The sequence below is a fragment of the Carya illinoinensis genome, chromosome 8, assembly GCF_018687715.1.
Source record: "Carya illinoinensis cultivar Pawnee chromosome 8, C.illinoinensisPawnee_v1, whole genome shotgun sequence".
Lineage (NCBI taxonomy): Eukaryota > Viridiplantae > Streptophyta > Magnoliopsida > Fagales > Juglandaceae > Carya > Carya illinoinensis.
The window spans coordinates 28962226-29034008 of NC_056759.1; the positions used below are offsets into that span (position 1 = coordinate 28962226).

At 35.0% G+C, this 71783-nt stretch overlaps 6 protein-coding genes across 12 annotated transcripts; 3 read left to right on the forward strand and 3 right to left on the reverse strand.

Annotated features, from left to right (window-relative positions):
- Positions 1-3538: 3538 nt before the first annotated feature.
- Positions 3539-6135, reverse strand: LOC122319086. Of its 3 annotated transcripts, none has more exons than XM_043136976.1 (3): positions 5980-6135; positions 5384-5625; positions 3539-3925 (listed from the first exon to the last, which is right to left on the reverse strand). In XM_043136976.1, the coding sequence occupies exons 2-3, from the start codon at positions 5549-5551 to the stop codon at positions 3728-3730; spliced, it is 366 nt and encodes a 121-aa protein (XP_042992910.1). In that variant the 5' UTR covers positions 5552-5625; positions 5980-6135; the 3' UTR covers positions 3539-3727. The 3 variants fall into 3 exon arrangements, with proteins under 3 accessions (XP_042992910.1, XP_042992911.1, XP_042992909.1); XM_043136977.1 differs by having other exon boundaries at positions 5967-6117; XM_043136975.1 differs by having other exon boundaries at positions 5737-6002.
- A 6437-nt stretch (positions 6136-12572) lies between these two features.
- On the reverse strand, positions 12573-13800 carry LOC122274204 (dehydrin Rab15-like). The gene is made up of 2 exons (XM_043083211.1): positions 13443-13800; positions 12573-13309 (listed from the first exon to the last, which is right to left on the reverse strand). Exons 1-2 carry the CDS (start codon positions 13674-13676, stop codon positions 13037-13039), a joined length of 507 nt encoding a protein of 168 aa, XP_042939145.1. The 5' UTR covers positions 13677-13800; the 3' UTR covers positions 12573-13036.
- Positions 13801-28224: 14424 nt separating this feature from the next.
- LOC122319176 (periodic tryptophan protein 1 homolog) lies at positions 28225-34590 on the forward strand. Its single transcript, XM_043137124.1, has 16 exons — positions 28225-28525; positions 30121-30320; positions 30614-30693; positions 30777-30875; positions 31043-31166; positions 31842-31900; positions 31989-32054; positions 32410-32480; positions 32596-32692; positions 32986-33060; positions 33276-33374; positions 33537-33680; positions 33780-33809; positions 33917-33979; positions 34103-34180; positions 34282-34590. The coding sequence occupies exons 1-16, from the start codon at positions 28407-28409 to the stop codon at positions 34363-34365; spliced, it is 1488 nt and encodes a 495-aa protein (XP_042993058.1). The 5' UTR covers positions 28225-28406; the 3' UTR covers positions 34366-34590.
- On the reverse strand, positions 34434-37675 carry LOC122319177. Of its 3 annotated transcripts, none has more exons than XR_006245031.1 (3): positions 37134-37675; positions 35831-36856; positions 34434-35542 (listed from the first exon to the last, which is right to left on the reverse strand). XR_006245031.1 is itself a non-coding variant. In XM_043137125.1 (2 exons), exons 1-2 carry the CDS (start codon positions 37519-37521, stop codon positions 36282-36284), a joined length of 1008 nt encoding a protein of 335 aa, XP_042993059.1. In that variant the 5' UTR covers positions 37522-37675; the 3' UTR covers positions 34434-36281. The 3 variants fall into 3 exon arrangements, 1 of the variants encoding a protein (XP_042993059.1); XR_006245030.1 differs by having other exon boundaries at positions 35831-36901; XM_043137125.1 differs by having other exon boundaries at positions 34434-36901.
- Positions 37676-60711: 23036 nt separating this feature from the next.
- Positions 60712-61671, forward strand: LOC122274577. Its single transcript, XM_043083606.1, has one exon. It carries the CDS (start codon positions 60712-60714, stop codon positions 61669-61671), a length of 960 nt encoding a protein of 319 aa, XP_042939540.1.
- A 4825-nt stretch (positions 61672-66496) lies between these two features.
- LOC122317879 lies at positions 66497-70515 on the forward strand. Of its 3 annotated transcripts, none has more exons than XR_006244675.1 (8): positions 66497-66657; positions 67366-67631; positions 67783-68018; positions 68124-68333; positions 68481-68573; positions 68701-68796; positions 68989-69695; positions 70132-70515. XR_006244675.1 is itself a non-coding variant. In XM_043134929.1 (7 exons), exons 3-7 carry the CDS (start codon positions 67818-67820, stop codon positions 69325-69327), a joined length of 939 nt encoding a protein of 312 aa, XP_042990863.1. In that variant the 5' UTR covers positions 66497-66657; positions 67366-67631; positions 67783-67817; the 3' UTR covers positions 69328-70515. The 3 variants fall into 3 exon arrangements, 1 of the variants encoding a protein (XP_042990863.1); XR_006244676.1 differs by having other exon boundaries at positions 67375-67631; XM_043134929.1 differs by having other exon boundaries at positions 68989-70515.
- Positions 70516-71783: the final 1268 nt, after the last annotated feature.

Below are 71783 nucleotides of genomic sequence, written 5' to 3' on the forward strand. Positions count from 1 at the left end.
TTTACTTATAAAAAAAGAAAGACCCATAAACGAGGACAAAATAATTAAGGTTTTAATAAAACAAGAGGGTTTCATATATCTAGTTGATCTAACAATTGACTAATCAATCTTCACCAACCAACACTATAGTATTATTGTCATCATAAAAGTCTAAAATGTTCTGCAATTGGTTATTTGTAGTTATCATAATAATCTAAAAAATTTCTACATTCTCAAAATTAAACAGCAATAAGATTATTCTTTCAAAAGGTGAGAAACCCAGTTCTCACTCTCCTTTTTTGCCCAAAAAAGCAATGGTTCCCATTGTAAACAATGCAGGTATAGAAGAGGCATGCCTCCAAGATTTTTTTTTTTTTTTTTTTTTTTAATCTCAAACTGGACAACATGTGAAGGAGATGCAATTCATAATACCAAAGCAAATATATTTGTAGATGTAAATAAAAAAAATACGTCAAAGAGTGGCCAAACGGCAGTTCTTCCTTCCATAAAAAGGGTAAAGGGTGAAGAGTGAGGTCCTAAATTCATCTAAGGACCAATTTAAAACTCTTTAATGGTTTTCTTTGAGTGTGATTAACTGTATGGAGGATCAATATAGTTTAATACAATGCAAAAATGATAACAAATACGTTGACCTAGAACAAAAATGAGAAATGATAACAGAACAGAAGAAGGCCAAAATATTTTTCACACAATGCTGCTAGGGCTTTAATTAAACACAAATTTTGCTTGAGAACTCATCTTATTTTCCAACATTGAAGAAAAGAAGTGAACGAAAATGAGAAATGATAACAAAAACAATAGTAGGCTTCTTCTCAGATACGCTTCTGTTACCCCTACGGCCAAATAAACTTATTATGTAATATCAGTAAAACCATATATATCCCAAAATCAAGATACGAAGGAGATCTGAGATCTTTTGGAAAACCATAAACAACAAAAGTTAATCGTTGACCAGAAATACGCATAAATTCCTTTATTTTACATTTTCCTCGGCAACCAAACATACTAGAAAGTAAAAAATAATGACCCATATATATAATCCAGACTAACTCATACAGAGGTTGCCATAGACCAAATCTACAAATAAATACATACCCAGATCATCATTTCGACTAAAAAATAAGGCAATGGGGAAGATCTATGCAGAAAAATGAAGATTCTTTAGGGTCATGGGAAATAATAAAAAGAGATGTAAAATAAAGAAACAGAACAAGCACGCAAAAATGGAGAAATGGAAATGTTGATTGTTAGTAGTCAAATGGGTGAATTGAAATGAAGTCAGGGGGAGAGGATTTCATCCGACTCACAAGCGGAGAGGAGCTCGTTGGTCAGGGGGAGGTGGATGCCTTTCGAAATTTTCTTTCTCCGTCGAGAGATCTGGGATCCGTCCAAGGAAAATAGGATAAATGAATAATTTTTCCCATTTCTCAATTCTTTATATATTTTCCTCAAGTCGTGGGACCCACATCTTTCCCATTTCCAAAAAGTTTAAAATTTTCATCTCAACTTTACTTCCAAACATATCTATATGGGACCTATGTGAAATTTTCAACCCAACTCAAAATTCTTAACTCATGTCATCTTAACACTATTCACAAAAATCTCCAAATTCTCATCTCATCTCAGTGGCCAAACGGAACCTTTAATGATCCAAATCAGGGATAGGTACCATTATCAATGTACTGCCTAGAATTAAGTATTTTAATCCAAATGATGCTAAAACCATTTGCATTTCCATACGTTACGCCATAGAGGGCCGAATGGATAACTTTGATTAATATCCATTAGCTTATCTTAATTAATATGTGGAATAAACTATACCTAGTTTGACATCGACTACAATCTTCAAAGAGAGCCTCTTTAACAAATAATGCACAAAGTAAATATATTGACCTTTTGTTTATGTTATGAGTTAATATATTCTTAAGTTGGTATGTAGAGTACATTATCTACGTCATTTAAATAGTAAAATTTAATTTATAAGATTTATATTTTAAACTTTTCTTTTAAATCAAATTATATCATATATACACTTTACTAGGTGTGTTATCCACACTAGCTTATAAATTAAATCTCTCATATGTTATATGTGGTTTATAATAATCTACTTAATTTTTAGTTTGAATGTTGGGTGATTATTGACATTATTGTTAAGAGTTTGATAATTTATTTACAGGGTGTACTTGTTGATGTGTACATAATATTGGTGAGTCTGAAAGGATAAGTTTCATATTGAATAATTGTTATGATCATGGGTGGTTAACTTTGCTCAGTGCAATACATTTCATCAAATAGTCAAGATATGAACTTTATATGATTAGATTAAGGAGCATGACACAAATTCTCATAACCTAATAATACGAAAACTAAGATAGCAAGCACTCCAAATACTAACTTGACTGTTAACGCTTAAAAATAGCACAACAAGCTGGAATAAGAGAAAGAGTCATTCATGACCCGCTGAGACTATTTGGGCCTCAATTGGTGTGGTTTGAAGCCCTTGACAGTAGTCCAGTGCAACAGTACGGCATCAATGCATACATTCATAACAGTGAACGGAAAATAAATGTAAGGAAGATAAACCAGAGGAAGACACATAGATTGTTTGGGAAGGCAAATGTGTTATAATATTTTGTTTTACACTATTGCATAGTCTCTCTTGTTCACTATACAATGAAAATCAGAGCGCTATCTTTTGGAGAGATCTTGTCACTAAAATCCTTGTCATGGGGTTGAAGAAGCTGAAACCCTTTGTGGGATGTGATCTGGTCTCTTCTCTTTATCCTCTACCCCTTGCCTAATTTACATCACCTCTCATTTTGTATGTCACGTCTTCGTCTTCACTTTTTTCCTGACACATTTCTCATTCTCAAGCTTTTGTTCCCTCCTTGTTTCTTTCTTTCTTCTCTCTTGAAGAAACCCTCAGCCTCTCCCCTTAGGTTGGGCCTAGAACCCATTATGGCCCGAGATATTTTATTGCCTCCAAGAGCATAGATACTCAACAAAGAACTCTATCCGTGGCATTCCTCCTTAGATTGTTCTTCTCCGAAGGACTTCTTTTTCTTTTTCAATAGTGATTGCCAACCTACTCCCTTGCTTCTTCTATAATCCACATACTCTTGGAAAGGATTAAGACTGTACCTATAAGAAATTAGGTCAGTTGCCCGTCATAGAGTTCATAATATTTACATAGCGCGGGCAAATTTCATTCTTGTCGCATTGAGTTGCTCCCGATGGTTTTGGCAGACGACCCGAAATCACAAAAGCTTCTTAATCAAATCTTTTTGTGAAGTGCTGTGGATTTATGCAGTTCAATATCAATTCTTGTACAAGGGCACATTTCTTCTTTGGGTCTGCACTACGAGCAGTATACTGCAAAATACAAGTAGTTTCATTTTGAAAAACACCGATTGACATATACCATTACCAAGCATCTTCCAGTTTAGTTCGCTTCACAAGCAATAATATCCCATGCCACAAGGTATATATGTAGACACCATCTCCACCATACTCCTGACTGCAGACACTAATCCATGACTTCAGAAACATAATCCAGAATCTTAAATTTGGATAAGAGGTCAACCAAACAAAGATGAGTCTCAAACAAAGCCAGCATATACATAAATATGAGAGAAAATTACACTCAGGACTTCTTTGCTGTGGCATTTAGCCTATGATTCTACATCAATTATCGTAGCAAATAGGATTTCATGAGCAAGCTTGAAATTTAAGGGAACTTTTGTTGTGAGGAATCATTAACTGTTTTTGCCTGCTTGATGTTGGGCTTTGTGAACCAAGTCGTATATAGAAATTGCTTGTTAGGCCCTACATGGTTGCATATTTGCCTCAGCTTCTGCCTTTCTCTCATCCATCTTAACACTATTTTCATATGCCTTTTGCTCGTCAAACCTCTCAAACCAACTTCCTGAATTTGATTTAAGACACAAAGATGTCAACAGAAAATTGTAAATTTGTGTTAGATAAACATGTGCGATCATGAAACTTCATCAGAGGTGGAATGCAGCAATTCTAAAAAGCACAGCAACAGCACTTCTCAAGTTACAGCTCAGCTCCATAGTTAGTGGCACCCAAAGTAACTCAATTGAAAAAACAAAAAACATTATTCTATTGTGATCAACGGGTATATAAATGCCACTAATTTCATTCAAATCACATGTTCTACTGATATGTAATGTACATGATGCTGCCACCACACTTCTGCACAAGAAAACTAACAGATAATATCTCACTAGTGCATAAGCATTAATCTCTCTTTCACACTCAAAATTAAACTAACACGTGTACCAAAGAAGCCCTAGTTCCATGACATGGCATAATGTTGTAGTGAAGACTTTCAGCGATTGATTTACAAACTATTTCAAAGAACAAGTCAAGCAACAAAGATTTGATAATACACCAACCACACCAATCCAAAGGTAAAAATCTACTAAGAGTATAGATAAGTAAAGAAAAACCGAACTACAAACAACAGTTAACATGATTTGGCACTATGGCTTACATCCATAGACAATTCAGCAAAGGGGGAAATTTCACTATCAATAAATGAAATTAAAATATGAGGTGTTAGGGACTTACCTCCTACAAGAATGGTAAACAATCCAACTCTTACAATCTCACGTTCTAGTAATGTATTTCCAAACCCAAATAAATTATGGAAGTACCCGAGTAGCGTGCAAAAAGTCCTTGCAAGAAATGGTGTAGAGAAACACAGTTTTTGAAAAACCCCCATTTCCTCTCTCTGTCTTCTCCCACTCATATATACAATACCATATCATCTAGGGTAGAACCCCACTAAAGAGAAACGCATTCTTAATGGGCAATGATCTATGAAGTCTATTAATGAATTCTCAAATTTGCACATCCACAGAGAAGAAAATAACGCCTCAAGATTAGAGAACAAAAAGATTTGATTATATATCAGATTGCAAAACATAACCATTCATTTATCTAAGTGAGCCCGATGCACTATGTGACTCAAAATGGAAATAACCATTAGCTGGACTATGTTATTGGCATATGAGAATTTCAGAAATCATGACTTATATGGGAGCAGAAAGAAAGGAAATTGAAAATGGGGTAGAACTAATGTCAGCCCACACAGCTAGCATTTCTTCGCAGCTCCTTCGCTGCCTTACAGTCAAAGACGTTTGTATCATTAGCATATTCTTTCGCAAACAATATATTCGGGGGGAAAAAAAAAAAAAACAGATTTAGATTTTTTTTTTTTTTTTTGATGTCGGGAACCTCTCCAAGGCAGGGCCCTTTGACCCACCCCTGCAGAATCAGATATAGATTCTTCATATGTAATCAGTTATCTTATGGGTAAAAATATATGAAGAGACAACGGTAGATGGCAGTAAACCTTAACATGATCCCATGTATCTGCGATGGTGAGAGGACCATGCTCCTTGACGATGTCAAAGATGACCCTGGTTATGGTCTGCGTTTGCTCTGGCGGCGTTTTGAGCTCTATCGGTTTCATCTTGGGTTTGGGCTTCTTTGCCATATACCTGATCGCCGTCCCAAACATAATGGTCAGGTGAATCTTCCTTTCCCCTACCTCAACCCACTACCGTACACGCTCGTACGACCGTATCTGCCCACCTATAATCAGAATTTTAGTCAGTAACTAAGAAAACTAACAAAAATCAAATGAGCAAAAATATAGACTGAAGAGTTCTTGGGAGGCAAATGAGAAAATGAAAGATGGCGCACAGCGAGAGAGAGAGAGAGAGAGAGAGAGAGATTCCCAAAGCTGTATTTTTTTTTTTTTTTTTGTTCAGTCAGATTTATCTGTGGCAAGGGATTCTGTTGAAAGCTTCAATTGTGAAGAGGTAGAGGGCCAAATACGAAACCAACTCAGGGAGAAAATACGCAGCAATCTGTTAGGGTTCCGGCGAAAGAAGTAAAATCTACAGGGAAGATGAAGAACAGAGGAACTGAACTGGAGTAATGTACCGTGCGAAGCGAAGTTAAGAGGATTGAAGAGGAAACGGCGCTGTATGATGCATTGAATGGCTGCTTGGAAGATCAATTAAACGGACCGTTTTGGTGAAATGGAGTCTCTCGTTTAGTAGTCATGCAGGGTCTGTCGTTTAGTGTTAAGGCACCGTTTTTATTGAGTGTTTTATGTTGTTGGGTATGTGTTGTAATACGCAGTGTTTTACACCAAACGGTGCGTTTGATCAATTATTTACTTTAGTATTCCGCAAGTCAGTTTATAGTTTTCTACCCCAACCTGTTACAAGGTGTGTGTGTGACTTAAGGAGGAAAGGGAGGTACAGAGGGAATCATTTTCTGGAATATTATTAAGATTAAATTCTATAAGGAGGTTGGGAATCCCTCGAAATATTCCCTTATCCAATCAATATACGCGCGGCTGTCTGAAGCATTTTCACAAACACCATGCATCTATCCTTTTATTTCATTTCTGCAATACCCCAGCTGCTGTTACACTCATTCCCTATTTACATTTAGTAATCATAAACACCATCAAAACAGGATATCTAACAATTGGTATCAGGATCGATCGATCCTATGGTAGATGATACTATATCCAAGCATCACCAACAAGAGAATCTTCAGCAGCAGCTAAATGGAGTCCAACAACAAAATGAACTCCACCAGTAGACTGTACAAGATTTGAAGGCTAATATAGACACACTAAATGACATGATGCATACAATCATCCTTTTCCAAAATCAACAACAACAGCAATAACAACAACATCACCAGCACTATGAGAATCAGTATAATGACCAGGAGGCACCAAGTCTGGGGAGGGGAAACTTTAGAGATGTTAAATTGGAGTTTCCTCATTTCCAAGGAGACAACCCAGTTGCTCGGATCTTCAAGGTGAACCAGTACTATGAGTTTCATCAGACTCCTATGCCTTATCGCATGCTCATGACCTCATATCACGTGGATGGGATGCTTTTGTGTGGTACCAAGAGTCTTTGGAGGGAGGCCATTTCTGTGATTGGGATGCTTTTAGCATATCCATGCTCCTTCACTTTGGTCCAACGACTTATGACGACCCCATGGAAGCACTAACTTGATTAAAACAGACCAATTCCATTGCTATCTACAAGGCACAGTTTAAGGCCCTATCCAATTGATTAAGAGGACTTTCCAATGTGCACAAGCTGAGTTGCTTCCTCAATGGGTTGAAAGATGAAATCCGTCTTCCCATTAAAATGTAGTTTGAATGTAGTATATGGATTAGCAAGAATATAGGAAGAATACCTCTTAAGTGCAAAAAAATCGAGTAAGCCTATAGTAGAGAAGGCTAGTGAATCAGTTGGGAGGGTTCTCCCAAGGATCTTTCTCGAGTAGCAACAATAATAAATGGCCTAGACCTACGGGTGCTAATAGACAGGTATCCTCAACCCAAATGGATGAGAAACCCAAGAAAGGATTGTGCTAGTACTAGGATGAGAAATGGAGCCCAGTCCATAACTGTAGAAACCTAAGAATTTAGTTTTTACAAGCTGATGAAGAAGAGTTAGTGGAGGAGAGTGGCAACAAACCAGATGATAAGGTAGAAAAAGTGGAGGAAAACAAGACTGAAGATAAGGTAGAGGAATTAGAAATTTCCTTGGCTGCAATTGCTAGGACTTCCACAGTTAGAACAATAAGATTGGTGGGCAGCATTAAGTGTGAGCTATTGGTGATTCTAGTAGATTCTGGCAGCTCACATAATTTCATAGACTTAACCTTATTTCCAAATTGAAGCTACCAGTAGATCCTTCCACTACCTTAAGGATTAAGGTAGCAAATGGTCAATGCTTAAGGACTGATGGAGTGTGCAATGCAGTGGAATTGAATGTGCAAGTTACCTTGTTTCAACTCTCTCTTTATTTACTTGATTGTGCTGGTTCTAATGTGGTGTTTAGGATTACAATGGTTAGAGACATTGGGTCTTATAACCTGGGACTTTTCAAAATTATTAATGAGTTTTGCACATGATGGGAAGAGGGTAGAACTAAAAGGGTTGAAATTAAACCTATCGGTAGTGGAGGATGGCCACAAGTTGCTCAAAGCCACTATGGCTAAGAGCAAGGGGATTTTACTACAATTTGTGACCCAAGAAGAGAAAGGGCAAAATTCAAAGGATGTAGATGATGTATTTGCCAAAATGTTGGGTGAGTTTGAAGAAGTGTTTAATGAACCTAAGGGGTTTGAAGAAGTGTTTAATGAACCTAAGGGGTTGCCCCACCCTGTGCACATGACCACCAAATTGTCCTTAGGCACTCAATCCATTGCAAATAGGCCATACCGATACCTCCAAGGCTGCAAACGAACCGAGTCTAACCAAGTTCGAACATGGGGTCTCGAGCTAAATTAGCATATATATGTGCTCAAACTCAATCGAGCTCAACAAAAATTAAAAACTTCCGATCAAGCTCAGCTCGCCTGACATATATTAAGATCAAACTCGACTCGAATTCGTATAGAATAAATAAAAGAATTAATACGAGCTCGAGCAACTTGAGCTCAATTTAAATCTCTGCTTTTGTTGAAAAACCAATACTCTATTTTTGTTGAAACCCAATGCCCAAACCGCTTGAAGGGAAGGTCAGCCTCAATCAGCCGGTCAACCCCATTAAAAAAGCATGTAGCAGCAAAGAGAGCAAACAATGCAGATATTAATCGCAACAGAGAAAAGCTAGACCTTTAACAAAGAGATTGAAAACCAAGTGAGAAGCAATATAGAAGAAATTATATCAAAACAAGCCGCAAAGAGCACTACCATATGGCCAAAAAAATCTCTAAACCTACAAATATCACGTTCTTTACATATAGTATAGAAGAAATTCAATACAAGAATGTTTATCGTTTATCGTTACTAGCCACAACCAGCAATTCTTCCTCCTTGAAAGGTAGGCAATATCTAAACAAGTAAGATATGTGCAAAAATGAACATTTCAAGATCCCAGTTGGCCAGTCACCTTTGAAGCTACTCCAAATTGTTTACTTTACCCAAGAATTCGAGACTTGGTTCTGCAATTCGTAATGCTATAGAAAACTTGGCTCACTTGGCACTCCAATAGATCTAATGATAGAGTCCAATGCAAGGATAGGGGGGTTGCGGCGGCGATCAAAGGCAACGGGAAGCACGGCCATGTTGCACAGTGGTCGTGGCAATGATGGGGGCGGTGGAAGCAGCTCACGGGTGGTGGTAGGGAGAAGAGAAAAAAAAAATTAAAATGGGGAAAAAGAGAGATACAGATGTTGTGCGGCACATAGAGGGGGAGGGGAAAATAAGATGGGCTTTGTCTTCCAAACCCCCAAAACGATGTAGTTTTGGGTGGGGTTTAGAGGGCTAGGCAACACTCAGGTTTGGCTCTTCATATTACTAAAGACTACTATCTTTTGCTCTTAGAGAAATAAATAATATTAAAAATATGTTGAATTTACCAATTTCACTATAAATTTTTCTTTTTTTAAAAATGAATACCAAAATTTGATAAAAATATGATAGAAATAAAATCTTAACAAAATAGATTTTAATATTGTGCAATATTTTATTTGCTTATATTTTAAGTTACTTATATATTATTTTTTCCTTTTATTAATGATTTTGATTTAATGATTTATTTAAACATATAATTTCAAAATATAAATATTTTATTTATTGTTGGATAAAATTAATCATTTAATAACAATGAATTGAAACAATATATTCTTATTCTATAATATATAATATACAACATAAATATTCGACTTTAACTATTAAAAGTAATAATAATAGATGAGGTACCATAATTAAAAATTTTCATAATGAATTATATTATAATTTTATATTAATTTTAAAATATAATATGTTATTATTAATATTTTACTTTCAGAAGTGTGCGAATGTAAATTTAATTAATGTTTTGCATTTTTATTATTTCTTATAATGTCTTTCAGAAATGAAATAAATTAATAAATATTTAAAAAAAATTAATAAAATTGTTCGCAATTGGTCATTTTTACTTTAGTTTAAATAATGTAATAAAACTGTTTCCACTTAAAAAAATGACATTGAAAAAAAATCTTTCTTTTTTTAATTTTTATACATTGATAAAATTTTACATATATTTAACTAAGATGCGCGCTTTAGACCCTACATATCTCTTACTGTCAATTTATTTTCCATCATATTGATATTTATTTTTCATACATTCATTTTTTTGTTATACTCAATAATTATTTTAGGTGAATGTTATATAATAATTATATAAGAGTATAAAAAAATGTAAATATTTATTATAATAGATTTATATTTTTCACCGTGCACGTGCGCTTCTTACTATTAAATATTAAATATAGCCAAATAATCAAAATGAAGTTAGATACAAAAATATCGTAATCAAATTGAAGTTACTTACTCTTTATAAATATTTAACTCAATAATTCTTTGATGAACTTAATACATTATGATACTTAACATTATTCTTTTGTCACCTTCTTATACATAAAATAACAAAATATATTACTTATACAAAGTATCAACATATAACACATAAATTATATACAATAAAAAAATATATGTAAAAATATAAGTGTATATATATAAATATTATAAATATTGTGACAACCTCAAAACAAATCAAGTTAAATTTATACAAGTTTTGTTTAAAAGTCTAAACTAAATCAAGTCAAAATTATACGAGTTTAGCTCGTTTAATATTGAACCAATATAATTGATTATGAATAACTCATTTATTAAATAAATCGAGTCCGAATTGAATTTATATGAATTGAATTCAAACTATTCATAGGCAACTTTGTTCATTTGCAACCCTAGATCATATTTCTATTGCCAAAAAATAGAGATAAAAAAAGATCGTGGCAAGAGCTACTTGGATCTAGATGGTAAAGCCGAATACTAGTTCCTTTTCTACTCTTCTATTTTACTAATTTGTAAGGCTAACGAAAGTTAGAGACTATGGTCAACTACGAGACTATAAATAAAAAATCGATAAAAATTGTTTGGCTCGATTATCTTCTCTAAACGGGACTTGAAATTTGGTTACCACCAAGGGTTGTATCACACTTAAAACATTTTTTTTTTATTACTCTATTATTTACAAGCTTTAACTTGATATTAGAGGCTATTTTCGTAATAAGCAAGTGTGATATATACGTATATATATCAAACTGATAATTTTTTATTAAATAAAATATATATTTATAAAATTTAATTTGTTTTTAATTAAATTAAATCATTGAATTTATTTCGTTTTAAAAATAAAAAAATCTATTTATCATCCTCACATTTCACACATTACACTTATTTTAATTTTTTTTTCATTTTTTCTATAATAAATATGTAGTGTGTGGATGATAAATAAAATAATTTAATTAATTTAATAAGAATAAAATAAAATAAAAAATAAAAAATAATATTTTAATATATAAAATATGTAGTGTAGGATAATATGTAGTATTTCTCTTTAAAAATTTTAATCCAAATTCAGTAAAAGGAAACAATAATAATTGAGCAGTAGAGAAGTAGTAAAGAAACATAATCATTATCCAATATTCATTGAAAAATTTGTTCGGACTGCGTGCGCAGAGCCCTTGAAAGGATGTGTTTCATTAAATGGGAAACACGCACCGTTTTGGGAGGAAAAAAGGCACCCTTCTCCTTCCTCAGCGCGAGTCCTTCCCCGTTCCTTAGAGGGAGACGGTCACAAAACCAGCATATAAGAATTCAGTGGAAACGTTTGAATCAACTGGGCTTTCCTCCAACATGTCCAAAGCAGAGAAATTATCCTCTGAAATCGAAAGGACGGGAATTGGATGGTGGGTTATGATTTGCCCACCAAGTATTTGGTTTTAGTCTTAGTTAGAAAGGCTTACTTGTTTTCTAAACTACAAGTATGCTAGAAATGAAGGAAATTGCATTGTAGTTCCTTTTTTTTGTCCATTTCAGTTTTGTTTTCAAAATCTTGCAGCCCAGAATATTCGCCATGTCCAAAGCAGAGAAATTATCCTCTGAAATCGAAAGTACGGAGATTGGATGGCAGGTTATGATTTGCCCCACCAAGTGTTTGGTTTTAGTCTTAGTTGGGAAATTGTCATTGCAGTTTTTTTTTATAGTCTTTGTTCAGTTTTCAAAATCTTGCAGCCCAGAAAATTCGCCATGTCCAGAGTAGAGAAATTATCCTCTGAAACGGGGATTGTTGGATGGTGGGTTATGATTTGCCCCACCAAGTGTTTAGTTGCCATGTCCAGAGTAGAGAAATTATCCTCTGAAACGGGGATTGTTGGATGGTGGGTTATGATTTGCCCCACCAAGTGTTTAGTTTTAGTCTTAGTTGGAAAGGATTACTTGTTTTCTAAACAAGTACGCTAGAAATGAAGGAAATTGTCACACTTTCGTTTGTTTTCTTGTTCAGTTTTGTTTTTCAAAATATTTCAAAATATTGCAGCCCAGAAAATTCGTGAATCTTTCTCAAGTTTCATTTAAGTTGAAATTCTTATCAGAAAATTAAGCAGATTTTAAGGAAAAAAAGGATTTCAGAGGAAAAAAGACTTTCTGATGAAAGATACACAACTTCAGGGTTGTAAAGATATTATTATAATTTTAAAAATTTTTTATGTATAAAACTGTCTAGACTTGCGTGATCAGTCTCCAAACGGAGACTGTATGCGTAGACGAAGTCATAATTATTATGCTAGAAATAAAACACATCCCAGCATATACATGCACGTACTCATCTCTTACTAAAGACGTGCTTTAGCCTATAATTAAGCAAACCTCCTACGAACCAGATCTAGACCTTAATTATGAGACCGTGTGATCTTCAGTTACAAATATTTATTATGCTAGAAATAAAACGCACACCCCAGCATATACATGCGCGTACTCATCTCTTATTAAAGACGTGCTTTAGCCTATAATTAAGCACACCTTCTACGAACCAGATCTGGACCTTAATTATGAGACCGTTTGATCTTCAGTTACAAAGGAGCATTTCACACACACCTACGCACGTAGGTACGTTCAGAAATGCGACAGCTAGTAGTGCTGGTGATGCTGATCTTGAGAAGTACGGTTCCCAGGAAGCTTCTCTTTGATCTTTTCCATCACACCCTTCTTCTCTGCATGATGCTGCTGCTGCTGCTGCTGCTGCTGTTCCCCAGTACCGTAACCCGTCGTGGTATAAGTAGTCGTTGCAGTCGCAGACGACGTATCACTTCGATGGTCCTTTTGTCCAATTCCAGGTATCTTCTCCTTTATCTTTTCCTTCAGCCCCTTCTTCCTTCTCCCGCCTTGCCCATCGTCCTCAGACTATATTACATTAAATTAATTCACAGAAAACAGACATATAAGCTAAAACAGAAGGTGAAAGCACATATAAGGTTTTAGAAGATAGGAAATTAGAAAAGTAAGTATATCATGTAGTACTGAGAGGATGACTTACGGAACTTGAGCTTCCAGAGCGATGAAGCTTGCCAGAAAGGTCATGACGCTGCTGCTGCTGCACACCTTGGAGAGGAGTGCCGCTGTGGCGTATTGGGTTGCCATACTCATCTGTAGATATCACGTTGCCGTATTCGTCTGTGCGGGCAACGTTGCCGTATGCATCTGTGCTAAGTACGTTGCCATACGCGTCAGTTTGGGCTGCTGCTCCGGATTGGTTTTGGAAATGTGCCATTTTCAAGGTTAACAAGCGAAAACAAAATCACAATCAAAGGCTTAAGGTTTTAACGAAAAAGTGCATATAATTAACTGTGATTGTTTGCACGGATATAGAATGGATTTAAGAGTGAGTACTTTGCATCAATCTGGTTATGAACTTATATAGGCAGACGCGATAGCGTACTTGCGTGACAACATAATTGTTACACGTGCCGCGTTACAAATTGCTAAACGTGCCACGTTACTACTCATGGGCACGTGGAAGTGACAGAAGCGGAAATGTGTCCAAACACGTCGGTTTGAGGTGAGAGTCGGTGCCGACAATGATCTGCCGGATAACCCATGCAAGACCACTTTTAAAACGGACACATCATACATCGGCAACTTATCTACAATTAAGAGTATTAACTATTCGCTTATTTATCTTTATTTTTATCTTTAAATTTAAATAATATGTCTTTAAATCCATCTATATTAATTTATACATTTCTAAATTTTTACATAGTTATAAATAATCATTCTTCAAGTTTAAAAATTCACTTTTCACTCTTCAAATATTATTTTTAATATTTTTCTCTCTCTCATATCCATTAAAATCAATTTTGTGAGATTTATATTAAGATAATTTTGATATATAAAATTTATATTAAGTTGATGATATAAAATATTTTTTAGTACATATTAATATTTATTGATAAAATTGATTATTTTTATACATGAAATTAATAATATTTAGATATATGAAATTGGTATTTTTGAACACATGGTGCTAATTGTAAAATATATAAAAAATAATAATAATTTTAAGAAAAAAATAAAAAATAAAAATATTTTTTTATTATTTAGTTCAAATATGCATAATCCAATATGAGAGTTTTTCTATTAAAATCAGTTTTTAAAAAATGTAATTTTAAAGATGCATATAAAGAAACTAATGCTAGTACTCTTCATCATAACCTCTTAATAAAATAATATTTTCTCAAAATTTAAATACATCAAATCTAAATAAAGATAAAATGAAAATCTAAAAAAAAATGTTATAATTTTATTAGGTAATTGTATAAAAGTTGCAATTAGATTGTTGGTTTATCATTTAAACACATGAAATATTCATTATTATTAATTTTCTTGATAAGTAACATCTCTAAGCAATCCTTAATCAATCAACGACTACATTCAAATCTAAAATCTTCACTTACAAATTAAAAAAAACAAAAAAAAAAAAAAAATATATATATATATATATATATATAAAATGAATGTTATAATAGTTATTAAATTTGATATTACTATAAAAATTCATTTATATAACTATTGGTTTACAGGACAGGTTATTTAATAGCTCGTTTGAATTTAGAGAGTGTTTCATCTTATTATTATAATATTTTTAAATTTCTTTACAAAATATAATAAACAATTCAACTTTTTCAAATATTTAAAAAATTATGATATTAAAAAATAATATTTTATTTAACTTTCATTTAAAATCATTTCATTTCATCTCATATAATTTGAATCCAAACGTGCTATAATACTGGTACTTGAACATTGATTCGAGTTATTTTCTCTATCTACCCTTCCTACCTTAAAAAATAGGAGCACCTTACGTTTTAGAATCAACTTAGGCTTAGATTTAATATTTTTCAAGAACTATATAGATTTTTAGAACTCATTCTTTTACTTTAAAATATAAAAATTCTTTTCTAATCGTGAAATAAAATCGGACTTGATGGGTTTATTAGTTCTGAAAATGTTATTTATTTTATTCTTATTTTTTATATTATCTTTATATTCAACAAAAATGTAGATGATTGTATATATTTTGTATTAAATTTGTGATTATGCACAAATTATTATCATTATATTGTCTTTTAACTTAGTAGTATTTATCTTATATAGGCAGACGTGAATGTGTATCTACTTGCATGACAACAGAATTGTTACACGTGCCGCGTTACAAATTGCTAAACGTGCCACGTTACTACTCATGGCTACGTGGAAGTGACAGAAGCGGAAAGGTCTCCAAACATGTCGGTTTGAGGTGAGAGTTGGTGGTGACACGTTGCCGACAATGATATGTCGTCTTGATAAATGATATCCCATGCAAGACGGCCCTTTAAACCTGACACATCATACATCAGCATCTTAACTACAACTAAAATCTCGTTTTTCTGTCAAATCTCTAAAACGACAGAGATAAAATTAAATGAATTAGTCCAATTTAATTATATAGATGAGATGAAATGTTTTAAATAATAATAAATAAAATATTATTATAATATAATTTTTAAATACTAATTTTATATTGAGATTTGAAAAAGTTAGATTGTTTATTATATTTTATATGAAGATTTAAAAAATATGTAATGATAAGTTGAGATGAGATGAGATAAGATTTTTAATTTTGGTTAACCAAACAAGGCCAGATTAAAATTAAAAGTTAAATAAAATATTATTAAAATATATTATTTTTATATAAAAATTTAAAAAAATTATATTGATTTAGTAAGATAAGATGAGATAAAATATTTTAAGAGAATGCTTCTAAATAGCCCATCTGATTTTATAGGAAAACCAGCCCTCCAATCCAAATGCAACGTGTAAATAATTGTGAAATTAATACTGTAGACCAAAATATAGGAGATAGAAAATAAAAAGCTGAGAAATCGTGCACTTCAATCCGAGTGCTTCACACCGAAACCAAAGGAGCTCCAAAAGCTGCACTCTGAAACCATCACGTTGAAACTAGTCAACAAACGAAAGTATTAGAAATCACTCTGAAACCATCAAGCAAACTCGCTACAGTTGCCGTTGTCACCCAATGATTTGATTTTTTTCACTTTTGAATTTGATTTTTTTTCCCTGCTTGTTGCCTCTTTTATTCACATAGTAGCAAGTGTTTGTGAAAATTCCACTAGATAAAGTATTAGAGAAATCTCGATCAAACCTCCACATTATTATTTGGAAAAGACAAAGCATCAATTTTTTTTTTTTTTTAATGCGCAACATGCATGTCTTTTACACTTGGCCGGCACTTGGATTTTAACAAAGTTTCGTAAGAAATTTATTAACTTTCTCACAATTATATATAGCCTGTTTAATTGATAAGCATTCCGTGCATGAAGAAAGGGGTTTAGGCATAAAAAGGTGTTGTGTTCAGGTGTAGTGAGATGCATGGTTATTATGCAAATATGATGACGTGTTGCATTCGGATTGGAGAGTTGATTTTCTGGGATAACCAGGTGGGCAGGTTATAAAATTTTCTGAATATTTTATGAAAGTAAACAAGGCTTGACCATATCCTCTTAATAAAAAAATATTTTCTCGAATATAAATACATCAAAATCTAAATAAAGATAAAAAGAAAATCTAAAAAAAAAGGGTTATAATTTTATTAGGTAATTGTAAAAAAGTTGTAATTAGATTGTTGGTTTATCATTTAAACACATGAAATATTCATTATTCTTTCCTTGATAAGTAACATCTCTAAGCTATCCTTAATCAATCAACGACTACATTCAAATCTAAAATCTTCACTTACAAATTAAAAAAACCAAAATAGATATATAAAATGAATCTTATAATAGTTATTGAATTTGATATTATTAAAAGAAATTCATTTATACAACTATTGGTTTACAAGATAGGTTATTTAATAGCTCGTTTGAATTTAAAGAGTGTTTCATCTTATTTTATCTCATTATTATAATTTTTTCAAATTTTCTCATAAAATATAATAAAAAATTCAAAATTTTCAAATTTCAAAAGAATTATAATATTAAAAAATAATATTCTAACAATATTTTATTCAATTTTCATCTAAAACTATTTCATCTCATCTCATCTTTAAATTCAAATGTGCTATAATACTTGATACTTGAACATTGGTTCGAGTTATTTTCTCTATCTACCCTAAAAAGTAGGAGCACCTTACATTTTAGAACCAACTTAGGCTCAGATTTAATATTTTTCAAGAACTATATAGATTTTTAGAACTCATTCTTTTAAAATTCTTTTCTAATCATGAAATAAAATCGCACCTGATGGGTTCATTAGTTTTGAAAATATTATTTATTTTATCCTTATTTTTTTATATTATCTTTATATTCAACAAAAATGTAGATGATTGTGTATATTTTGTATTAAATTTGTGATTATGCACAAATTATTATCATTATATTGTCTCTTTAACTTAGTAGTATTTATCTTTTTCATAAATGAGACCATTTGAGAAAAAGTAGATTAATTGAGGACAAATATGCTAATTATACTCTGTTTTTCAGCACATATGAATTATACTCTTACTGAAACTATTTATACTCATAAATATTCTTATTAACACTATTTAGACACTGTTTGAAACTGTTTTATACACTATTTTAAATGTTTGAATTCTTTATTAGCTAAAACAGCCGATTTCTAATTTTCATAAATGATCTAATTCATTGAATCGGTCTTTCTTCAATTCCGAATCCAATTTTAATTTTTTGAAATTAGATTAAAAAAAAGTTGTAAAAAAAGTTATACCTTTTTGTTATCTCAAATGAGTATTAATAATGTGATATGTAATAAATAGGCTGAGAATATTACTTTAGCAGTCTTATAAGATTATGAATCGATATGATATAGTGGGGCACGAGGAGAATATTTATTTAGTTGTCTTGGAATCACAAATTAATATTTATAGTATTTTTCTAATCTTGGTCCTCTCCTTATGAAGTGTGAGGTTTTCCTCTTTGCTTAGGTAAAGATTTTGTCTCTTAGACTTTTGGTTTGTAGAAGTCGTTATGGAGGGTGAGTTAGAGAAAATGTGGACAACTTTTAGTCTCACTAATTAGGAAAAGCAAGAAGTTGTCCTATCTCCTTTAACACTTCATGAGTCTATGTCAAAAGGAAAATCTTGTCTTCTTGCATTGGTGATTGTTGACAAGAGTGTGAATGAGGAGGCTTTCAGATCCACTATGTCTACAGTCTGGAAACCTGAGGGTTGGATTCAGTTTAAAAAAGTGGAGGATAACAGAATGCTAGTAGAGTTTCAATATGAACAAGACAAATCAAAGTGCTATTGGGGAGGCATTGGACATTTGATAGACTATTGGTGTGTTTACAGGAGTTAGTACTCCTTCAAATGAAATCACTTTCTCAATTGAAGTTTTTTGGGTCTAAGTACATAATATGCCTCTTGCCAACATGACAAAAGAAGTGGGAAACCAAATTGGGAAGGTGTTGGAAGTTGAAGTTGATGGTAGTGGCTTTGGATGGGGTCAGTTCTTGAGTTTAAAGGTGGAAATAGACATTACACTACCTCTAATCTGAGGTGGAGTTTTGTCTGTGGGTGGTAAAAAAATTTGGCCACCTTTCAAATATGAAAAACTTCCAATATTCTGTCTTCACTGTAGAGTCATCAAACATATCAAGAAAGTCTATTCTACGGTTGTACAAAGGCAAATTTCATTAGAGGAGAAGAAACCTCAGTATGGTTCATGGGTTTGTGCCATCCCCTCAAAGCCAATTGGAGATTCATTCAGAAGGATCGTGAAGATGAAGTTTAGCAGCCTCATCACAACTGACAGCAATGAAAATCTAGCAATAAGGCCACTAAGGAAAGAATTACGGTGAGCACTGAAATTCAGGAGCCATTTCAAGGACCAATCAAGGAATGTGTGAAACAGCAGGAGGATCTAGTCTATTTTGAAAAGTTTCCTTACTCAGCAAAGGTCTCAATTCAGAGAGGAAACTTCAGAAAAAAGCTAACCCCAAAGATTGAAGATCTTTCCTTAACTGATAGTGATTTAGGAAAGGAAAATAAAACCTTAGAGGGGAAAGTTAACTTAAGGGAGGAGGATCTTATGGACGAAACTGAGGGAAAGCATCAACATAATTCAATTAATCCTTTTGTCACGCATAACAAAAGACTGGTCTATCTCAAATTAAGTGAGTATTTGGAGAGAGCTTAAACCAGATAAAAATGGTGGAGGCTGCTTGGTAGCCCCACCAACAGCAATGAATTGCCTTAGTTGGAACTGTTGAAGGTTTAGGAACTCTCGAACAGTTTAAGAGCTTCACCTTTTGGTAAAGAACAAGAGCCCAAATTTCACCTTCCTGATAGAAACTAAGTCTAATAGAGAAAAAGTTGAAACAGTAAGAACAAGATTAGGCTTTGATCATAGTTTTGTGATTGAACTTGAATGGCACACCAAAAGTCACATCTCTTTAAGAATTACTCATCCTTTAGTAGGGAATGAATGGATTTTAACTATGGAAACTCTCTGACTTATAGGAGAACTGATAGTTGGAAGCTTCTTAGAGCTATTAAACCTCCTCATGGTATGGCATGGCTATGCGTGAGAGACTTCAATAAGATTTTACACTAGTATGAGAAGTTTGGGGCAGCTATGAGACCTTACAATCAGATGGAATATTTCATATTAGGTATGGAGGATAGTGATTTGAGTGATTTAGGTTTTGTGGGAGACATGTTCACATGGAGTAACAATAGAAAAGGAGGGCAATTTACTAAGGAAATGATGGATCATGCCTTTGGCAACTCAAGCTGGCAATATTTATTTCCTTTTTCGTCTGTTAATCAAGAGATAGCCCAAAGCTCAGATCATAGGCCTATTTTTGTCACTATGGCTTCCTAGATGAATGTCATTAGTAGAGGAGACAAGCCTTTCAGATATAAAGTTGACTGGGCACTAAGAGATGCATGTTTTCAATTAGTGAAGGAGGAATGGAAGAAACCTATGTTGGCTTCACACAAGCTGGCAATTGTTACTGTAGGTCTCCAAAGATGTAAAGCCAGATTGCAATCCTAAAGTAGGGTGACTTTTGGAAACTCTAAAAGGATTATCAACTCCAAACTTTCTCATCTATTGAGACTCAAGATTCAAACAAATGTGAGATGTGTGACAAAATAAAAGTGTTAAAAATAGAGGTTGACTTGCTTCTTGAAAATGAGTATGTTAAATGGAAGTAGAGAGCTAAGCAAAGATAGCTTAGAGAAAGGCACAGGAACACTAAGTTTTTCCACTAGTCTGCAAATCAAAGGAACAAGACAAATACCATTCACAAAATCCTTGATCATTCAGGTTCAATGGTTACCAATCCAGAAGACATTAGTGCTCAATTTCATAAGTTTTTTTAGGATCTCTTTTCAATATGTCATCCAGAAAGTATTGAGAGGTGTTTGAAGCATATGCAAACTGTGGTAACAGATGATATGAATCGATTATTGACAAGAATGTTCACTGCTGCAGAAGTGAAGGAGGTTGTGTTTTAGATGAACTCTCTCAGTTCACTTGGCCTAGATGGTTTCCCCCCTGCTTTTTACCAAACTCATTGGGATTATGTTGGAAGAGAAGTCACTGAAGCTATATTATATGTACTCAACTCTAGTGGAATGGTTTCTGGTGTCAATGACACATTCATTGCACTTATTCCCAAGATAAAATCGCCTACTTAAGTGTCTGATTTCAAGCGTATTAGCCTTTGCAATGTCCTTTATAACATAATTTAAAAAATAATTGCTAACAAGCTAAAAAGAACTCTCCCAGATATCATTTCACCAACTCAGTCAGCTTTTGTTCCAGGGAGACTAATCTCAAATAATATCATTGTAGTTTATGAAGCCATGCATACAATGAAAAATAACTTATCAGGCAAATAAGGTTATATGGCCTTGAAGCTCAACATGAGCAAGGTCAATGATCGTGTAGAATGGGCATTCTTAAGAGCAACCATGATGAAGATGGGCTTTGCACATTAGTGGATTGACTTAGTGATGAAAGGGGTTGAATCAGTTTCTTACTCTATCTTGATTAATGATATTCCTTAGCCAATTTTCGAACCATCTCAAGGGATTAGGCAAGGTGATCATTTATCACCTTACTTGTTCATCATTTGTGCTGAAGTTTTGAGTTCCCAATTGAATAATGCAGAGAAGATATGTGCTATCAATGGAGTCCCTTTGAAGAGAGGAAAACTTCATATTAATCATTTCTTCTTTACATATGATAGTTTGCTTTTTTTGTAGAACTAATTCTCTAGAATGGAGCAAATTGATCTTCTTGCTTAACATTTATGAACAGGTTTCTGGACAAAAGACTTAATAAGGACAAGACCTCTGTATAATTCAATAGGAATAGCTTGAGAAAAACTCAAGATATTTTGTATTGAGCATTGTGGGGATTAGATCAAGCATGTCCTATGAAATAGGGGTGCAAATCGACTATTCAGTTTCGGTTTTGGACCAAAACCGAAACTAAACCGATATGGTCCAAAACCGAAACTAAACCGATATGTGCAAATAAACTAAATCTTGACCGAAACCGACCGTTGAAAGGGGAGAAAACCGTCTACATCAGTCTCAACGTCACTTTAGTTAGTTCGTCGGGGTCTTAGGTGGCGATGGAGGCTATTTTCAGGCAATGACGCTGCAGTGACTGGGTGAGAGACTTGAGAGAGATGATGCCGAGAGATGCAATTTGAGAGTGATAGAGAGGCCCTGCATGGCTGTGGGTGGCGTGCGCCGAGAGAGAGAGAGAGAGAGAGAGAGAGAGAGAGAGAGAGAGAGAGATGATTCAGAGACGAGGAAGAAGAAGGATGCGTGGCATCGACTTTAAACCCTAGAGTGAAACGGCGCCGTTTGGATTAAGCCAAACGGCGTCGTTTCATTCAGTTTTCTTATTTAACTTCAGATGTTAAACGACATCGTTTCACTTATTTAAGTGAAACGGTGTCGTTTAAGTAAAGTATAAATAAAAAATATATATAATATATTACGTCGGCCGGTTCAATTGTTTGAACCAGAGTTAAATCGCTGTTGAATCAACGTAAGTCGGTTTTGAATAAATTATACCGTATGCCGACCGGTTCACTGGCGGTTTCGGCCGGTTCCTGACGCGGCCAGTCGGTTTGCGTCGGTGGCGGCCGGTGGCGTCGGTTTCTGTACACCATTGTAACAGCCCGTTAGAAATTTAATTGTGAAATTTCTATTGACTTTAGGAACTTCGTGAAAACTCTATAAGTTTTCACGAATCCATTAATCATATAGGTTTTAGTCTAACTACATAGTTAGTGTTATTACTCATTATGGTATTAGAAGTGTGTTTTGATTATTGAATATAGTTAGAAGTGTCTAATTGTATTATGGTTTGTGCCATTAGACTCGATGAGTTATTTAAGGTCTTATGACGCAATAACTCTTTTTCATATTTTCGGACGAAACGTCTATTTAAAACTGTATATATTATTGGATAAAAATATCTTGAACTAATTTTTGTGGATATTATTGGATAAAAATATATTAATCTAATTTTGTGGATATTATTAGATAAAAATATTTTAAACTAATTTCGTTGATATTATTGGGTAAAAATATCTTGAGTTGATTTTTGTAAATATTATTAGATAGAAATATCTTGAGATGATCTTTTATAGATATTTTGGGTAGGAAAAACCTACACTCAACTCTCAACTCCAGCCTTATCCTCTTCCATATCTCGTCCATAAGTATCTCCAGTCACCACCCATGAACTTATCTTCATTTACACTTTCCATTAAAAGAATATCAAACACTCTCTCTCGGACAGCTTTTAGGAGTTCTTTTGCAAGCCCATTTTGAAGCTTTTGTAAGTGTTTTATCATAAAGTCTCCTTCATATAAGTTGTTCCTTTTTTAGTCTAGTTTATGTGAATATTTTATTTGTCCCATTTGAAAATTATTTGGTCAGTAAAATATTATGTAAACTATAGAAAGCTCATTCTGAGAGATAAACTGGAGAATATGTTATAGTTTGGAGTTTTTGACCAAGCTAATGGATAGATATTGGTAAAAAATTTTTATAGAGTATTGTTAACATGTATATATGATTATAGGTTGAGGATTTTTGCATGATTAAAGGTTTTAATGAAAGATTTTTTTAGATTTAGAAACTTAGAAACTGGAAGAGGAAAAATAGTTTCTGTTTTGATAAAGTTTAACTCTTTGGTGTTTTAAACCTATTCCAATGACTTTGAACATTTTATTGGAGGATTCTAAGCATTTTATATATATGTTATATTATTATTTTGAAGATATTTGATATTAGTTTCAAAGATATGAAATTTTATGCAAAGAGATATTCAGATAAGCCAAAGTGTGGATGCTCTTAACTAAATTTATGTTTTGGTTAATTTTTAACCATGTGATCTTGAATTAGGAGCTTATATATATTTTAGGACATCTTTTTAAACCATGTGATGGTTTGGTTTGAAGATCACATCTTTATAAGTCATAAATCAAAAGGTTAATCAAAACAAGTTAGAAACAAAAATCAATGGAAATAGCATATGGGAATTTCGGCCCTATGGAGTTTTTAATAGTTGTGATTAGTTTTAAATTTTTCTAAATTAATATTTGAGTTAAGGATAAAATTTACATGAGACATGTAAATTTTGGTGACTTTTAGAGTTAATATGTAAAATCCTTAAGTTATGAGTAAAACGGTCATTTTTCTACATGTAGAGAATAAAATGAAAATTTTACTCTTTTAGTTATTATTTTCCATGTTTCAAATTATTAGTGATTTAGTGCTAATTTTTAGAATCACTAATTACAGTTTCTCGTGATCGCGCTTGAGGTTTTATAAGAAACGCGGAGATCGAGGTAAGTTAGCTTTTAACTTACTAGCAGTTTACTGTGTATGCGTGCTAAGTAAGTGAACTATAGTGTATGTATGTGTGTTATCATATATGTCATGCCATGCCAAGTTATCACGTAATTGTTTGTTATATAGAATTTATTCCATCATCAGTTTTTATCTGTTACATAATATATTTTGTCATGTATTGCTGTACATTACAAGTACCATGCTAAGTATGCCATCTATTACATGCATGTCAAGTCATGTAATATTCATTGTTGCAAGTATGTCATGTTAAATATGTTGTCTATTATATGTTATGCCATGTTACGAAATGTTTCTATCTCAAGTTGGTCATGTATTTCAAGTTATATTCAAATCACGTTATGTTACGTTAGGGCTTCAGTCCTTTCATATTCCAGTCATATTTTATCTTGATTACTTATGTATGAGGTCATAGCAATTGTGACGCATACACTACATGAGACACAACAATTGTGACACGTAGAATACATGGGGCCACAACAACTGTGGAGTATGTATTTACACGTAGAATACATTGGGCCATAACAACTATGGAGTATGTATTTAACTGCATTGTGACGTGTAGAATACATGGGGCCACAACAACTGTGGAGTATGTATTTACACTTAAAATACATGGGGCCACAACAACTGTGGAGTATGTATTTACATGTAGAATACATGGGGTCACAACAACTGTGGAGTATGTATTTTTCATGTTAAGTCAAGTTTCAAAACACGTTCATGATAAGTCAAGTTTCAGATCAAGTTCATGTCAAGTCAAGTTCAGTTCACGTTTCAATTTAAGTTATGTCAGTTATGCTATGTTGTACGCCAAGTTATGCTTTAATTACTTATGAATTTGATTAAACATTCATGTTTTTACTGTCATCCATGCATCATTAGCCTATGTGGAAGTTTTTTCTTAACTTATGGAGATTTATAATCAAATCTTACTTTAGTAGTCCCAACTACCATTCCCCCTGAATGGTAGATCTTGTTACAGGACCTGAAGGAGAATCAGGAGCTGACTAAGTAGACACAGTTGACTGATCGATGATGCGACGTCAATGTTAATATAGTAGTTAACGTAAATTACTACCTGTACGTTGGAGTTGCATCTCCAGTACTTTTTGGATCATAAGCATTTTGGACTAGTATTATGATCTTAGTTGTTCAATGTGTCTTTATATATGAAGTATGTTTTAAGCATTTGGGATATTTTCAATTTGGTGCATAGTATTGCTAAAGAAAAATTTATCCGCTGCGAATACTGCATAATGTTAGATGCATGTTAGGAACATTGCATCTTATATGTCATGAACGAGGGCAAGTAACCTTGTGTTGCATGTCTCGAAGCTTCAAATGTCCGTCCAATCCCAAACGAAAATTTGAGGGCGTCACACCTACTATGAAAGATACTTGGAATTACCAGCCTTAGTGCGAAGAGCTCAATCTAAGTCTTTTGGAAGTATATTGAAAAACATCAGAAACATAATCAGAAACTTCAAAGTCAAATCTCTCTCTCATGAAGCCAAAGAAACTCTTCTAAAAGCTGTTGTATAGGCCTTGCCTACTTATAGTATGTTAGTTTTTAAACTCACTCGTAACTTGTTTAGAGATATTAATAAGGTGATGTAGAATTTCTGGAGGGAGCATCAAGAGAATGAGAGGAGAATCCACTGGATCTCATGGAACAAAATTGGAAAAATCTAAAGCAGTAGGAGGGATGGGTTATAAGGAATTGGAAAGCTTCAATTTGGCCAAGCTAGTTAAACAAGGGTGAAGGCTACTCCAAGATTCTTATTCACTAGCCTCCCAAGTGCTAAAACTGAAGTATTTCCCAAGGGATCATTTCTTTCAAGCCAAGCTGTGTGGAAAATCTTCCTATATTTGGAGAAACATCCTTACTGCTCAACCTTTGCTAGAGAGAGAACTTATTGGAGAGTTGGAAATGGAAGGAAGATTCATATCTGGAAGGACAAGTAGATTCCAAAATCCACTATGTTTAGAGTTCAGTGTGCAGTCAAATATCTAGATGAAAATGCAAGAGTCCATGAGCTAATTGATCCAAATACTAATCACCAGAGAGTTTCTCTAATTGTAGGGATCTTCTCAAGGGAGGAAGTTGAGAACATAATGAAAATTCTAATAAGTTGTACCAATAAACTAGAGAAATTGATTTGGAATGAGACTTCCAATGGCGAGTTTACAGTGAAAAGTGTCTACCACTTTCAGAAAGCTTTGAAAGAATTATCTAAAAGTCAACCTTCAATCTCCAATGATAGAAGTGCAATGTTGTTAGTTCTATGGAAGATGAATATCCATCTTGCAAATGAGATATTTTTGTGGAGAGCATGCTTAGAGGGTCTTTCCACTAATTTGAACATTTTTAAAATAAGGATTGTTGACAATCCAAAGTGCGCTATTTGCTCTGTATAAGAGTCTGTAGTTCATGCTTTAAGGTCATGTCTAGTAGCACAAGATGTATGGACCCAATGTTTTAAACAAATTTAGATGAGTGCCTATTGGAAGAAGACTTTTCTAAAACTATTCGAGGCCTTTTGTTCAGGATTCGAGACAACAATTTTGGAGGAAATTGCAGTGGTGGCAAGGAGAATTTGGTAGAGAAAGAACTAGTTTTTCAAAGTGAATTTCAGCATCCCAGAGTTGCTCTATAATCTAAAGAAGTCTTAAAGAAGCTACATGAAAATCACTCAAAGAAGGCAACATCTAGCAATTTGGTTCTAAAATAGGAATCTCCCCCTTTGAACCTTTTTAAGGTAAATTGGGATATTGCAACAGATAAGATTAAAGACATTATTGGCATTGGAGTTGTAATAAGAGACTGTGAAGGTTCAGGGTTAGCTAGCTTACGAATGAATAGATATTCTATATTTGATCCTTTATTGGTAGAAGCAACTAGAGCCATACGAGCAATTCTTTTTAGTCTGGAGTTGGGTTTGTAGGCAATAATTCTGGAAGGAGTTTCTCTTTAGGTGATTAATGACATCTCAAAGGATAATGATAATCTATCTAACTATGAGATGGTGTTAAGTGACATCAAGTCAAAGCTGGGCTTTACAAGTTGGTCTACTCAACATGTGAAAAGGGAGGCTAACTGTGTAGCTCATACTTTAGCTAAATCAACATTACTAGTTACTGATGTAACAGTAAATAAGAAGGATTGTCTTTCATGTATTATTTCCCTGTTTTAAGTGCATTGATGAATAAAAGTTTGCTTAAAAAGAAATTATAGTTAATGTCTGAATTCTCTCGCTTATATTACGAGAAAAACAAACAAAAGAAATATGCTCATAACATTTATAGATGTTCATGCTTTAAAATTATAATTTTTATATTGTTTTCGTTTTGAAATTTTAAGAAGTTAAATTATTTTTTGTGTTTTGTTTTAAATTTTGGGAAAGTTATAATAATTAGATAATGATTAGATAAAAAAGTTAAAAATTTGAAATTGAAAAATATTTATATTTATGGTATTTGGATATTGAAATAAAATGAAATGAGATTGCAGGATTTCATTATCCAAACCAGGCCTTAGTGTAAAAAAAATATAACCACATATTATAAATAAGATTTATAATATTCTCTAAATATTTAATATCACCTAATAATAATAAATTAGTAATGTTTGCGTATACTTATAATTTTATGTATAATATTATTAAGTAAACGACCTATTTTATCAGTTTTTTTAATTTTGAATTTTAATTTTCATAACGTTCATTATATGATCAATAGCTGACATATTAGCATGTATATATAATTTTTATTATTATATGAATAAAAATTATAAATATAAATAGCATTTTTTAACAAGTCATAATATCTTAATTCACGAAATTACGTAATAAAATAAAAATCAGCGTGTCCGGACTCCGAATATGGAATACCTAAACCTCACTCTCAATTAGAATAAACCCGCCACCAAACAAATCACGGTGTTCCCCTAAAACCCCATTGAAAAACCGGGAGACAGGTAGCGCAGGGACACAGCCTCGGCAGCCATCAGTGCTACCTCCTCACGTTCTCATTGCGTATTGATATACCAACTTTCATGTATCGGATTTCACAACAATGATATCCTCCATAGCTTGGTTACCCAAAGGGGCGGCGAAGCCTGTGCCCTCGGTGGCCGACCCTCCTTCCAAAGAAGAAATCGAAGAGATGATCAAGTCCGGCGCTTTTGATCGAAGGTCAGTTCTTTTAATGGCGCTGAAAATAGATATTTTTGCGGTTTAATAGTCAAGGCTTACGTGAATTGAAGTTCAAGGATTTCATCTATCTTTATAATATTACATCTATTTTATACTTATTAATCTCTACTAGTACGATTTAGATAGGTTTTATTTTTTGTAGGCTATGCCTATACTTATTAATACTACCGTTTACTTATTAAAAAAAGATATATATATATTAACTGTACAAGTACACGAATGGGAAGGTGGGAGGTACGGGGGTACGCGGTTATTTTTTGAAATAAACAGCTTACTTTATGTTGGTCAATAACTAAGCATTGGCATTGGCTCATCAAAAGTATGGCTAAATGTAAAATATGATGAATTTGCCCAAAAAACAGCTGTATTGGATTAGCCAAAGGGATGATGTATGGGAAGTTTTGAGCTACAATAAAAGTATAGGTTCCTTCAAATTTGAAGGGTTACCGTTTACCCATCAAATATGTATTTTATTCAAGTTTAATCCCCTGCTCTAGTTGCCAAAAATGTGGCACGCACCAGGTCTAAGACTTCTCAGTCTTTATTTTATTCTCTTATTCTCCTTTTTTATTTCTTGGGTTAGACTTATGGCTGATTTGAAGCTGATGCAATTCAGATAATTTAGAAAAACAAACGCATTTGAAAACAGAAACAAAATACTTGGGTGCGGGCGTAGATTTGTGTTGAGCGAGACGGAGGATGTAAAGATCTTAATTTATCTCCCACTTGTTGGTGGAGAGATTTGATATAATATATTGGGACAAAAAGAAACTGTTAGTTTGATCTGGCTATGTTAATATCAATCACTCAAATTTGTTTCTTGTTTATACTCTGCCATTTTTCATCACATTAACTCCCATAATTTGTTACTTTAAGAAATTTGGGTTACTTTAAGTATCAAATTAAATTATTAATGTACATATGGTTGATGTAATTGCAAAATATGAAAAAAAAATTAAAAAAATTATTATTAAAAAAAATATTATATTATTATTTTGATGAATCCATTGGCTAATCTAATGTAGAGTTTTGGATAAGAAGGTTTTGGATTTATGGAAAACATGTACTTTTCATTAAATTTTGAAGATGGCTTTGATGAAGCCAATGTGGATGCTCAAGGTAGAAGATTTGCAGAATTCTTGGGCATTTGTTGATGAATATGCATGTTTACGCTTTTTACCTATAAAAAATAAGCATATTTTAGCTTTTTCAGATTGAGTAATTTCTTGTTGATCATAAAATTGACTGACGGAATCCTATGCTTTGGTTATTTGATATTGTTTATCTGAAAGAGATGGTGATTCCTTTTTGAAATATTTTATCCAAAAATAAAAAGCATACTATAGCTCACATACAATGGTGCACTAATCGTTGAGCGTTTATGATGACTGCGAGATTTTCAGTTATCTTTAAGTTTTCATTAAGAGTTGTGTTTCAGGTTATCACACAGTTTACAATTTTAATGATATGTAAAGAAATATTTTTGGATTCCAGAGACACAAAAATAGTAATACTTCCATCTTTTGGTTAAATTTATGGCTTTGTATACTTAATGAGGCTATTGGGTTACGCAGTGGAGATGGTGATGGTGAGGAAGACGATGAAGACATGGATACTGATGCTACTGTGCAGGCTGACAAAGCTGCTCATGCATTAGAGGTAGCTGATGCACTTGGCAGAACTTCCAATAACATGAAGTCAGAGAGAAGCTTTGATGATGTTACCAATGGTTTGAAGGAACTGGACATGGAACATTATGATGAAGAGGATGATGGTATCCCATCTGCTCAAGTTCTCTAAGTTTCTTACTCTGTTGTTATTCCTCCCTTTCTCTCTCTCTCTCTCTCTCTCTCTCTCTCTCTCACACACACACACACACACACGCACACACACAAAGAAGGATGGGAGGGGGTTTTCACTACTTGTTTGGTGTATGATTTTGTTCATAACATTATTTCTGTGGTTTTTTTCATAGAAAAGTTTCGTATGGGATGTGATTAGTCCATTAAATAAAATGTATGACAAGGGTTGTATTACTTGTATCTTCTCATGGCTTACCTACCTCAGGCATCGAGTTATTTAGCACGGGGCTGGGGGACCTTTATTACCCAAATAATGACATGGACCCATATCTAAAAGATAAGGATGTAAGTTTGATTATTTCAGATCTTTTGTTACTTTTGTTTGTCCTATGGTTCTAGAACATCATATTCTCTGTTGTTCTTTCCAGGACGATGATTCTGAAGAGGTTGATGACATTGCTATTAATCCGACAGACGCTGTGATAGTATGTGCACGTAGTAACCAGGATGATGTCAGTCAACTTGAGGTATGTATTAGCTAGAGAATACTTTCCATGCCACCCAACCCACCCCCCCGGGGTACAAGTGTCCAGCCGCCCATTGGCATTCCACCCTCCCCCAATAAAAATAAATAAATAAAGTTGCTTTCAAACATGCTTCAGGCATTCATTAGTTATCCTTTTTCTACTTGCAGGTTTGGATATACGAGGAATCTGGTGACGGTGATCCAAACATGTACGTTCATCATGATATCATCATTTCAGCAGATCCACTTTGTACTGCATGGCTTGATTGTCCACTTAAAGGGGGCGAAAAAGGTAGGACATGTTAATTTTTCGGAAGTTTGAAGTTCATGCTACAGTAGTGATGAACTCTCTTTAATGTTTTTTTTTTTCCTACCTTTGTAGTAATTAAATTGTTTGCATAGGCTAAAAAATTCCTCCCAGTGTAGCTGCTAATACGGAAACTGAAATTGCGTGATAAGTTTATAACAATCACTGTTGGAAAATAATCGGAATGTGTATGGCCTGTGGACCCCGGGATTAGTTGGGATGCTGTTCTAACTTCTCAGACACCCGGATTCTTGTATATACTGGGCTAGGCCTATTCTTTGATTAATATAGTTTTGATTACCTTAAAAAAAAAACTTCTGAGACACCTGGTGCCAATAAAAAAAATCATCAGAATGTGTATGATATACAGTGAGGGAGAATGATACTGACTGGAAGAGCAAACTATAAGAAGCAATATTCATGGTGAGTAATGAAAATAAATAGAGGAGGCTGTAATTGTTGACCATTCTTATCAAAAGAAAAAAAAAAAAAAATTGTTGAACATTGGCTTTGTTTTGGATGAAGCTAATCCTTGATATCATAGAGATTAGTGGCCATTGCTAGCAACTTATTTGTCCTTGAAGTCGGTTTGATTTGCTATTTCTGTATATTTTTTATCCTCTAAAAGCTTATCTTTAAAAGTTTCATGTATGTTGGCAGGGAATTTCATAGCTGTTGGCTCAATGGAACCTTCTATCGAAATATGGGACCTTGACATTGTACATGGACTATTGATATTAATTATTTGGCTATTTGTTTATTGGAGATGTTATGGCAAACTCTCTTATTTTGTTCTCTTGCTTTTAGATTGATGAAGTGCAACCATGTGTAGTATTAGGTGGAATTGCTGAGAAGAAGGAGAAAGGAAAAAAGGTTTGCCACTAAGTTCCTTCTAAGATTGATGCCTTATAAAATACGCACTTGTAAAATATGTGTCCTCTGCTGTGGCTTAATACTTGTAAGCTTATTGTATCAATAACTGAATTTTGTTTTCTGCTATGGAGATGGACATGTTTTGAAGGCTAGATGTTGAAATAGTGTTGAACACACCTAGTTCTATTTATCTAATATAGACAGTGTGAATAGCATAAACTTGCCCTAAAAATTTATGTTAGTCATGAGGTTTCTTTACTTGGGTTGCCTTTCATCTTGAACGAAATATCTTTTCCTTTACCTGATAAAAAGTGAACCTCTTGTTTACAAATTTTTCTCACATGCTTTTTGCTAGACATCAATCAAGTACAAAAAAGAGAGTCACAAAGGTCCGGTTCTTGGTCTTGCTTGGAACAAGGAGTACAGGTTGCCCTCTACTGCTCTACACTCTGTTTGGCCTTGTCCTACTTAATTGTGGTGCATATAATGGCTATACTTATTTATTTTACTTGGGCCTTTTTGAAAATAAAAATAAAAACAGGAATATTCTTGCTAGTGCAAGTGGTGACAAACGAGTTAAGATATGGGATGTAGCTGCTGGGAAATGTAATATTACCATGGAGCATCATACCGACAAGGTCAGAAATTTTTTTTTTTTATTTTTGACAAGTAGACATGTATAGTTTCTATCCACGTCATAATCGGATTATATATTAGAACATGTTTGTCCATAGATAGAATTTGCTAGTGTGAGTACATGCAGGCCATTTGCCCATAGTTGTGTGATACTTGCATGGCTCCAATGTGATAAAGTTATCATAAACATGAATGCATGAGTTTTTGGAACCACATCAAATGCCATTATTACCACAAAATGGAATCTAAATGATCCAGCAGATGATTCTAATTTTGTTCCTCCTAATGCTTGCAGGTTCAAGCAGTTGCATGGAATCATCATGCACCACAAGTTATCCTTAGTGGATCTTTCGATCATTCAGTAGTCATGGTAATAAATTATATGCTACATTAGTTTTTATTTTATTTTTTTGCTTTTAATTTCTTTAGAAGTATCATCATATCTATTGCATGTAAACATGTGGGCATCAGTATAAGCCTTGACTGGGGACTTTTGTGCTTGAATTGAGTGTTTTAGACTTTGTGGAAGTCTAAAATATATTCCATATTTTATCACTTGATGTGTATCATATTTACCCATTGCAGAAAGATGGGAGAATACCAGCACATTCCGGTTATAAATGGTCAGTCACAGCTGATGTAGAAAGCTTGGCATGGGATCCACACACCGAGCATTCATTTGTGGTGAGTGCTCCAGCCTCTTATCTGAAACCATCTTCCTGTTGGTGATTTCAATTATTGTTTTTTTCCCTTTTGAAGACGCAGTATTGTTTCTTAAGATTTTAGTTTCTGGATGGAGATGTAGTATAGTAAGATCACTCAATAATCAATGAAATGTCCTCTCAGGTGAGTCTTGAAGATGGTACTGTCAAAGGTTTTGATATCAGGGCTGCCAAGTCTGATGCAGCTTCGGAGTCAAAACCAAGCTTTACTCTACATGCACATGATAAAGCTGTTTGCACAGTCTCTTACAATCCTTCCGCACCTAATGTATGTACCTACTTTTTCTCTCCCCCCACTCCTCTCTCTCCTCTCTTTTTACTCAGATCTTTCAAGTTATAAACTCATTATATGTAACTTTCCCTACAGCTTCTTGCAACTGGATCGGAGGATAAAATGGTATTTATATATATATATATTTTATTTAATTTCACATGGATATTTATAAATCTTGCAGGGTGTTAATGTTTTATACTTTTCCATTGGCTGCTGCTCCTTTGGTGCAGGTAAAGCTTTGGGATTTGTCAAACAATCAACCATCATGTATCGCGACCATGAATCCTAAAGCAGTAAGTGATTATTAGCATTTTTCTTGTATCTGATATCTTGAAGGGTAAATATGCATCTGGTAGACAATACTTTAGCTGTATTATACCAGATAGACTCTCATGCTTTGTTCTGGATGCTGTTAGGGAGCTGTCTTTTCCATTTTCTTCTCAGAGGACAGCCCCTTTTTGCTGGCAATGGGAGGCTCTAAGGGGAAATTGGAAGTGAGTGGACCATTCTTGATATTTTGCTATTTACTCCAACTTCCTTTCACTTAAAAGTTGTGTAATTGATAACGTTGGCTGATATCACCAAAAATATGCAGGTATGGGACACATTATCAGATGCTGGGGTTACTCGAAGATTTGGGAACCACTGCAAGCGGAAGATACCTCAATCCAGTTCTTGATGTTGCTACGTTGGAAGGTGAGAGATTTTTTTTTTTTTTTTCCCTCACAATTTTGAAAAATCTGTATACCTTACTATTTTCTACCTCCCTCTCGTTCTTTGGAGATGTCCAAGCATAGGGATTTCTTACATTTTATTGTTGTATTTAAGAAATTAGGACTGAGGATCTCTAGAGATGTAATGCTATAAACGATTTATTAATAGTCGAATTATCTTTTGGGATGCAGAATGATTTAAGTCTTCTTACATACGAATATATTTGTCTCATATAGTCTAAATTAATAATTGCACGGACCTAACAATCTTAATAAACATAAAAATTGGAAAGATTTGTTGATTAAACATGATTAAAACGTGCACAAGACATATAAAGACAACCTCGAAGCTCAATTACGCGAAACATGAAAGTTCAAATCTCGTAAATCCTTAAGTATTTTGCAAACCAAATCCGCCGTTGCAAATCACCGCCCGTACAACATCTATGATGGTCAAAATCGTATAAAGTCCGACAATCATTTCGAGGCATATTCTGACCAGAACCACCAGCTGCTCCATTCCTCTCATTGAAGACATATAGATTGCAGTGCAAAGGTGTCGCACGTTAATGATAAGGTTATGCTATACGTATATTCTTGTATATTTCTTCATCTATGAACGTCACGGCTAGGCTAATTGATAAGGTATGCTGAGCATACAAGTACTGTTAAGCATAGAAAGAAACACCTTGTTTTTTCTTGGCAAAATGGCATTCATAAACACATAACGTAGGGATTAAAGGCCATTGCCTCTTTAGAAAGATGGAAAAGCTTATTCAAAGGGCAGAAGTTATTTCTGCAGGAATAGTTCAGCAGCTTATGATGAACATGAAGCCTGAAGATACCCTTTGAAGGTCTTGTAGAGTTTCTTATCATAAAGGCATGATTAATCTAAGTCAAAGTAATATTTTGGAGTCGAAAAAAAAATGATCTAAGTCATTCAAAAGAGGCAATGCCACCTCTGGACAGACTCATGTACATACAGGATTATTATGAGAAGAAATGGTAGGAACTAATTTGTGCAACGAGTTTAAATGGCCTAACCTATAATGTCGTATATCAGCAGAAACATTCTTAACAGGATAACAACAGAAAACGCTTGAGATAGATGATTCTGGTTGTTGTCTTCCAACTGAACAGGTCCTGTATGAAACAAAATTGAGCAAGAAATATAAGACAAGAAGGAATGGTTTTAATGAGTTTACTTGCTGATATAAAGATGAAAGAACAAGGAGGGGACACAAAGTACATTGGCGGTGATAGAAGAGATCAAGCAAGAAATGGAGCTGATCCTACTATCCTAGGATCAGAAACTCCTGTATCAATACTCCCTGGTTTGCAACTATAAACAATTTTACTAGAGTTAAACGGGGAAAAAAATAGGATGTTTGGGGTTGATGGAAGAAAAGGCAGAAAAACAAATGGAATTACCTGTCATGTTAGTGAACTTTGATCTTGAGGAAATGGGACATTACCTACTGAATCAGAGGATGTGATTCAGTTGAAGATTGAGGCTTGAGTAATGAAAGCAACCCCTGACTTAGATTCGGAGTCTCATTGAGCAAGTCTTTACCATGTGAAGCTGAAGTTTGATTTGCAGAACAATTAACTTTGCCTTTTGGTAAACTTGTAACCAGGAGGGAAACCATGCAAGTTGTAGCATTTTTCAATCGTATGTACAACAAAACCACAATGATCACAAGCAGGTCTTTCTTTTTGAATCAATTTCAGTTTACCAGATCGAGATTGAGATGTAGTGACTGATTTTGTGACTAAAGCAGCAGATGCAGGGTCCAAATTTAAAGAACCAACAGTAGCAATTTCCCTCGGTCTTTCTTCTTGAAGAACAAGGGACAATACCTTGCTAATTGGTGGCAACGGATCAAGTAGTATCTGGCCCCTGATGCATGAAAAAGATTCGTTGGAAAATGTACTCTTCTTGTTGATATTCAAGCACTGTCTTCAAAGCCTCACAAGAACAAGTACAAGTTGGAATTGGACGATGGTAGTGTAGTTCATGCCACAAGCCTTTCAGTCTAGTGAAATAGGTACTGACAGAAGCTTGCTCCTGCGAAAGAGATGCAATTGCTTTCTTTAATTGGAAGATTCTCAGGCCATTGCTTTGAGAGTATCGCTCCTTCAAATCTGTCCACATTTCTTCCGCTGAGTTCATGAAGATAACACTCGCTGCTATTTCCTTTGAAATGGAATTCAAAATCCATGAGAAAACCATGGCGTTACACCTGGTCCATGCTTGAGAAAGAGGATCTGATGCACTTGATGGCTTGGACAGAGTACCGTCAATGAAGCCAATTTTATTCTTGGCTTTTAATGCCATAACTATGATATGACTCCAGGTGTAATAGTTCTCACCATCGAAAACTTGAGAAACTAACGAAGAGCCGGGACTGTCTTCATGATGTATGTAATATGGATTGGAAGGATCTACAACAGAAACTGAATTCCAAGGAGATGAAGATGCCACGTGGATCAAAATCAAGACTGCAATATAATTCAGAAGGAAAAAGAAAATGCAGGATTGCAGCAGAAGAGAAATGCGGGAAAGAAAAAGAAGAATATCTGAGAAAATTTAATGTACTCGCAATTGATGTAAAAACATGTACAGAGATTGTATTAATATAGTTATCGTTTCCTATTCACGAGGTTTCTTGGCAAACAAGTATGTTCTAGCTTCACAAGTATCCGATAAGTATATACAGCGTAGAAAGCTCACCAGGGCCCAATTCTAGCGGTTTTGTTGCATCGAAAGACGTATTTTCTTGGCCTTCGCATGAGTTTGACACGGAATAGAAGCTCGAAACAATTGGATGATCTACTGGAAGAAGCAAGGAGAGCTTGACCTCAATAAGATCGTCTAAGGCTTGGAAACTCACCGGAGATTCGGGGTCGATCGAAACCCTAGGAATCCGAACCCTGAGAGAGAATTCGACGTCTTCGAACCAGCTCACCAGAACCAGAGATTGTGAGAGATTGAGATGGACCTCGAGGTTCTGGCACTGGATGGAGGGCTTAGTATAGGAACAGAAGATGAACAATCGGATGAATGGGACGTGAGATTGTGCTTCCCATGTGAACCGCCATAACCTAGGGTTAGCAGACATCGTTCTTCTGCCCTGCTACACACTGATCACTGATCAGTTATGGCGTATTCCCCGCGCAAACTAGAAACAAAAAGCTGAAACTGTATTCTCCAAAATATCCCTCGTCAAAGGCAGCTCTTTTGTAACGCATTTGGACATAGAGTTGTTCTGCGGAGAAGCCACTATAGTGCACACATTGCGCTCACTACTTAGCAGCCCTCCAGATTTTTTTTTTTTTTTTCCCTAACCAAAACGCACGTTTTGATTGTGTTTGAAATTCAGTTTCTCATTAATCTCCATTCAAATTCATCCCGCAAAGACCCTCCTCCCTCGACAACGACCGGTGTGCACGTCCTCTACCCAGAGCCTCTCGGCGATGCCGTCGGTCTCGTTAGTGCCACCAAGTGGCACTGCTTCGTCTGTCGTGTCGCCGCACTCCCCACTCGGCATATTTCGGGGCAATAGCGAAGCACTAAATCCCGAGAAAATAACCCCTCGGCGTCGTCCCGAACCTGCGTCGGGGTTCCTATTCCCAGGGCCCTGTCACGCCAGCGTCTCCATGTTCAACGCCAGCTTCCAAAGCGCCTACTTCTGTCGAGCGTTGCAACTTGCTGCGAGTTGAATAAACGGATGAAACCAACGAGAAGGACTCGGCTACTCTGTTTCCCAACGGTTTGGTCAGCTTGGTTGGTAAATACTTTTCATTTTCCAATCAATACATTGCTATGAGGTTGATGTGTACATCACTTTGTGTTTTTGAGATGGGTATTGTGGGTTAGGGCATGTGGAAAAAAATTGTACCGTGTGAATGTGGAAGAATCTCATCTGGTAACCGATTATTTATTCTCCTCTGCTTTCAAACTATACTCTGTTTGATGGAAGAAACCCATGTATGACCAAGTTGATTCGAATATATTGCTGCTTTCTGCTTTCAGTATATATATATCTTGCGTTTTTTGCAAAAAGAAAGAGTAGGACTGCTGAGAGACCTCTCTTGAGTCACTTACTGAGTCCTAACAACTGACAACACGCCCACGATAGTTGCTGCCAACACTCTGTGGGCGTCCAAACTTGTAATTATTAGGTATCTCTCTCCCTGTATAGATGAACTACTATACTGTGGGCACTGTCTGGTGTGATATTTCAAACCTCCAAGTGAATGCAACATAAATGGAGAGGATTATCCATTAATTGAACCAGTAGGGGATTACCCATTAATTGAACCAGTAGGTCCTTTTCTTTATAGCATTATATGTACATATACTTTCATTAAAGAGTGGTAATTAGAATACGGTAGGAAAATTAATTACGTGAATCTACCCATAAATATTGAGGCTGTAAATGGGTTTAGTTTTAATGGGGTAGATTTTATTGTATGTGGTTGGATTGAAGCTTGATTGAGGAAAAATTGCTTCTTTTTTGTTTACCAAAAAAGAGAGGGTGGCGGGCCTCACTCACAGTGAAAGAAATTATTACAAGCGTAGAAAAAGATAAAGCTAAGACAAAGCGAAGAAGAGAGGGTGGTTTACCAAAAAACTAAAAATAGTTTGATGGCTGGGGCTTCATTTTTTTGTTTGGTTGCTTTGACGACTTGAAGCTGGTTTTCATTGCATATTTAGTCAAAATTACAATTTGGTGTACCATGAACAATGATGCTTTCAGGTTTAATTGGGAATTGAAGAGGCAAGCTCATTAATAATATTAATTGCATTATTGCAGCGTGGTTTTAATGTAAAGATGTCATGCCCCCCAACTTCCAATCCTGTTGACTTTAGCCCATTTGATACTTCATTTTAGGTATGGAGCTATTTGAATTTTTAAATTTCAGAAATTAACCGGATTAATTTGTGTAGAGTTATTCCATTTTGCCTTACTATGTGTACTGTTTTAGTAGATGCCAACTTATAATCCAGAGGACCTGAGGCAAGCGGCGCCGTCGTCGTCAACTGTGCCAACTGCTGCAGTTGACAAACAAAATGTTGGCAGTACATCACCGAGTACTGATGCACATTTGCATGATGCCGATGGTATTATATATATGTTTGCCTTGATTATAGTCCTCAGTAATATTGTTTTGATGCTAATCCATTGATTCTGTGAATAAATGTAGAGTTGTGCTTCGACTTAAATGAAAATTTGGAGGGTACCACTATTGTCGAAGATGATGAGCCGAGGGTTGAAGAACCAAGATCATGCATGGAGTTTGAAAGTGTGAAAGAGTTGATGGCCTACTATAAGCAATATGCGAAGCAAGAGGGTTTTGGTGAACGGACACAGAGAACTAGAAAAGATGATGAGTAAATGCTACGTTGAGCAAGAATGAAAAGTGGGTTTTCACAACTGTTAAAAATGTGCACAACCACATAACTGTGAGCCCCAAGAAAACAAGACTATTGCGATCGCACAAGTTTCTAGACGAATATAGCCAAAGGATCTTGAACCTAAATGATTGAGCCGATATAGAAATGAATAAAAATTTTAATTCTCTTGTTGTTGATGCGGGAGGTTATGATAATTTAACTTTTCAAGAGAAAGATTGTCGAAATTTTATTGACGAGGCTAGACATTTACGGTTGGGTAAAGGAGGTGGCGAATCACTTAATCATTATTTCCAAAGAATGAGAGATCAGAATGATGGCTTCGTTTCTAACATGGACGTCGATGATGATGGTAGGCTATGAAATGTGTTTTGGGCTGATGCTCGTAGTCGAGCAGCCTATGAATATTTTGGTGACGTTGTAACTTTCGATACTACGTACCTAACAAATAGGTACGGGTTGCCTTTTGCCCCATTTGTTGGTGTTAATCATCATGGGCAGTCCATATTATTAGGGGTGGGATTGATTTCAACTGAGGACACACATACTTTTGTCTGGTTGTTCCAAATGTGGTTGGATTGTATGAATGGTCGGGCCCCCCACGCCATCATAACCGACTAAGATCGGGCAATGAAGAATGCTATTGCTATTGTATTTCTCGAAACTCGTCATAGATATTGTCTGTGGCATATCATGCAGAAACTTCCAGAGAAGCTAGGATCTCACGCCAAATTCTCAGCGGGGTTGAAGACTGACATTCAACTTGCAGTATATGACTCACAGACCACAATAGAATTTGAGGCAAGTTGGGGTGAACTACTTAGAAAGTATGATCTGGTTGGCAATAAATGGCTTCAGGCCTTATTTGAGGAAAGGTCTTTTTGGGTTCCGGCTTATTTGAAAACTGAATTTTGGGCCGGTATGAGTACGACTCAAAGGTCCAAAAGCATGAATGTATTTTTTGACGGGTATGTCCATTCTAGAACCATGTTGAAGGAATTCGTCGACCAGTTTGATAATGCTCTTAGAAAGAAGGTTAAGGTAAAGACCACTGCTGACTTCAATTCTTTGAACCAAACAATTCCCTGCATTTCTCACTTCAACATTGAGAAACAGTTTCAAAAGTTATATACGAATGCAAAGCTCAAAGAGGTCCAAAAAGAGTTGTTGGTGCTGATGTGTTGTAATTGTTCGTTGGTAAGCACACAAGGGTGCATTCTAAAATATGATGTATTGGGTGAAATATCTGCTGATGACCACATCAAAATAGTAAATTTTGAAGTTTAATTTAATGAAGAGGAAGTGGAGGTAAAATGCACATGTGCACTATTTGAGATCAGGGGGATTCCTTGTAGGCATGCACTTAGAGTTTTGCAGTTGAAGAAAATTAATGTGATGCCAGATGTATATGCATTGGATCGCTGGAGAAAAGATATAAAGAGGAGATACACATTACTCAGAAGTAATTACGATGACCAGCGGGACAGATCAGATGCACGGAATTATGAGTTTGTGGTTAAACGATGTATGAAATTAGCAACCAAAATTTCCTCAGATAATGGAAAGGTCAGTGCTTTCCTGCGTGTTGTTGATGACTTTGAGAGAAAGTGTGAAGATTTAACACCAGAGTCAACATTCGAACAAACGAAGGAAAAACCAAAAGTGGTCTTAGATACGGGTGTGAAGATCTTAAGCCCTAACGTGGTTCGAGAAAAAGGGAGACCCCCAAGCAAGAGGAAGGTTCCACCCGTGGAAAAGATAGCAACCAAGAGAAAAAAAAACCGGTAATTATTGTCGAAAGTTTTGAGTCTTGAATGGTTAGTATTATAGAACTCATCTTATTTCTATAAATGTTTTGAAACTTAGACTTGTAGGAAAATATTGGTAGATGAACCTGAATTGAGTGACAACCCGAGATCTCAACAGCACCAAGTGGATGATGGGGTTGGTGTTGGTACACAAGAGAGCATTCTTACACAATCAACTCCACAAAGAAATTTGGATCCGGTATGTGATTTCAATAAGTGCTTTTCAATACGTGAACACCATGGTTGACATAAGCAAGTGTTATAATTTATATTAGTAAAAAGGGTGCATTACAACTTTTTATTTTAATATAGTTATTTTCGTATAGATGTGTGACCGAGTTGATGCACACTAGTAAGTCCATAGTGATGGGAATACACATTTTTGGAAGCTCTTGGATTGGGTATATTGCAGTTTGTGTATGTTTGGATGAAAAATTTTTGGACCACTATGGATCGGGTATGGGGCTATTTTTTAGGCTTTTTGTACCGTGTGCTGCATTTTTTGTACCTCTTGAAGAGACTTGGTGTATATGCTCAAGTATGGCATGTGTTGTAATTGAACTTTTTATACGACATTCAAAATTTGGTTCTTTATTTATAGCTTTTAGTTTATATAGGCACGTGAATGTATTTTCAATAATTAATTTTGTGTGAAAAAATAATGGAAATTTATAAAAAAAATCATTCCATGTTGGGTTGGCAAGATATACACATATTCACCAAGTAGCAAGTATTTTCCAGGTGTTATTTACAAGTGTGTATTTATGGAGTTGGTAAGGATTGTATGAAAAATCAGATCATGCGTCAATATTTATGTATTCAATGTTGGACTTGCAGGGGAATTTCATACGGGTAAACAACAAATTACAATTCAGTGTGCACACATTTTTGGGTTGATCCTGCAAAGACATATGCCGACCAAGTGAAGTTTGAATCAAGTGACAGTTCGTAGGGTTGAAGATTGGGCAGATGTATATTTGCATTTTAAATCATATGTCAATATGCATTACTTGACTCACAATCTAATTAGTAAATGGAAAATTTGTTTTCATATTGACATTGTGTTGGATCAGTTGGGAGTTGGTAAGGATTGATGTTTCTCATCTTCTAAACAGGCCTGTGTATATTTCGGGACCTATAAAGAAAACATCCATGATATTTGCAGTTTACCTATCACAGTTTAATTCCAACTCATGAACCAGCATGCACCAAGTGGATAACCATAAATGTCCACAAAACAAGAAAGGGAAAAATAAATTGGAATAACAATGCTGAACTTAATATCCATTATATCCATTTTGTACATCATGGAAAAAGTTTCTAGTTGGGGTACAAAACAACTTGGTCACAAGTCAGTTTTTAACCAGTAGGTTGGAGTACTCCTTCTTTACATCAAAAGAGCCAAAGTACAACTCAAAGTTTTCATATTTGTTTACATACACTTTATCCAAACCAACCCAAAATAATTACAAAAACAACAACCCAATACAAGAATAGTAATTTCTATTTTTCCCTATGAAGAGTAGTCTCTCGCTTTCGTACTTTATCTTCTAGATTACGAACTTCATTCTTGCGCACCAATACATCATCCCACATCTTCCAAACTTCACTCTCTCTCACACGAATGTTTTCCTCTAGCAAGTGAAGTATATCTGCCCAAACAAAAAATTCACATTTCCTCGCTTCTCCCTGCACACAATAAGAACATTTAATCGTTATAAATGACCATTTAATGAAGCAAAAAAGTCAATATTAAATTATTGCTTTACCGTTTTATAGTTTGGGCACGCAAAAAATTTCATTCTGGATTTTTCGTTGTGTGCGACGTCTTTAGTGGTGCTTTCAAACCACACCAACAACTTGGTGTTTCGAAAACACAATCATCAGGTGCAGACGATGATGATTGTGTAGATGGCATTCGTGATTCTGCAATCACTGCACACAAGTTCAGATTAGTCATTATGGAACAAGGTTGACAAAACAAGGGAAGAAAGGCTAAATGAGATAAAGTGGGCATCAAATAGTTCAATCAACAGAAAAATTTTCAATATTGCCATGCCACTGATAGCATCTCTCAAATTGCTAAGATCAAGACGGACTCAGTGCTTTCGTCGATGGTACCATGGAAGACAACCATTATGGAAATTTACACAATAAAATTTCTGAGTGAAAATGTAGTTGATCTGAAACTTCAAGTAATAAGGAAATCATGATACAGACTGCTTGAATTAACTCCATTTCTTGAAATAAAAAGTCTAAGAGGTAACTTAGAATTAACTCTATTAACTACTTGAATTAAGTAAGAAGTATAAATTATACCTTTCCCTGAGATGTGTAACCAATCTCAAAAATCTAGAAGATGCAAAATATATAGCTATAGTCAATTATTAGACAACAATACATGCCATACACCAAAATTCTCAGCTTGTATTTCAATTAAATGGGATCCCGAGGGGTGGGGAGCATCATGTGACCAAGATACTTAATATCCATTTGGAAATCAAATAGCTAAAAAACAAACACGAAACAATTACCTGCTATTTTACTTGGTATTAATGGAAAGATCATGAAACAGAACACCACTATTTTACTTGGTATTAATGGAAAGATCATGAAACAGAACACCATTTCAACATCAACCAGTAGATATGGTTGCTCATATGTAGAATTCATTCATCTCGATTTCTTGATGGAAAGGATGGAAATTTCAACAAATATGATTTTACTTGGTCATTAATGGAAATATCATGAAACAGAACACCATTTCAGTATCATGAAAGAAATATCATGAAACAAAACACCATTTCAGTATCCATCATGATTAAACAGAAAAACACAATATGATTTGCTGATTTCAGCTCAAACAGTAGATATTTCAAATGCAAATTAATCTCAAAGGGTTGACATAAATATTTTATACATTTATGCACACATGTTAAATATTGTAAATATTTTTTATTTTTGTATTGAACAATATGAATGCTGCATCTAGGGTTTTTGGTAGGTAGCATACTAATCAAACTTTTTTCTTACAAATTTCGGTCTATTAGGTTTCCAAATGCAGTTCACTATACAGAGAGAAAAAGACATTGAGTAAAACAGATGCAAATTTTTTTTTCCCTAAACCCTAGAATACAAATTACCCTCCCGCAAATCTGCAGGCTTCAATGGACTAAGGCGTCGGTGGACTGAGGGCCAAGCATCGGTGGAATGACCAAGATCGGCAAACAGTGGTTTTGCGTCGGTGGTTTGAATGGAAGCCCAGGAGCCTCAGCACTGATGTCGCGATGATCTCCTCGGTAGGGTGAAGTCGGGGTGCTGGGGGGGGGGGATGTGTATTCTACGGAGGGCAAGGCAGATTGTGGGGAATGGAGCATGGGTTCAGAAGATGAAGGGGGGAATGGGCGACTCCATTTTGCGAGGGCTGTAAGGTGTCAGGGGAAGAGTTAGGGCTAAGAGAGATTGAGGGATTCCCAGGGCTGTCGGGATGTGTATTCAACGGAGGACAAGGCAGATTGTGGGGAATGGAGCATGGGTTCAGAAGACGAAGGGGGGAATGGGTGTCTTCATTTCGCAAGGGCTGTAAAGGGTTGAGGGAAGAGTTAGGGCTAAGAGAGACTCAGGGATTCCCAGGGCTGTTGGCTTCAAGATGAGAGACTTGTGAGTGAACCGGTTCGGTGCGTTTTAGTGAACCCGGCCTACACGTCATGTGTGCAACGGCTTCAGCCAAACAGTGGCTTCCGCGTAGATTATTTCTTGGAGATAAGAGGCATCGGGCATTCAAAGTTGTAAAGGTGAATGTTTCGCGTCAAAAACCATTTTGGTCACTCTCTTCTAGAGTATTGGTGCAAGAGTAATTCTAGATATAACCATGAAGTGTATAAATGTCGCGTAATAGTTTTAAAAAAGAGTGTGGTCTATTATTAAAAAATTAATTTTTTTCATGTGGGTTCCATGTTTTATTTATTTTTTCCAAAACAATTAAGCAGAGATCACACAATTCATGGTTGCGAATATCTTTTCTCATTTGAGAGTAATGATGTGCTTACAATTTATTTAACAATCAACCAACACAAGTATGCAAGTTCATTGAAAATATAATTCAATTTTATAAAAACTACTCTATATACAATTTATAAAAATGACATTTATTATATATAGAGTTGTAATAATTTCCCATCAAAATTATGATGCTCCATAAGCAAGATTTTCAAAAACAACTTTCGAATAATGTCACCATAGAAACTCCCTTGAAAACGTCGTTACTAACATCTTTATGCTAAATTGATGACAAAATCAATTTACAAACTTACATATTGGCAGCCTCAATATATACACTGATAATGCGAAAAATCTTTCACATACGTCAGCTAGTATAAAAAGTTGATATTTTGGTTCTTTTTTTTTAATAATTATATTAATGTATAGTGAATCACACAAGCAGTGGTATGTTAACTCATAATAAATAAATAGCAGAACTCTAAATAGGCGTACTTTATATTATCTTCAGCAAGCATCTATAGATCCATATGCCAAACAGAAAACATTATGAGTACAAGAGCTCCATACATGAAAATCACCTTCAATCACATTTAATGAATGTTAAATGCTAAATGCTAATTAAGAGATATGTACATGAGACAAAAATATTCTAAGAAGTAGTTGATATCTTTTATCTTTTTCTAAATCTTAGAATTTGGCTAAAAACTCTTTAAGGATCCTAATCTATAATATAGTCAACATTGTCTGTGTGGATTGTTGTGACTAAAAACATATCTAACAGTTTTTTTGTTGTTCAAAAATTTTCCTGAGGCTCTCTCATACTTCTGAAAAATACCTTGCAATTTACTTCATTCATCTAACCTGGCTCTACCAAATAGTACATAATCATTTGCAAAGAGCAAGTGATTTATTTTGATGCGCCCTCTTGCCAAAGCCATCCCTTTAGTAAAGCCACTTTGTGCTAAATGATTTAGTAGTGTTCTTAGCCCTTCAGCACAAATTATGAACAGGTAAGGAGATAGGGGGAGAGGGGACCCCCCTATCTTAACCCTTTCAATGATGAAAATTTTATTTCAGAACTGCCATTAATAAGTACAAAATAATATACTGAAGTCACACAACTCATTATTAGCTCTATCCACCTTTCACAGAATCCCAACTTCCTAATCACTGCCTCCAGGAATCTGCACTCTATCCAATCATATGTCTTAGACATGTCTAACTTGATTTTCATGCTTCCCTATTGACCTTTTTGTCTTATTTTCATTGAGTGTATAGCCTCATAAGCCACCATGATGTTATCTGTTATTAGCTTTCCTAGAATAAAGGCACTTTGGAAAGGGGATACAATAACTGAAAGAATCTTTTTTAGTCTATTAGCAAGAACTTTTTAGATAATTTTGTACAAGACATTACACAGATTAATGGGCCTATACTCACTGACATATTTTGGTTGCTTTACTTTGGGCATAAGAGCTATATAACTATAATTCAACAATGGTTCTAAAGCATTCCCATTAAGAAAAGATATTAGAACTGCTGCACATACCTCATCTCCAACGATATGCCAGTGTTTATGGTAGAAACAGGCCCCTAAGCCATCTAGCCTAGGAGACTTTAAAGGAGCTATTTGTTTGATGTCTTTTTCAATTTCAATTCTTATAAAGACCCTTGAGATGCTCTCATTCATGCCCTCAGTGACTTTTGGCTTCACTTCCCTCAAACAGACTGCCACATCCTTTGAGGTTGATCTTGTAGAATAAAACAGTTGCTTAAAATATTTATAAAATGCTTCCTCAATCTCTTCTCTTTTGGTAAGATTTCTATTTTGCTCATCTATAACTTGCTTAATGGTGTTCTTTCTTCTTCTTTGATTAGCACAAACATGAAAAATTTTTGTGTTCCTATCCCGAAGTTTGTACCAATTTCTTTTTGGCTTTTTGTCTCTAATTCATATCCTCTTGTCCTAACAGAGATCCCAACTCTTTTTGAATCCTACTTATCTTTTCTAAGTTCCTTCATCCAATTGCAAATGTTTGAGAGCATCTGTTATTTTTGTAATGGCCTTTTCCTTGTCGAATCTTGATCTTTTGATCCCCCTCGAAAAACTCACAGCACACCTTCTCAGTAAAACTTGTAATTTCCTCATAGGGTCACTCTTAACAGCTTCTTGCCTCTTTTTTACTTTTTTCATATTCCTCTTCTATGGCCCAATTGGCCTCATACTTGAAACCTCTATTGTCATGTGAGATAAGATTTTCTATGCAAAAACCTTTCAGCAAATAGGCCTATAGTCTGAACTCCTTGCTACCAACACCTCCACGCACACTTTATTGTAACCTTTAGACCACTTTGAATTTGCAATCGCCTTGTCTAGTCTTTCCTTTGTGAATGTCTCGTCCCCATGCCTGTGACTCCATCTGTATTTGTTCCCTTTCTAGCTTAGATCATATAAGTCCCCATCAACTAGAGCTCTCTGAAATTTTTCATCATCATTTCCCCCCTTGGTTTGCCCCGATTTTTTCATCATTAGTTACTATCTTATTGAAGTCTCTAATAACACAGCATGCTTGGTTGTTTGAGGGTTTAAGGGAGATTAAAAGGTTCCAAGCCTCGTGTCTCTTGCTAGCCTTAGGATGCCCATTAAAAACTGTCATCAACCACTTCATCTTATCCTCTTCTTCAATAACCCAGGCACTAATGTGCCTTTGTTAGTAATTCAAAATTTCTAGATATATGTCATCTCTCCACATCAATGCCAATCCTCCCCCTCTACCAATTGGTTCTACTACAAAACATCTCTCAAAGCTTAATCTCATTTTTATTTTTTCCACTCTACAAGCTTTTAATTTTGTTTCCATAACAAACACAATGTTGAGTTTCTTATCTTTTACTAAAGAGCAAATGTCTTGAACTGTCCAAGATTTCTCAAGCCCTCAGCAGTTTTAACTGAGTATTTTCATAGCGATTGTTGGGGCTAAACACCAAGCTTCACAAGCTCTCTTCAGGTAGCAATTCCACCCCTTTATTATTTTTCTTTCTTTTTTTTTCTTTTTTTTCTTTTTTTTTTTATTTTTTTATTTATTTTTTATTTTTTTAAGTTTCTTTGTCCCTTTCTCTTCTAGCTTCTTTTCATCTTTCTCTTCATTGTTTCTTTTAGACGAAGTACACTTTCCAATAAACTCATTAACCCCACCAACTATTTCACGAGCCCTCCTTTTCCATGCTCTCATTCTCTAATCATAGTTCCTTGTCTTCGTTTGTCTTTGTTGAACCCAAGATTTCAAGTTTTGTGTAATTATATATTTACACATGGATTTTGATAATAACAAATGAATTCAAAGAATAAAGAAGTCTCAAGCTCAAGTTGTCTACACAATGGAGTCAAGCACATCAAGGAAACAAGCATGAGCAAGAAGGGAACAAGTTCACATTAAAATTATAGAGTAATGTTGTAAATCTCTTCAAAATTCGAAATTAGGATTAATGCTCAAAATTAATATTTTATCATAAAGCATTAAAATACTTTTTTCACATGTGCATGAATATTTTTAAAAATTAAATTTGAAAATTTTGAAAGATGATTGATTGTCATCTTTTACATGTGCATGCCTTGATTAAAGGGTTGAACTTTGAAAATATTAAAGATGATTGATTGTCATCTTTCACATGTGCATGTTTTATTTGAATATTTTCAAAAGTGATTGATACTTTTTTGGACTTATACAAAAGGTAGATGATTTTGTTTGAAAAATTTGAAAAGTAAAGTGTGCTCATTTTGTCATATGCAAAAAGTAAAAGATTAGGTTTGAATTTTTTGAAAAGGAAAGTGTGCTCATTTTGTCATATGCCAAAAGTAAAAGATTAGGTTTGATTTTTTTAAAAAGTGAATGATGTTGTCTTTGACATGTGAATCTTTTTAAATTTGAATACGAAGTCTCATATGCCTTAATCCTTATTCATTCACTCTTCTCTAAGCATTGAGCCTTAATCCTTATTCATTTTGAGAAATATAGTTTGTGCTGTATTGTTCTTATGTCACTCATTGAGGAATGTTTTCTGATAACCTACCAACTATCAGCTTTTGTATCAGAAAAATGGTGTGTATAACCCTTGCGCGTGTAGAAAGTATTCTACACGGGGAATAGTTGAATCACCACGTGTAAGGTAATTGCAAGTGTAGAGGGTGTTCTACACGGATCCTTTGTAGCGGCGTTGTTCAAAGGTGTAATAGGTTTCTATCTCCACCTGAACGAGGTTGAATAGTGAATTTGGGAATCCTCAAGGGGTAGCTTGAGGCGAGGACGTAGGCAGTGGGGCCGAACCTCGTTAACATACTGAGTTTGCTTCTCTCTTATCCTTACTCTTTATATTTATTGTTATTTCATATTTTGTTTATATTTTATATTATATATTTGATTTATAATTGTTATTTTTTTTAATACAACTCAATTCACCCCCCCTATTGTGTTAGTCATCTGGGCAACAATTGGTATCAGAGTTAAGAGTTCTATTATAAGATTAACTATCTTTTGAGTTAAGATCTTATGGCTAACATTGCAGCTTCATTTGGTGAAGGTCAATCTAGCAGTCGGCCTCCACTTTTTTGTGGAGATAATTACTCATTCTGGAAAGTTAGAATGAGAATATTTCTTCAATCTCAAGGTAGAGAAATCTGGAAATGTATTGTAAATGGACCTTATATTCCAACAAAAGTGGTTGATGGAGTAAAGGTCAAAAAGGAAGAAGAAGAGTTTGATCGTGAAGACGATACACTTTATACTTTAAATTTAACTGCTATGAATTTATTATATAATACTCTTAATGGAAATGAATTTAATAGAATAATGAATTGCGCTACGGCAAAAGAAATTTGGGATAACTTGGAAGTTACTTATGAAGGAACTTCGCAAGTCAAGGAATCAAAAATTTATATTCTTACTCATGAATATGAAATGTTTAAGATGAATGATGATGAATCTATTTCTAGTATGCACACTCGTTTTACTAACATCATAAACAGCTTGACAGCTCTTGGCAAAATTTATTCCAAGGTAGAGATAGTAAGAAAAATTCTCAACTCTTTACCAAAACGTTGGGAATCAAAAGTTACAGCGATTCTTGAAGATAGAGACCTCAAGAAGCTCGAAGTCAATGAACTCATTGGGTCACTTATCACCCATGAGTACACATTGAAAAGAGGAGAAGAAGAAGGAAAGCCAAAGAAGAGCTTAGCACTTAAAGCTGTTCCTCATGAAAGTGAAAGTGATGAAGATGAGGAAAATGACGATAAAGATGAAGAAGTTGCGATGATAACAAGAAGAATTCAGAGGTTCTTGAAGAAAAATAGAACTCCTACGAGGGAATCCTTCAAAAAGTTTTCCAAGAAAAATTCAGGTAAAAATGACACTTTAATTTGTTATAAATGCAATAAACCTGGTTATATGAAGCCAAATTGTCCTCTGCTAAAGAAAGATCGAAACAAGGGCAAGAAAGCAATGAAAGCTACATGAGATTATGATTCAAGTAGCTCAGATAGTGAAGCAAGTAATGAAGAATCAGCAAATCTTTGTCTTATGGCTAAAAATAACATTGGGGTAACAAATCTTGATAATATTGAAAATCTTTCATATGAAGAATTGCAAAATGTTTTAGAAGAGGTTTATGAGGAATTTGAAAAATTGGGTATCAAATATACTGCTTTGAAAAAGAAAAATTTTTCTTTAACAAATGAAATTGAAATTTTAAGAAAAGAAAGTATCATTTTGAAAGATGAAAATCTTGAATTGAATAAGAAGAAAACCGATTTAGAAAATATTGTTGAAAACTTTACGAATGGAAAAAGAAATTTTGAAAAACTTCTTGGTAGTCAAAGATGTGTTTTTGACAAGGCAGCTTTGGGATATATGCCAAAACAAAAATACAAACCTTATAAAAATTTCTTTGATAATCATTCTACATCAAAGACTAATATTCAAAATTCTTTTCATAAAAATAATTTTGTCAAAAAAGGATATTATTATAATCATTCAAGTTTTTCATATATGTCACATGCTATTTGCAATTTTTGTAATAGAAATGGTCATAATTATCATATTTATCCTATTATAAGAAATCATACAATGACTATTAGGGTCATATGGGTACCTAAAAGTCTTGTTTCTTCTAATACTAATAAATAAAGGACCCAAAGAACTTGGGTACCAAGAAAAATCATTTTATTTGTTTTTATAGGTATGCATGAAGTCTTCCACAAGCAAAAACAAATGGTTTTTAGATAGTGGATGTTCAAGACACATGACGGGAGACACGACTAAGTTCTTTGATCTTAGATCTAAAGAAGAAGGACACGTGACATTTGGAGACAACTCGAAAGGGAAAATTGTGAGAATAGGTAAAATTGGTAATGAATCTTCTCTCATAATTGAAGATGTTCTACTTGTTGAAGGTCTAAAACATAATCTTTTAAGCATAAGTCAATTATGTGATAAAGGATTTACAGTTACTTTCAAAATTGATAAATGCATTATTTTGAATGATCATGATTGTAATATTTGTTTTATTGCTTTTAGAAGTAACAATGTTTATACAATCGATTTTGAAGAAATTACCCTACAAGATGCAATTTGTTTTTCAGCTCAAAATGAAACTAGTTGGTTATGGCATAGAAGACTAGGTCATGCCAATATGGAACTTATTTCCAATCTTTCAAAAAATGATCTTGTGAGAGGTTTACTAAAAACATATTTTCTTAAAGACAAAATTTGTGATGCATGTCAATTTGGTAAACAAACAAAAACTTCTTTTAAAACTAAGAAACATATTTCCACTACTAGACTATTGCAACTGATACACATGGATCTTTTTGGACCAAATAGAGTTGCAAGTTTAGGAGGAAAATATTATGCATTTGTTATTGTTGATGATTTCTCTAGATATACTTGGGTCCTCTTTCTTGCTCATAAAGATGAGGCACATAATGCCTTTACCAAGTTATGCAAGAGAATTCAAAATGAAAAGGGCTATACTATTTCAAGTATCCGAAGTGATAGGGGAAAAGAGTTTGTTAATAAAAATATTGAAACATTTTGTGATGAAAACGGTTTTGTGCATAATTTTTCTGCTCCTCGAACTCCTCAACAAAATGGGGTAGTAGAGAGGAAAAATAGATCTCTTCAAGAGATAGCAAGAACAATGCTCAATGAGAACAACTTGCCTAGTTATTTTTGGGCCGAAGCGGTAAGTACTGCATGTTATGTTATAAATAGAGTTATGCTAAGGTCTAAATTAGATAAAACCCCCTATGAGCTTTGGAATGAGAAAAAGCCCAACATTGGTTACTTTCATGTATTTGGATGCAAATGTTTTATTTTGAATGACAGGGATAATTTAGGCAAATTTGATGCAAAATCTGATGAAGGTATCTTTTTCGGGTATTCTACTAATAGTAAAGCTTATAGAGTATTCAATAAAAAGACTTTGACTGTACAAGAATTTATGCATGTAGTATTTGATGAATCTAATTCTTCACTCTCCAAGAAATCTATTGATGAAGAAACAGGAGGTATAAATAATACGAAAAGTCTCAATCTCAACAAAGAGAAAACAATAGAGGAAGTTCAACATGGAGCCATCAGGAAAGATCATCAAAATTTAATACAAGATGCAACCAAACAGTGGAAATTTGTGAAAGATCATCCAGTGGAAATTTGTGAAAGATCATCCAGTGGAACAAATTTTGGGAGAACCTTCACAAGGTGTAAGTACTCGATCATCTCTTAGAAATATTTGCAATCATACTGCTTTTCTATCTCAAATTGAATCCAAAAATATTGATAACGCACTTCTTGATGAATCTTGGATTCTAGCTATGCAAGAAGAGTTGAATCAATTTGAAAGAAATGATGTTTGGACACTTGTTTCTAGACCCAAAAATCATACTATTATTGGAACAAAATAGGTTTTTAGAAACAAGAAAGATGAGTCCGGAGTCATTACTAGAAATAAGGCTTGACTTGTAGCCCAAGGTTTTAATCAAGAAGAAGGAATCGATTATGATGAGACATATGCATCTGTCGCAAGATTAGAAGCTATTCGAATGCTACTTGCATATGCTTGTTATAAAGATTTCAAACTTTTTCAAATGGATGTTAAAAGTGCTTTTTTTTAAATGGTTTTATAAATGAAGAGGTATATGTTGAGCAACCTCCAGGTTTTGAAAATCATATTTCTCCAAATCATGTTTTCAAACTCACAAAAGTACTATATGGACTTAAACAAGCTCCTAGAGCTTGGTACGAGAGACTCAGTGGTTTCTTGATTGAAAAAGGTTTTTTAAGAGGAAAAATCGATACAACTCTTTTCATTAAATATGAAAATGATGATATTCTTTTGATTCAGATTTATGTTGATGATATAATATTCGGTGCTACTAATGAAAATATGTGTCAAGTTTTTGCTAAAACTATGCAGGAAGAATTTGATATGAGCATGATGGAAGAACTTACATTCTTTCTCGGATTGCAAATTAAGCAAGCAAAAAGTGGGACATTCATCAATCAATCAAAATATATTAAGGAATTACTGAAGTTTGGGATGGAAAATGCTAAGAAAATTGGAACACCAATGAGCCTATCAACTAAACTTGATAAAGATGAATCCGATAAGGCAGTTGACTCGAAGATATATCGAGGTATGATTGGTAGCTTATTATATTTAACAGCCAGTAGACCATATATTATGTTTAGTGTGTGCTTATGTGCACGCTTTCAATCATCTCCAAAAGAATCACATTTAATTGCAGTTAAGCGCATTTTTAGATATCTTAGTGGTACAATTAACCTAGGGTTATGGTACCCTAAGCACACATCTTTCGATCTAATCAGTTACACAAATGCAGATTATGCTGGCTGTAAAATAGATCGAAAAAGCACTAGCGGAGTATGCCATTTCTTAGGTCATGCACTAGTTTCCTGGTTTAGTAAAAACAAAATTCTGTTGCACTATCTACTGTTGAGGCAGAATATGTTGCTGCGGGTAGTTGTTGTACTCAAGTTCTCTACATGAAGCAACAACTTGAAGATTTTAAACTCATGTATAATCACATTCCAATCAAATGTGATAATACAAGTGCTATAAATCTTTCAAAGAACCCAATACAACATTCTAGAACTAAGCATATTGAAATAAGATATCATTTTCTTCGAGATCATGTGCAGAAAGGCGATATAGTACTAGAATTCACAAACACACACGATCAGTTAGTAGATATTTTCACAAAGCCTTTACCAGAAGATAGATTATGTATGATCAGAAAAGAAATAGGTATGATGCATGTTATGAATATCTCTTAAAAGATAGACTAGAGTCAATAAAAATAGAGATAGATTTTTTAAATACTTTTACATAAACTTGAGATTCTTAGCATCATGTTTGAGACGCTCATTCTCTTCATACAATATCATGTCATTCTTATCCATGGGAACCGGCAAGCGGAATGAAGAATCTAATAAAGATTTCAACTGTTTATTCTTCTGCCGAATGATTCCTTCCCTTGTGTGAGACTCTTAAACAATTCGTTGAAGTACAACAATTTGTTCTTTGAGCTTTTCAACTTCATGATTTTTGGCTTGTAGCCGCTGAGAAAAAGCAACAATAGAGGAAGAGTAGCGAGTCCCAAGACTCACCAAGTCATAAATAGCATTAGAATCTGACTTATTAGTCAGATTATTATTTTCCTGCTGCAACATGACACCAATGGCAGCTGCAGAAAGGACAGAAGGTTGAGATGCAGAATGCCTCATGGATGGATATAGAGAAATGTTAGAAGAATGAGCCATTGAGAAAAGAATAGAAGGCTTAAAACGAGAATGCTGAAGGAATGCAGATGAGTTATAGAGATGAGAAGAAAACTTGATGCGGATTGGATGAACTTCAGGACTGATTTTATAGAGATAGCATAAAGAACAAGACAAGCTATCATCCAAGTCAAAGAGCAATGTATTTTTTCCCGATCGGTGAAAATGATTTTTTTTAGAAACTCGGAGCCTTCAATCTCGTTTGTCAACAACATCAGGCGATTTTTTCAAATCTCCAGCCGCACTTGTCAGGTCACAGACGGATGAAATTTATTTATTTTTAACTATCTACAGTGTCTACTAACGCACCATTTTCTTCAAATCCATTTACTTGTTGCGGATCCTTTTTAATGATGCCAAAAGGGGGAGAAGTATTAGACTAGAACATTAACATTGTTTGAATTGCTAAACTTATTATATATGCTTGAAATTATATTTATACTTTTGCTTGAAAAACTAACGCACATCTCAGGGGGAGCTTAAGTATTAATACAACTTTCAGATTCTATCAAGTATTTGTCATCATCAAAAAGGGGGAGATTGTTGAACCCAAGATTTCAAGTTTTGTGTAATTATATATTTACACATAGATTTTGATGATAACAAATGAATTCAAAGAATAAAGAAGTCTCAAGCTCAAGTTGTCTACACAATGGAGTCAAGCACATCAAGGAAACAAGCATGAGCAAGAAGGGAACAAGTTCACATTAAAATTATAGAGTAATGTTGTAAATCTCTTCAAAATTCGAAATTAGGATTAATGCTCAAAATTAATATTTTATCATAAAGCATTAAAATACTTTTTTCACATGTGCATGAATATTTTTGAAAATTAAATTTGAAAATTTTGAAAGATGATTGATTGTCATCTTTTACATGTGCATGCCTTGATTAAAGGGTTGAAATTTGAAAATATTAAAGATGATTGATTGTCATCTTTCACATGTGCATGTTTTATTTGAATATTTTCAAAAGTGATTGATACTTTTTTGGACTTATACAAAAGGTAGATGATTTTGTTTGAAAATTTTGAAAAGTAAAGTGTGCTCATTTTGTCATATGCAAAAAGTAAAAGATTAGGTTTGAATTTTTTGAAAAGGAAAGTGTGCTCATTTTGTCATATGCCAAAAGTAAAAGATTAGGTTTGATTTTTTTAAAAAGTGAATGATGTTGTCTTTGACAATTGAAAAAGAAGAACCTTTTATTTGAATTTTTTGAAAAAGTGAATGATGTTGTCTTTGACATGTGAATCTTTTTAAATTTGAATACGAAGTCTCATATGTCTATAAATAGATCATTTGAGAGCTTCACATTTACAACACCAAGAGCATACAACATTCATTCAAAACTTTTATTCTCTCTTCTCTAAGCATTGAGCCTTAATCCTTGTTCATTTTAAGAGATATAGTTTACGCTGTATTGTTCTTATTTCACTCATTGAGGAGTGTTTTCTGATAACCTACCCACTATCTGCTTTTGTATCAGAAAAAGGGTGTGTATAACCCTTGTGCGTGTAGAAAGTATTCTACACGGGGAATAGTTGAATCACCACGTATAAGGTGATTGCAAGTGTAGAGGGTGTTCTACACGGATCCTTTGTAGTGGTGTTGTTCAAAGGTGTAATAGGTTTCTATCTCCACCTGAACGAGGTTGAATAGTGAATTTGGGAATCCTCAAGGGGTAGCTTGAGGCGAGGACGTAGGCAGTTGGGCCGAACGTCGTTAACATACTGAGTTTGCTTCTCTCTTACCCTTACTCTTTATATTTATTGTTATTTCATATTTTGTTTATATTTTATATTATATATTTGATTTATAATTGTTATTTTTTTTAATACAACTCAATTCACCCCCTCTTGTGTTAGTCATTTGGGCAATAGTCTTGACTCTTCAATAATCATATTATGTACTTGCTTCCCACTTTCTCCATGTAGCTCTACCCCATGGCTGCTGTGGTTTTTGAGGAAAAATATTTTAAAACCTCTACTCTTCTAGAAGCAAAACTGGGATATAAACCTTCTTTGATATGAAGTAATGTGTGGGGATCTATGAAATTGTTAGAGGGATTGAGATGGAGAGTGGGAAATGATAGAAGCATCAGAGTTTGGGGTCATAAATGGTTAAACATGCCTTCCTCTTACTGTGTTCAATCAATTGTCAAGATCTTAGTAAGTGTTGCAAGAGTAGAGGAGCTAAATTGTTAAAGGAGGGATTGAGATGGAGAGTGGGAAATGACAAAAGCATCACAGTATGGGGTCATAAATGGTTAAACATGCCTTCCTCTTACTGTGTTCAATCAATTGTCAAGATCTTAGTAAGTGATGCAAGAGTAGAGGAGCTGATAGATAATGATAGAGGAGAATGGAATGAAGACCTGGTAAATGTAGTGTTTGAGAAGGTAGAAGTTGAATAGATTTGCAACATCCCCTTTAGCAAAGTGGGATCAAAAGACAAGATGATATAGGGTCCATCAAAGAAAGACATTTTCTCTGTGAGAAATGCTTATTTTTTGGCAGTTGAAAAAAGTGTCTAGCCAAGGGAGAACCATCTGTTGCACAGGCAACGGACTTGAGGTGGAAGAATATCTGGAATCTAAATGTGCCGGGGGTAATGAAATTTTTTTATAGAAAGCAGGCAATGGCTTACTTGCAACAAGGAAAAACCTATTTAATAGGAAAATAGCAGAAACTCCTTACTATTCAATTTGCTTTGTAGAGGAAGAGTCTGTAATGCATGTATTATGGCAGTGTCCAGCAGTAAGGGATGTATGTGCAAAGTCAATAAGGCCACTACAAAAGTGGGCAAGCACAAAAGATATTTTCCTTAACCTGTGGGAGAAAATGGTGGAGAGACTAAGAGAAGAAGATTTAAAGTTAGCAACTGTCACTTTGAGGAAGATTTGGCTAAGAAGAACTAAGTTTATATTTGATGAGAGGTTTCAAAGTCCCTACAGAGTAATCTGGTCAGCAAAAGCAAGTCTTGATGAATTTCAAAAAGCACAGATGGGAGTAATGGAATGCAATGTAGGAGAGGATATATGCACCTATAGGAGACACTACAACATTTTTGCGTTTTTGCGGCTGTGTTTTTCCCGGCGTTCTATGCGTTTGACGGAAGAATGATGTACAGCCCATTTTATTACGGCGACCCATATAATGACGCAACAGGTGACATATTGCGGCGACAATTATTTCGCCGCTGGAAAATTGACTGCGAAATGCAATATAAGGCGGTCTGGAGCTTATTACCGCGACATTTGTGCGACGCAATAGTATTTGCTTCAGCATTACCTATTGCAGCGGATGTCTTGCCATAAAAGAGGGGAATTATTTAAACCCCTGTTTTCCTTCTCTCCCAACCCGATGCGTATACATGATCTGCAGCTGAAAAACACCCTGAGTTCCCTCAAGTTGCCGATAACCTTGTCGCGCATCATCACCTCACCCAGCAGGTATCTCTCTCTCTCTCTCTCTCTCTCTCTCTCTCTCTCTCTCTCTCTCTCTGTGTTCTGGTTTGACCCTCTCGGCCTCTCTCCATTTGCAGCACAAATCAAACAAATTGGGAAATTGGGATATAATTCCCTTAACTCCAGCTAGGAATTTCGGTTTCCCTAATCCTGCTGCCGCAACAATATTAAGGTATATATATAAATTTCAGCCTCTAATCTATATAGAAAATGCATTTTGTATACTTTTCAGATGTTTTCTGGGCTGCATATAATCGGTGATAAATGACCCCTCTTTGTACCTCTTGCCCTTGCTCCTGATTTTTGACGTGTTTCTTGCAGTTTATTGTGGGTTTGGTTATTTCCATCACTTAGATCAATATCTTCAAATTCCCTTACGCAATTTATTTTTACACTTCCTATGGTTGATGTAGATTTATTTCTCTCCTCATTTTGCTCTATTTAATTAGGTTTAGCTGAAATTATTGTGCATTTTATTAAACTACAACAGTTGTAATTTCTGTGACCATTTACATCTATCTAAATAAGAGCTTATTTACCTCCATTACTGCACATCTCCACCTACAATGCTCATGATAATGATCCTGATAGATGTCGTTTGTTTCTTTATTTCTTTTTCATTTTTTTTTTCTTGGGGGAAGGGGTTTATAGGCCATGGAATTAGTGGCCATGATTCTTTAATATGGCTGGAATCATTAACACCCACACATGTGTGCTAATGAGTGAAGAGCTACTTGTGCTGCAGCCAATTAATCTGCTGCATAGATACCAATTAGTGGCCATGATTCTTTAATATGGCTGCTTTAACAAATAAAATAAATAATAATAATTTATAAATAATAAATTAATGTTGACACTAAAAGTCATATCTTTCCAAATCTAAAACCATCAAGCGACATGGTTCATGAGGTACTTTTTGGATGAACCATGTTTGTAGTAGTCAAGGTGATCGTTAGTTAATATTAACATGGTAACTAATATGTTCAGTACTACATTAATGAGTTTGAAATGGTCCAATGTATGTGGTGCAAAATTCAGTAGCGTGTAGTTAGTTGGTAATGCCCCTGGGAGACATTACCAATTTAGTTCCATGCTAGATACGTACTGTGAACTGTTGGTTAAATTTCTGACAGTTTCAAAGTCAAAATGGTTGTTAGCATGCTTCATCCATTAATTACTTTTACATACCATGAATAAATGCATTGTATGTGGGTTGGATCATGCTATATGCTTACATCTTTGTGAGCTAATTCGTTGCATGACTTTTCCAAACATCTATATTTTGGAACATTTTAAAGGATTGATGATTTGCCATTAAATCAGTGCATTTCTTCTTTTGTTTTTGTAATAGAACTAAACATGGACATCACCCACTGCCACACAAGTCCTTTGATACTTACACATTCCTATCATGGGTGATTGGAGCTGACATAGGAGTTAGGATTATTCAGACATGTCCATTTTTTGATGGGGTGCTATTGCCTTTTGTGAGAGATCATGAACCCTTCATAAATATCTTCTCAGACTTCATCCCCATACTGAAGTTCTACACTTGATCTCCAATAGATATAGAAGTTCATAAAACACCCATACACTTCCTATTTTTCTATACCACCACTAGAGTGCTTTCTAAACGAGCAAAAACACCAACTATTCCTCTTATGAAATATATCTCTCTTTTTTTCACTGCATAATTAGATGTTTATGAGATCTGATGTCTATAAACATATAAAATCAAGTGTTGAAATATTCCTTTTTCAGATGGACAAAAGTTGGATGCACCTCACCGATAGGTTTAGGTCAAGGGAATATGGCATTGGGGTTAGGCAATTCCTCACAATGGCTCGAGCTCATGCTCAAGGAAGTACAACAGTGAAGTGTCCATACTGTAGATGTCGTAATAATTCCTTCTTGCTAATCAGTGAGGTAGAGAGGCATTTGTTTATTACGGGTATTGATCCAAATTATACTAATTGGATTTTTCATGGCGAGCAAGAACCGTTTAGTTTCATGGCCGAGGATGGAGATGATATACCTGATGGTGGTGACAATAGTTATATTGATGACATCGACGATATGTTGGCTGACATTCATGCGGCAAACAATGTAGGGGAAGAAGATGACATGGCTCCACACCCCAGGGAGCCCAATACGGTTGAACCCAACCCGAGCACCTTTGAGAAGTTGTTGGAAGATGCTCGCCGTCCACTTTATGATGGTTGCAACTCATTTTCAAAATTATCATTCATTGTTAAGTTGCTCAATATCAAAACTATTGGCGGTTGGAGTGTAAAGTCCTTTGACATGTTGATAAAACTATTGAAAACAGCTTTTCCTAATTCACTCTTGCCAGAATCTTTTCATGAGGCACGTGCATTGGAGCGAGGGTTGGGATTTAGATACATTAAAATTCACGCTTGCCCAAACGATTGCCTACTCTATTGGAAGGAAAATAGCAACTTGCAAGAGTGCCCTAAGTGCAAAGCCTCTAGGTGGTTGTCGGCCACATCTTCTAAAAGACCAGTGCCCCAAAAGATAGTGAGGTATTTTCCACTGAAGCCAAGGCTGCAGAGACTATTTATGTCCAAGAAAACAGCTGTATCCATGAGGTGGCATCATGAAGAAAGGGCACAAGATGAAAGCACTTTGCGCCATCCGGCTGACTCGGAAGTGTGGACCACATTTGATGCCGAGCATCGTTGGTTTGCTCAAGATCCTTGAAATGTGAGGCTCGGGCTTGCTACTGATGGGTTCAACCCATTCAATAATATGAGCAAACCATATAGCATATGGCCAGTGATTCTAGTTCCATATAATTTGCCTCCATGGCTATGTATGAAAGATCCATTCTTCATGTTGTCTACACTAATTCCTGGGCCGAAATCACCGGGGAATGAGATTAATGTTTACTTACGCCCTTTAGTTGATGAACTACTAGAGTTGTGGGAAAATGGGGTTGATACATATGATGCCATGGTTGGCCAAAGATTTCGATTACATGCGGCTTTATTGTGGACTATCAATGATTTTCCTGCATATGGTAACATTTCTGGTTGGAGCACTAAAGGGAAGTTGGCATGCCCTTGTTGTAATCTGCATACAGATTCTTTCTGGTTGACAAATGGGCGAAAGCATTGTTACATGGGTCATCGCCGCTTCCTTCCAACAGGGCACATCTTCAGAACCAAGAAGAATATTTTCAATGGAAAAGAAGATCTACGCATGCCACCTATGCAGCTTTCAGGGGAAGATATAATGCACCAATTAAATGGCATTGGGCATGTAGATTTTGGCAAGGGTACTAAGCGGAGAAAGCGCACCCCTGAGGAGTTAAACTGGACAAAAAGGAGTCTCTTCTTTGATCTACCCTATTGGCCAGCTCTAAAACTTAGACACAATCTCGATGTTATGCATATCGAGAAAAACATATTTGACAATATTTTGGGTACATTGATGAATATTCCAGGTAAAACAAAGGATGGTATCAAGGCTCGCAGAGACTTGGCCGAACTCGGTATAAGGAAAGAATTACATTTGAAAGAAGTTGGTGATCGAGTTATTATTCCTCATGCCCAGTTGATGTTGCATGGAGATGAGAGGAAAGATTTTTGTGCATGGTTGAAAGGTGTAAAATTCCCTGATGGTTTTGCATCTAACATTTCAAGATGTGTTAATGTCCGCGAGCGTAAAATATCTGGTATGAAAAGTCATGATGCCCACATATTCATACAAAGGCTATTGCCAGCAGCAATTGCAGGGTACTTACCTTGTGATATATGTATGACATTGAATGCACTTAGCACATTTTTCAAGATTTTGTGTGCACGGACATGCAAAAAAGAAGCAGTTTTACAACTTGAGTCTAACATTGCCCTCATTCTTTGCAAGTTGGAAACAATATTTCCCCCAAACTTTTTTGACGTAATGGTCCACCTGGCTATCCATTTACCTAGAGAGTTGTTGCTAGTAGGACCAGTTCAATACTGTTGGATGTATCCATTCGAGAGGTATTTGGGCAAGTTTAAGCAGTATGTGAAAAACAAAGCCCGAACAGAAGGATCCATTGCTGAGGCTTATATTCATGTTGAATGCTTGACGTTCGCATCAATGTATCTATATGATGTACCAACTCGCTTCACTCGAGAGGATCGAAACATTGATGTTGGTGTCCAAACATCCGAGATATCAGCCTTTGGGATTTTTGATCAAAAAGTCCGCCCACTTGGTATCGCAACACCTATCCAGTTGGATAAGAAACTATTTAAAACTGTCCGATGGTACGCCCTCAACAACTGCACCGAGATTGAACAGTTCTTGGAGTAAGAGCCTTGAACTAATTGATGGGCAAAAAATAAATTTTTATACCATTATTGGATAGTGATTATGTAGTGATGCTTGTTAAAATGCTTTATGTCTTTCGTGTAGGGAGCACTACAACATCTTGAAGGAGCAGAGCTTATATAACATTGAAAGGCGGCATGAAGCTGAATTTCCATCGTGGTTCAGGAAATGTGTAAGTTCAGGAAGACTTACATAATATCTACCCCACCCCATTTCCATTAATAGATACGTACTTATTCATTTCCATTGCCTTTCTTGTCTTCATGTCATTATTTTAGATTCAAGCGCTACGTGGTAGGGATCCCCACATAGTATCTGACGATCTTTATGCAATAGCTTGTGGGCCTGACCCTTGGGTGGGTTCATATTCTGGGTGTATAATGAATGGTATACGATTTCATACACAACTCCGGGAATTGAGACGTAGGACACAAAATAGTGGTGTTCTAGTTACAAGTGAGCACCAATCAAGTATGGTTGATTTCTATGGTGTTCTGAATGACATATTGGAGGTGAGGTACATGGGTTGGCGGCGTGTGTGGTTATTTAGTTGTGATTGGTTTGATGTTGGCGATCCAATTCGAGGGATCAGGGTTGGTGAGCATTTCACAAGTGTCAATCATAGTAGAACTTGGTATAAGGATGAGCCATTCATATTGGCATGCCAAGCTTCACAAGTATTTTACCTCAAAGACACGAGATTTTCTGGTTCTTGGCACATTGTGCAAAAGATCACATATAGGAATGTCTATGACGTTCCACAATTGGATCGCCATGATGATGTAGATCACATGAGCGAGTCCAATGTCTTCCAAGAAGAACAAACTCCAGAAGAAGCAGTAGATGTGGACACCGAGCATAATGTCGACAACCCCCAATGGGTAAGGCCAGATGTTCAGTCAGCCACGATAGCCACTACCGCATTGGCTGGGGGAAGTACTCACAATGTCAACAACCTGGGTAATATCGACGACATTTCAGATGAGGAAGAATTCAATTCTAGCGATACCATGTCTAATGGATCATGTGAGGAGGAAGATCTTGATGACACCGATGCGGAGTCTAATGTTGAAGGCTCTCCGAGTAATGACACTGATCGAGGATGGGATTCAAGCTAAGGTCTCACTTCCAGAAACCATATTCTTAATCATATAGCTTCCAAGTACATAATCCATCATATTATACCTTTCGTAATGTGTTAGATGAAATCTGGTGTCTTTTGTAATTAATTCCATTCATTATAATATATACTCCAGTATTTATTATAATTTGAAACTGTATGTGCCCATGAATATTGGGGTGTTGAGTTGAATAAAATGTAAGGAAAATAAACTAGTAGGGGACTTTTATGGCTCATATAAATAACACCTTCATGTAATACTGCACCTCAGAAATTATACATGGCAACCTGGGATAGGTAAGATGGGTATGTTTGGAGGTGAAAACAGTTCCTGGAGCTATGACATAGGGATCTTTCATGCATACATGAATTTAATCTGGAGTAGAACATTGAAGGAATATCTTGTATTTACAATGAAATGCAAGCTGTTAGAAGTGTTATTACATGTTTATTTCCAACGTGTTTATTGTAATTGGCGTACATGAATTATGGTGAAGGGAGGCATGGGTAGTTGATTAAAATATGATAAAGTAAGTGTGTATCAGTGTCCATATTCTCTAGCCTCTATTACATTGAGATTTATGCATGGAGTGCCTGATTTGGTATTTGGTTTGTAATGCTTTGAACAGATTCACAAGTTTGTTGGTGGTGTGATTGGTGATCGACTTCAAGGATGATGGCAGTAGATGGATAAACAAAGAGGAGTTGGAGGACAAAGTCATGCCGACATTCTTGGGGAGTACCATGAAGCAGCTAGAGAGCAAGTTGAACTAATTAGTACAACATTGCAACCTTCTTCAGTACATGCTGCATAGCCCCTTACCTTATTGCCCTCAAAGTTAAATACTGATATATTGTCATATATATATATATATATATATCAAAATATGGCTAGTGGTTTGTGATAACTAGTGCAACGACTCATTGTTTAATATTTTGTAATTATTCAGCCAGATATGTGGTGTAAACCCTAAAGGCATGTTTGCATCGAAGTGGGGCCATGAAATCTGAACGAATGCTTTAAACATGTATGCTTGTTTATTGTGTGGAAATGGTGCTGATCAGTTATTCGGTATTAGATAATGGAACCCTTCTTTTTTGGATATGAACCCTTCTTAGAAGATGGTAGATGGTAGAGGTTATTAACTGTGCATTGCATTACAAGAATTGTGACTGGAGTAAATTTATTTGAGAAGAATGTTATGCAGCATACATATACATTTATTATAACTTAATTAATATGTATTTACTGGGATATAACACTTTTATCCTATTTCATTTATTATAATTAATTAACAGGTGAAAATTTATGCTCGCATAAGACATTAATGGGCGAAAGCATTTTCATGCCCAGCTCTGGTATTTGGTATGTAGGAAATTATTACTTGATCGGTTTCTCCGAGCTAACCATAAATCATGCTAGTATGGTGCTATAAATTAATGCTTTGGAAATCATTTTAAGATTAATTTGACATGTTGAATACGTTGCTGTTAGTTAGAGTACTTGGGCAAGTTTGTCCATTCCAAAATAGGATAACTATTAAAATGACCAGTTCTCTAGTGCCTTCAACGGTATGTGTGGTTAGGAGCTTGGTAGTAGAATGCACATGGGTTGGTATCATTACATTTTCCTTTTATGTTATACTCTACTTTTATTTTACGGTGAGGTGTTTTGCTCAAGCTTTCTTACTCTTTGTGAATTCTTATAATTAAATAAATTAATAATACAAAAATTCAATTAGTTGGCTAAAGTTTTAAATTTAGATCTTATTTTATTGTTAAATAATATTATAATAGTTATTTCATTGTGGAGATTTATATAAATAGATTAATTAAAATTTAAATTCATCTTATATTTTTATTAATTATTAATATATATATATATATAACTTTTTTAACAATGCTCTTAAAACAAGGAAAAATGCTAAGTGTTATTGATATGTTCATATTTTCACAAGTACAGGAGGCGGGAAATTATTTCATGAGGCGGGATCCATTATTTGGGGGGAAATATCTGGAAAGCTATAAGGGTAAATTCGTAATCACGTTCTTTGCAAAAGCTGAAGAAGTATTACACAACCATTTATTGTTTATTTCATAAGCACTTTGCGTACAAGGGATAGAGGAAGTCTCTAGAAAGCTGTAGAGATTTTCAGGGGAAGTAGGGCCATCGTCTTGAGCTGAAGAAGAGAAGCTTACCTCAAGTGTGGTGCAGCCTGGGCTCAAAGGGTCACTGTGGGTGCTAGGTAAATCTCCTGAATTTTTATATTTGTATGGTTGAAGGGCCGAAATGTTGACTCTTGGGTATGGTGTCCATTTTCTCTTCCCCACCCCCATTTTCGTAAGCCATTGCTGAAATATACATGGGTTTCCTCCATGCCTATGTCAATGACAGTTCTATTCAACCTTGATGATTTTAGTGATAATGATTTTAGTGAACCATAAACATTGTTGCAAACAATGGGTTGCATAGAGATACATGCAAGAACCATGAGGGGATTTACTAGACAAGGTTTACACAGACATGCAATTTTATTAGGCCAACCATATAATTTCAGAGGGCACTAGAAGAAGAAATGCATGTAAGGCAAAATAAGTCAACCGACTGGTTCTTGCATGTATATTTCAGCATGTCGACAATTGCTCCGTGTGCTGTTTGGTTCATATGGTAACCAGCATTCATTCTTTTTGCTATTTAACAGTTTAAATAACAGTCAAATTAGGGTGGCCACATTAATTTAGTCCACAAATATACCTTCAAGAAATTATGTTCTAATGATCAGACAACTTACTGATAGATGCCATAAAAGTAATATATTAGACATTGGAGCAAGATTTTTTGCCATCGGGATTTTCTCTTACGCAATGGAGTATGGTACTTGTTAACACAAACATTTTTTGGAAATGGTCGATGTCTATGCATGTTGTAAAAGCTACTGATTTTACCATTGCAGTAAAATCAGGTGTATCAGAATAGGGGGTAAATCTGCAGCGGATAACGATATGGTGCGAAGTTTAATTGGTAGAGGAGTCCGTGGACGCGGAGGAGGATTTCGGGGCATATCAGTGCGCAGGCCAATTATACAAGACGCTCAGTCACCACCCAGAAGTGATGAACCGAACCTGCGAGACGAGGTTAACTCCTCGTCATCAGACGACTCAACCCAACCACCCGATGTCGTATTTGAGACTGAGTTCCCAGAACAATTGGATGGAACAGGTATCTCTACTATTTTTTGTAATAAATTCCAGTCAACATTTACTTACTATTAGAGTAAATACTTACAACCATGCTGTAAAAATCAGTTCTAAGTTGGGCACTACACCACTATAGTAATTTTAATCCTGATATTAACATTGTTAAATTCAAGCTGTGAGTAAGAAATGAGGCCGTGGACGAGCCAAGATGACAAAATTTGACATGCTTTGGAAAATGGGCCCGATTCCGTTGCTTATCAAGAATGGAGACACTAAGGTGTCATGCCAAAATGCTAACATTTTCAGTGGACGGGTGACATGGATAATAAAGCATTATGCAAACATGGGTTACAACCGTTGGAATGAAGTGCCAGAAGCTGAACAGGAGGAGTTGTGTGGCCGTGTCCGAGTAAGCAATACTACTTATCACAATATAGTAGGGGATAACCAGTCATCTTATTTTGTATTGCATACCACACATTCCTTAATTTTACACTTCTGTGTAATTGATTAGGCTGACTTTATTGTTGAATGGGAAAAAGAAAACCATCGAAAGACTGTTATTGACCAACTACGTAGACGGTTTAATTCTTTCCACTATGACTTACACAAGATATTCCTTGGGTATGGGAGTACGAAAGTTGCTCTAGCAAGAGGAACCGAGTTGGTGGATCATGCAGTGTGGAGGAAATTGTGCATGCGCTGGGGTAGCAAGGAGTTCAAGGTATAAACATTACTAACTATGCAAGTTGCTTTGAAATTAATCTTTCTCCGATTTTTTAATATTCCAGTAACTTTCGTTGCAACTTATCTCCTCTTTCTATTTGGCAAACAAAAAGGCTCATTGCTGATAATTTACTTCCTGGAGTAGGCCTTGTCGTTGCAAAACAAGGCTAATAGAGGCAAACAGCTCACCAACCATACTGCTGGCAGGAAATCCTTTGTTCGAATACTCGAAGAGCAGGTAATTATTATCTTAGTACATGTGTGATTATCAGTCCTTTGAATTGAAATCAGAAGTTATACCTACAATATGGTAATGGGAACTTTGGGTTGGACATTCCTCACAAAATTTTAATTGTATGTTTCAGCGTGAGGGTGTTAATAATTTGGTCAAATTTTTTAAAGAGACACGATGGTCCAAGAAGAAGAACGGGTTTGTAACCGACATGAGTGAAGAGCTGTATGTGAGTATATTGGAAAATTATTTAAAACTTTGTATTTCTGTTGTAATTAACATAACATGTACATTTGTGTTGTAAAACTTCATATCTAAAACTGTTGGAAAATTATTTATACCTACAATATGACATTCATGGCATTACTTGTTACACGTAGAAAGTAAAATATTTAAAACTGAAGCATTTTCATGTTGAAAGGAAAAAATGGTGGAAAAGCTTAATGAAATGCAGCCGGAAGAGCGCACTAAAGAGGCAGCAGCTGCAGTGTTTAGGGAGGTCCTAGGGAGGAGATCAGGATATGAGAGGGGTTTGGGGGAGAAGGTAATGCCTGTAACCCATGGAATAGCCCAAACTAGTAACAATGGAGGTCTATTGAGCCAGGATGCACAGTATTGGAAGGCGCAGTTTGAGGGGTTAAAGGCAAATGTTCAGGAGATTTTACTAAAGCAAGCAGAATTTGATAAATTTATGACATACACTCAATCACAACAACAGTCACAGGGGGAGTTTCCGAGGGAGACTCCAGGGGCTATGTAAGATAGTCTTGAGGTAGGTTTTTTGGGACTTTTTGGGAGATTTTTGGAACTTTTGGACTATTTTGAGAGGCAACAGATTATGGTAATGTACATATAGTTAGTTGGCTGACAACATTGACATATTTTGTGAGTGGCTTTCTGGAATTATCATGTATGGGTGTTTGCCAAGAGAGGTGGATGCATTATATATTTGGAAACAAAGATGTGGTTTTATAAGTACTGCTTACAATTTGAACTTTATGGGTAGTAATGAACTCCCTCCTGTCTATATAGACAGGTTGGGATTTGGGTTGATAATATGATGGTAGTGAAGAGTTTGATACGTGCGACATTGCCGATACATGTGGGGGCGACAACCCTTTCAAACAGGTATTTATCAAAAACTGGCATCTAGTTAATTTGGTACTGAGTTCAAGTTGCATTACTTTAGTAGGATTTAAATGGTTGTTTCATTTGAAAGGGTAATTTCCTGCATTATAATATAAGATGAACTATGGGGTAAGTTGATCTTTGATAATAATGTTAGTTATGAAGTAATTTTAGTTACTACATACAGTTATGAAAATAATTGGTTAGTTCTGAATGGATTGAGGAAGCAGTTTGGGGGGACTTAATAACACGGTTAACCAATTATTTCTAAGTGGTATGAGCAGGGTAAACTCAACAATTAATATATTTAGGTTCCCACATTAAAATCTATTCACCTCAGGTAGATGTTTAGTTAAAAAGCAATGTAATCTGATGGATGTAGTTTGTGGGAATTTTATATTACTTTTCTATATTTAACCAGTGGGTTTTTGTAAAGTCCTTTGGATGCAGGAAAAACTGTTGGGCAAGATGAGGCTGATGGGTGATTGGTGAAACTAGTACAAAGATGGGAGCAGTTATGGTTCTAGACACAAAAGATACCGATGGTTCCATGATTGAAAGGACTCAAATGTTGTCAAGCTAGGGTACACTGTCTGAATATATATGATAATTATAGTTGTCGTGTATTAAATATCCAAAAATTATTGCCTCATATGCGATTGCACAGTAAGAAGTTGCTAATTTAGGTAAATATGTAATAGAGTGATGGGTAAATCACTGGTAGTGGAATTAGGTGGATCAAATGTATGGTACACCAAAACTATGACAACTTTCAGGGTATATGAAGTTGCTGGAATATAAATGATACAATATTTACGTAGTTGGAAGATGCATATTTCTGTTTGAGACATAAATAGGTTGGAAAACATGTTAATTGATGTTTGAAGTTACAGCTTTAAGTAGCATTTCTATATTTCTATCATTTGCAGGTTTATGTATGATTGGATTTGAGACCCAAATAAGGCTTATTTATATTTAGGCCACGGCTCATCACTTATGTCTTTCAGAAATTTATGGGGTTTACTATTATCTAGGTATATTTAAGTGCATCAAATATGACTGTTTGTCTTACACAAATTGATATTAATTGATGATCATTCTTCAATTTGAGGTGACATTTTAATATTAGTTTAGGTAAAATTCTAGAAAACATGTTACTGATCTAGAGGATCAACACATTGGGGTTTGGATGGGTTTTGCAAAAACTTGGGGTCAGCGCAATTAGATCACATTATGTGACCCTCGATTAATTCAATGGTGAGCTAAAATTAACTTTTGCTGCATGTTAAAAACCATTGGCGAGTAATAGTCTATTTTTATTTTGCGAAACTACTGACAATTGTGATGATTAGAATAATTAGATGAATGCAAAATCATATACCTGGGGAAACATAGTATTTTTTGCGACATTTGTATATCAGTTTCTGCGAATTTCTTTATTATTTGCAACCTGGCTTATATAACATTTGCAGCGAATATACTATCGTTTGTGACTAGAATTAGATGAATGCAAAACAATTCACGGCGGAAGAGACTATGGACATAAATAAAATATTTTCCGCGGTGAATAAAATCATTATGGACGTAAAAATTTATTATTAATTGCGACCCCGAGGCTATAATTTGCTGCGAATTTACCATCTATTTGCAACCAAGAAAATAGCTATTTGCTGCGATAAATGCAGACATTTTTGACACTAATGATATGAATGTAACATTTCACGTCGGATAAATATAGTAGCAAGACAACTAACATGGGTCGCAAAAAATAAATTTACGTTTGCGACCATAGTAATCTTTTGCAGCCAATTTTTTGACATTTGTGACAAATATTAGATGAATGAAAAATTAGTTGTGACGGTAAAGTACAATTGAGAATGTTATGAGTAATTTGGTATTTGCGACCCACATGTTTTTTTAGCTGCGAATATATTTGGTATTTACGACATTGTTAGTTGTTTATTTGCTATGAATGACATAATACTTGCGACTAAAATTAGATAAGAGCAGAAACATTCACGGCGGGACAATTCGGGTCGCAAAAAATAGATATCGCAGTAAAATCAAATGACGTAAATAATCATTTGC

Bases quoted from the DNA above. Each gene is read 5' to 3' on its own strand.
- LOC122319086 (XM_043136976.1), bottom strand. From the start codon at position 5,551: ATGTTTGGGACGGCGATCAGGTATATGGCAAAGAAGCCCAAACCCAAG. The intron at 3,926-5,383 runs GTTTACTGCCAT...AATCAAATTCAG, and splicing joins ATACATGGGATCATGTTAAG to GAAGTTGGTTTGAGAGGTTT.
- LOC122274204 (XM_043083211.1), bottom strand. From the start codon at position 13,676: ATGGCACATTTCCAAAACCAATCCGGAGCAGCAGCCCAAACTGACGCG. The intron at 13,310-13,442 runs GTAAGTCATCCT...AATGTAATATAG, and splicing joins GCTCTGGAAGCTCAAGTTCC to TCTGAGGACGATGGGCAAGG.
- LOC122319176 (XM_043137124.1), top strand. From the start codon at position 28,407: ATGATATCCTCCATAGCTTGGTTACCCAAAGGGGCGGCGAAGCCTGTG. The intron at 28,526-30,120 runs GTCAGTTCTTTT...TGGGTTACGCAG, and splicing joins TCCGGCGCTTTTGATCGAAG to TGGAGATGGTGATGGTGAGG. The intron at 33,061-33,275 runs GTAATAAATTAT...TACCCATTGCAG, and splicing joins TCGATCATTCAGTAGTCATG to AAAGATGGGAGAATACCAGC.
- LOC122319177 (XM_043137125.1), bottom strand. From the start codon at position 37,521: ATGTCTGCTAACCCTAGGTTATGGCGGTTCACATGGGAAGCACAATCT. The intron at 36,902-37,133 runs GTGAGCTTTCTA...ATTATATTGCAG, and splicing joins ACCGCTAGAATTGGGCCCTG to TCTTGATTTTGATCCACGTG.
- LOC122274577 (XM_043083606.1), top strand. From the start codon at position 60,712: ATGGACAAAAGTTGGATGCACCTCACCGATAGGTTTAGGTCAAGGGAA.
- LOC122317879 (XM_043134929.1), top strand. From the start codon at position 67,818: ATGACAAAATTTGACATGCTTTGGAAAATGGGCCCGATTCCGTTGCTT. The intron at 68,574-68,700 runs GTAATTATTATC...TGTATGTTTCAG, and splicing joins TTCGAATACTCGAAGAGCAG to CGTGAGGGTGTTAATAATTT. The intron at 68,797-68,988 runs GTGAGTATATTG...TCATGTTGAAAG, and splicing joins ACATGAGTGAAGAGCTGTAT to GAAAAAATGGTGGAAAAGCT.